This window comes from Vipera ursinii, assembly GCF_947247035.1.
Source record: "Vipera ursinii genome assembly, chromosome: 1".
NCBI classification, from domain to species: Eukaryota; Metazoa; Chordata; class Lepidosauria; order Squamata; family Viperidae; genus Vipera; species Vipera ursinii.
Window position 1 is genome coordinate 54,448,721 of NC_139512.1, and position 72,089 is coordinate 54,520,809.

Below are 72,089 nucleotides of genomic sequence, written 5' to 3' on the forward strand. Positions count from 1 at the left end.
CTAAAAGGCAAAAGCTACCTACCATGTTGATAGTTTCATTGTTAACACCAAGCCCTAAAAGAGCCATATCCTCATCTTCACATTAAGATTAGACTAGAGATTAGATTAGATTAGATTAGATTAGATTAGATGATTAGATTAGAATAAGATTAATTCTTGGTCAGGATCCTGCTCTCTTCTTCATATGCTCAGTCAGCATGAATGTGAAAATAAGGATCACTCACCAGGCCTTAGAAGAACCATATCCTCATTTTCAGTCCATGCTAACTAGCCAGATAAAGATCAGGATCAAGAATTTATCTCTAATTTTAATACATTCTTTAAATAATATGAACAGGTTATTATGGCTGTTTGTGCATGCTTAGGAGATTAATATCTTCCACTGAATGTGCAGAAGAGGACTGGGTCAGCCAGCATGATTCATAGGTCCTGTGCCTTCTTTTGAGAAAATAAATGGGTGGCGAGGGCAATTTATTGTAGATTCAATTTAATAAAACTTGTACTAAAATCAAACAGCATCTTTTTACTTGAAATATTGTAAGTTTCTTGAAACAAGTAACATACTGTATATCTCATTCAAGTATTTTGAGAATGGTGCTCCCAAAATTGTCATGCTAATTAGGGGTCCTACACTTGGAGGACATCTAGGTTAGGAAAGGTTTTCAAAGATCATTAAGAGGGACTGTATTTTACTATTGACATGTCTATGGAGATTCTCGATCATCCAAGTCATGGTTTTGGAAAGTACCTCTGGGAATATTGTAAACATGATTGATTCTGATCCTTCAGCCAAAACAAAAGTCAGGGGTGTCCACAGGAGCTCAACAAAGTGGCCACAACCATTTGTTTGAAGCCACATCCCTTTTTTAGCATGTCACAACATGCATAAACAAAGATAGGATTTCCATTGCATCATTCTGTCTGTCATAATAACTTTTTTGATCCCCTTATGAGGCAATAGTTCCCCAAGACAACAGTTCTGCCAAAAAGGCAATCTGGGTAAAGAGTTCCTCATTGATTTTTAGACAGAATTAAATAGATGGATATGATTCTGGGCAGAGGGCCAGAGTCACACATAATATCATGATCCCAGGGAGTGAAAATAATAGAAATTTTACTATACTTGAACACTAATTTCTGTCAAGGCTAAAAACAATGACTGGACAGAGAGTTCTGAATTTATATTTATTCTTAGGTGGATTTTGATATCTGCATACAGTTGAGGATTGTATAATTTATGGACATAAATAAACAAGTAAGAAAACTGGGAAAGACTTCTTCATTATTTCTGCACATTAGTACTTACTGTATACTTGGCTTACTATATGACTGTGAGACAAATCTTTAAATTTGGGAACTGCTTTTGTGACTGTTTGGGCTTCTTATTAAAAAAGGTTAACATTTCAGCTTGATATTATTTTAGTATTTACCCGCTTGTATTGTCTTCTATGTCATCTTGGCAAAGGGCTTCTAAACAACCGGCACTTTTAGCATTGCTGCCAAAGGCCTCCTTTCACAATAAAGCATGCTGTGCTTTGGCAGGAAATCAATACAGTGAAAATCTGTTCTCATCATCCATACATTTACCATCACAATCAACAATCAAAGGCAAGACCTGGGTTCTTTATCCACAGGCTCCAGCCTCCCAATTTTCTGCTATGAAAGGCAGCATAAATTAGAACCCTTGGTTCCTGTTAGCTGGGCTTAATGGGTATGATTTATGAACCCATTAAATGAGGTTATGTAAATTGATCCTTAAGCAGAATGCTAGCACACAGGTGACAGGTGCAGTACAGTTGAATGAGGAGTCCACAAGGGTTCTGCACAAATCAAATTTCAGAGATATTCACTTTTAAGAAGGAGAAATGTGTTGACAACAAGGAAGTAATTTAAATATTGCCCTGGGCTTGTCAGCAATTATGCTTTTTATCTGAATTGCAGAAAACCATATAAATTCTCATCAGAAATAAATTAGTCGTTTGCCCATTAATGACAAGGGATAAAGATAAGAATGCCTGCAATCCTTTAAAAAATATTTGGGGGAAAAATTCTACTGGCAGGAATCTTCAGAAAGCACACATATACAAACTTTCACTGAAAATGAACAGGCACAACCAGATTATAGTAGAATTAAAGAAAAATTGATTGGGCAATAGAGGTATTTCTAAAAAAAGATTAAGATAATGCAGTTCTAAACAAGAAAGAATATTTCTGACAATTTAACTTCATTCTTTTTTTCCATTGGGAAATAAACTTTTCTAAAAGTATAAGGGCAAAAATTGTAAGAATACCAAGAATATTTGTTTCAGAACTGTATACCCTGTCTTCCCACCTCCAAAAGAAACTGAAGAATGTAGCTTATATTGGTTTTTGTAGCATAAAATCAAGAATTGTGTGTTTAAATTGTATGTTACTTGTTCAGTAACATTAGGATAACATCCATTTAACGATGAAAATCATGTAAATTAATTAAGCACTAAAGTATCTCCATCTTATATGTGATAGAATAGCCTCTTTAAAATTGTTACCTATATTTTCATAACAGCGCCACATTTCCATTAAATTAAATGCTTCAATCTCTGAAACCATCACACATTCATCCATAAATAATATACTGTAAAATTGGCATTTGTATGGAAATAGGTGCAAGAGATAGGCCCAGAGACATAGCAGTTTCTTTTCTTAGAAAATCACCTGATTTAAATTTCTATAGGAAAAGTTCTAAATATCCACTGGGATTTTTTCATCACATATAAATATTGGGAATATTTATACACAATAAATGTAGAGATGAATATTGCCCAGTTGGACCCAGATGCCGTGTTTGATTGTGTAAGATGGCTTTTTCGATCCAAAAAGCGAAGCCTGAACCTGTGGGAATAATGCTAGGAAGAAGATGATGATAAATATTGGGAATAAATATTATCTATATTTGAAAAATACTTAATCCTGTTTTCTCTCCAGAACCATACTGAATGTTCAGAGCTACTGTACTTGCTTGGCTCTCTGGTTTGGCTGCTGAGATATTTAAAAATCAGTAACTCAGTAACTCTTGGAAGAAAGAAAGAAAGAAAATTGCTCTTCCAAATTTCTCAGTCAGACTCAGAAAGAACAGGAACAATCTCATCTGAGGTAAGCATTAAAACAACAACAAACTATCTCTGCATTTATCAGGTGTATCAGTCGTTAACTCAAGAACAGGCACATGATAAACAAAATTAGGATGGAGGGCTAAAATCCTGTCTTTTCTGATTAGGAGGTCATATGCTTTGGCACATGGAGAATGCTGTGCAATTCTTTACTTCTATAGTAGTTCTTTTAAAGGAGAGAATCAGGGGAAAGTTGGGACAATGTTGGGCTGCTCTTGGAGAGCTGGGGGGGATTAAAATATTTTTAAGGGGGTTCAACTTGATGGTTTATTTTTAATCTTAGAGGATATTTTCCCCCGTTTAATGCATTGGATATGTTTTTTTTCCTGTTTGCCACCAGAGTTCCATTAGTTAGATAAATGGCCATATAATATAATGTGATCAATATTTAAAAAGAAGGCATCAGTGCACTACTGTACCTTTGCAACTCAGCTTTCTGTCCTTGCTTTAGAAAAGTGTGAAAAATGATGCCAAAGGGAACTGAATTGGGAGACCATGGTGTGCTGTCTGGGAACAATGCTTGGAGGTGAAGAAATAATTGTGTTTGCTTACTAATTATAAAATGTGAAGATAGTTACAAAATCTCAGTTAGGAATGACTATAGCAAACTCAGAAGCTAGAGGAGAGACAAAGGTATTGGGAAGTCATGTATGCTTGTATTGAATTGTAAATCAGCTGTGTGGAGGACACTGTTGGAAAATTAAAATAGAAATAAAATATATATGTCCAGAATAGTGAAATAAATACATGTTTAGACATGAATTCATACATGCTTGACTTTAAGAGTAAAGTTAATAATAATAAAAGTACCAAACTGACCATACATCTTTCATATTGAATCTCAGCACTCAAGGCAGATACCTTTTCAGTTCATGATACCTTGTTATTACAAAGGGGCATTACCCTTAACTAAAGAATTTCACTGTATCCTTAATAACACAAGATAAAGACATTATAAGATTACCCTATGAATGAGAATCCTTGGTATTTCATTTATAGTTTAAAGGAAGTTCTTGTGGGAACTACTATAGTAGTCTTTCCCCAGCATTCTCCAAGTCTCCATAATTCACACACATCATGGTTTACATGTGGGACTTCTGCGGGATGCAGTCCCAACATATTGGGAAGGCATCAAGTTGGAATGGTGGCTGATTTATCAGGATTAACAATCCATTACATGGGGAAACAATGGAGGTAGCTTCATAAACAAGAAAGTCGTATTTTATATCTTCAAGAGAACGTATAATGCAGAAGACTGAAAGTACACCTAAGAGCCAGACATACACCAGACCGTGTTCTTGCTACTTCATTTGTTTTGAAGACTGAAAAAAGAATTTGTGAGTCCAGATCTCTTACTGATCGTGGATAATCTCATTGAATTTTTATGCATAATATACGTATATTCAGATAATTGAAGGTACTTTGCTTTGTATGATATAAAACAAATTATTTTACAAGGCTTTGAGTTATGCTCAAAAACAATGCTGTTCACTTAAAAGTTTGCTTCCTTAAGTAGAAATGGGGGAGCAACCTAGCAGGACAGTCTTAAATACAAGGCCCATTGAGTTCAGTGGAGTGTGCTCCCATACAAGCAGGTATAAAATTACAGCCTATATCTTAAGAGCCTTGAAATAACTTGACACAATAACGGCCTAATAAGAACTTAGTAACTTAAATCTTTTAGTTACTGCTTAGTTTTTGTTGTTACTTTTTTGAGGGGGTGTTCTACTGTACCAGTTAAAACCTTGTATAGTGTCAACCTATTCAGTGGCTTTTTTATTTCTTACTCTTGCAAAAATGCTGCTTAAACTTGTTCAAGGGACATGCGTCAATTGCTAATTGAATTAGCTACCCCTATTGTATTTCTACTCAATAGAGATTCCCTTCAAGGTTCAGCTCCTTATTCATGGCATTGTTCTCCCATGTAGCTCACTGCAATTCTGCCTCCTTTGCTGGAGCTGTCATTTTTATTTTTGGGGAGAGGATCAACAACAGAGGGCCATGGAGTGCCCCTGCTCTGGAATAGAAGGGGTAGGAAGGCAAATAAGAGTTAGTAGGCCTGAAGATGGGAGGTTGCTTGGGAAGGAATTCTGTTTTGGGCAGGGAAGGGAAGGAAGAATCGATTGCCTTACTGTTCAACACAATGAACAGTGTGATGTGAATTTACTAGTGGAAGAAAAATAGCTACTTGCAATTTAATGCATGTGCATTGTTGAAGAAATAAATTATTCTTGCCTATTGAGAGAAAATGAAAACTTCTGAAGGAATGAAAAATTAGAAGGAACAAGAATAAATTTAAATAAGAAGATCAAGGTTAAACTAGTCATGACATAGGCAGTAAAATAGGTGTACAGGGAAGCCTTTTAATCTGGTACTTTTAAGGCTTGAGGGGCTATAACACCCATCATTCCTATGTTGGAAAGTAATCAGTAGATTTTCAAATCATCCATTGAACTGGATTTCTGACAACCAAGACAATTTCTCTAACAAGATATCATATCTGAACTGATTGCCTCCTAAATCCATGAAGTCCACTGCTGATCCAACTGTTAGATCTGCCTCTGCAGAGCACACTTTCCACTTAAATGTAATTTCTCCTCCTTGTTATTCCTCTTCCAGAAATAGTCAACCCTGGGAGAGGTTCATAATATGAATTCATAATATTCACACCACTGCATGTGGGAGTTACGTTGCAATGACAAAACATATAATAACATAACATTCTAGGAGAGAAAGTTTTGATATTGTCACAACCAGACTGAATTAGGTATGGAAAGAAGCAGTCCTTTATTACCTCAAACAGTAGAAGAATTTCTAGAGCTAAATTGTTATCTTAAATTGTGCCTACAAACAAGCTGGGATTCAAGAAAGTTGTCACAAAAATCTTTGCATTAGCTGTAGTGTTTGAATATAGTTTAAGGGTAACGTGACATGATAGATATAAGAACAGCCTTGTTCAACTTGGTTGTCTTAATGTGCATTGGAAATCAGCTCCAACAAATCTATTGTTAGCATGAAAAATAGTTCTTATGGCTGAAAAATCATGCAATTAGAAGCTCATCATACTTCTGAAAAATGCTGCTCAGGCTTTGCTGATGCCCACAAATGTGCAGACCAGAAGATTATATCCTAAATATCCTAAATACTAACACATACTCTATCAGTTTCAAATGTTTCAGGGATTAGGTGAATATAAACCTAAAAAAAATATTGAAGTGGAAATGAACATTAACATATTGACATCTTCATTTTAGGCTTATCCAGAGCTGGCTTTTCTTTCTACTAGATCCTTACTTTAGAAAATCCAGATTTTTTTCCTTATTATCTTGTATTTACAGGTACTTCATATTTGCAGCTGAAAAACCCATAATTGATTAGGTTATCATAGCATAAATCCAAGGATTAGTACTAGGTTTGAACTAAATGGTATAAGCCCTGTGCTCTTTGAAGTAAATGAAGCAAGCATTTATGTTTAAAACGCTACCTTTCTACTGCACTGTATTAAATCAAACATTTCCCAACTGTAATGTAATCTTTAGAGCTGAGTGCCCTCCTGTAATTTAAAATTAAACGATTTTTATTAAGGTTTTTTTCTGAACGTCTACATGCTCCACAATTCTACTGATTAAGGAATGCAACCAGTGGTGGGATTCAGCTGGTTCGCACCACTTCGGCAGAACCGGTAGCTAATTTTTTGTTGCCCAGGCCCAGAATGGATTTCCAGAAGTGGCATCCACACAGTGAGCCAGTTGTTCACATATTTGAATCCCACTACTGAATGCAACTCCTGGTAAAGTAGGACCACTAACTATTAGAACAGCATTAGCAAAATGTTCTTAACACTTTTTTCTTCTGGTTAGAAAGATATATGATATGTGCAGGGCTTTTTTTCTCATAGAACGCTCAGAACGGAGTTCCGGCACCTTTTTTGGATGGAACCTTGTACGGTAGGCAAGGTGGTTTGTATGACATGTGTGAGTTCCGGCACCTTTTTCTTTTACAAAAAAAGCACTGGATATGTGATATATGATGTTGTTCCTGGGATCTGTGACAACCATTCTCCCAGCTTAGGTCTCAAGTGGTCTCAAGGGCTCCAGCACCACTTGGGACCACTTGGGCCTTTACTTTCCACACCCTCTTGTGTTCCTCCTTCAGTCCCTGGTCCTTCTTCCTGATGTTGCTGTTATTTGGCACCATCACATCTATCACCACTGCTGTCCTCCTGCCACAATGTCTGGCTGATTGGCTTGTACCTTGGCTAGTTATCATCAGGTTGTCCTGATTCTTCAACAACTGATTCACACCTTGTTGATCTGAGTGACATTCGAGCCAATATGACTCTCCTAGTTTGTGTCACTTTCATATTTTGAAGTAGGCAGGTGAAGTGTTAGGGGTTTTTTGGCCAGGGACCCTACTGGTAAAAACTCCAGTCTCCAGCATCAAAGGAGGCACTCCAACCATTATGCTACCTAGCTGCTATAATATTTTATTAAGACTGTTTACATAGATAAAAAACAAATATAAAGTAATAATATCTAAAGAAAGAAAACAGTACAAAATGAAGAAGGGAGGAAATTAAAAAAACAAGAAAATATAAGTGACTTCTGGCCTTCTTTTCAACAGTAATAAACAAATGCATTGTCCTGCCTCCCTCTTTAATATTACAACAATCCCTTCAGCCCCTTATTCAATTCTTTTTCAGTCATCAAATCCAGAAATCATTATTTCACTTTTTTTTCCATTTTCAGGGGAAAAAAATCCATATAAGGTTGCCATAAAAGTATTTCTTAACAAGATTTATTGTTTTGTCTGACTAAGCAGGTCAATTTTGCTATTTTTGCTATCTTCAAAATCCATTCCATCATTTGAGGTAGTTCAGTATTACTCCTTCAATCTTACTGCATTTACCAAATATAAAATCAATATTTCAAGGGTCTTTTCTAATTAGCTACCCATAAGCCCCTTCATACAAATTATTCTGATGCACAGAAATGTACAAGTACACATGCTTACCAGACACATAGTGGCCTATCCATTTTTCTGCTCGAGGGAGGAAGCAGTTTTAAAATGAGGACCCAGATTGTTGGGGGCAATAAGCTGACTTTGTAAAAATGCCGCTTGGGGGCCCCCTGAAAGCCCTAATAAGCAGGCATATACATAGAATGAAGGTTACTGCTAAGCACATTTGATTTGTGCTTCTTAGATTGTAAGCCGCCCTGAGTCTTCAGAGAAGGGCGGGATATAAATGGGATTAAAAAAAGAAAAAGTAAAGTAAAAAGGATGGGCTCTCCGCTCCGGCACTATGAAGGATGGAAAAGAGAAAGAGCAAAACAAATGGAAATGGAGATGGGAGAAGGAGAAGAGGTAACTAGATTGGAAAGGAAGTGGTGGTGGGGAGAGAAACTATATTTAGGCATTGCAAAATGTATTAAATTCACCTAGGGAAAACCCTCCCAAGCACCAATTAACGTTCAAAAGTATCCACTCTTTAAAGCAATCTTATGTTGATTCCTTTATTTTCCACCTTCTCTTCTTTGCTAGGAGTGAAAACCCTTCATATTCCTATCAGTTGCAGGCAACACAGTCCTTCCATTTTTTATCTCCAAATCAAGTGGTGGTGTTTTTTGGGTGTTTTTTTTTTGTCATTAAGAATAGAAAGTTTCAGGGTAAAAAAAAAATCAGTAAATGCAAAATAAATTATTATACAAATCTATCCAACCAATTTATATGTCTGGTCCATATTAAATTTAGATAATTTCAGTCTCCAATTCTGCTTGGAAGTTAAAATGCTAAAAAGGTGGGAAGGAAGAAATTGGCAGTAGACAGAAAGTACACTTACGTTTAAGGTTGCCGCAAACTATTATTTTTAAAAGGGAAGTTTAGGTTATATTTGTGCAGATCTTAATATCACTATCTGCATGAATCGAATATACTGTATCAAGCAGAAATAGTGATGACTTGTGAATGAATTACCACACACAGAAGTCCAGTTTCCAGGACTAAATAACGTTATCAATTAAAATGCTAAAAATGTACTACATAGATTACTTCAGAGGGAACTGAGAATTCTTGACAACTTCTCTGAAATAAAGAGACCTATAGACTTACACTTCCTGGGCAGAGTTGCTAGAGAGGGCAGCCCACCCACTGAAGCCCCCTTGATAGCAAAGCATTTTCCCACTTCTGTGGCAGCCTGCTCTTTCAGTCATGCTTCATAAATAGTGGGCTCAAATGTAGGACAATGGGAGGAGGTTGATACTGTATTAGATGAGATTCTGCAGAGTCTAGGCCCTTTTGTTTCTGTGAGAGAGAAACCACACCAGGCCAAGACAGTATGGAGCCTCTTTTCCTGCTGCCCTAATTGGTGCAAGTAAGCAGTTTTAAGAAGCCATGCTTCTTTCTTCACAAATCTTCCTTCAATGTTTTTATCTTAATGGATAAAAACCGATATGTATGCATTAGTTATTCATTGAATTAATATCCTATCCTTCTTTAAGGAGCTCAAGGTAATTTATATTTTCCCTGAGTATTTTGTCCTTGTCAGGCATTTGCGGAGATCCCAAATCATTGTGTTGGCGTTATGATTGACACCCTGGTATCTGCAGCCTACTGGTAACTGATTCCATCGAGCCACTCACGATACTAATCAGCCCCCAGATTTTCATATTCCCTCCCCCACTTATAAAATGAGGTGGTGTTTCTTTGTTTGCCTCACCAACTGCTCTGAAAATTAATTAGATAATGAATATCGAGTGCTTCAAACTCAGAAAGTGCTAACATTGTTATGATCAACTGATGAGAAAGAGTCAGCTATTTTCTGTTCCTCCTTCAAATAAATAATAATAATAATAATAATATGTTAAAAGCCACACATTTCTCTTTGGAAAGAAGAGGTGATAAATAAAGAGCAATAATGTCTGCCGTTGTTTGTTCATAGAGTACTGAATAATCATTGCAAAAAGAAACTGATCTTCAGAAAGGAGCTGAAGTGTAAGGTAATGGTTCTAAGGTTATTGGCAGGTCTAGCGGTAAGTGCAGGTTAGATACATCAGCTGCAATGTATTCACAGTAGATCTCACTGATGATTGCCCTCCTGCAGAGACAATGATAAGGCAAACTATGATTGTAACAAAATGTAAACAGTTTCAAAGAGGTGGAAAAAAGAACAGCATCCAGATGATCAGTAAAAAAAAACACGGTCTTGAAGTCATGTTTTAGGCCTATCAAATAGTTCTATAAAATCCCATTCACAGCCAGGACGTAAAACGCCTGCCATGGAGAGATTGTATTTGGTGATTTTTTTAAAAAAGAAAGAAAGAAAGAATGAAAGAAAAATAATTGACAGGTGCAATAATTCACCAAAAAATAGAGCAGATGCATCTATCACATAAAAAAAGAAAGAAATGATGCCCCAAAAGATATGATACTGCTGCAGGGAGTAAGAAGAGTTTAGGAAGAGAATAGATTTCCTGATGTTTACCAAATTCCTATAAGCCGTTAGGGTGTCATTTTTGAGAGGTACAACATACAAACATACAAAAAAAAACTTTTTATGTAGTTGGCAGAGTTATTTAATCTGTCCATGGCAGGCATATAAATTTAATAAATAAAAATAAATGGATACAAGTAGAGGGCAAATACGTACATCATGCATTCAAGAACAATGCATAGTGGGAGCAAAGTGGACCAGGAAATCCTTGACTTAGATCAGAGCTCTGTTACAATACAATACAAAGAAAAAAAAGGATGACAAATTATCCCAGTTGAGGAGAATTATGGAGATTTGCTTTGCTGTATATTTATTGTCTAGTCCAGGGGTGTCAAACTCAATTTCATTGAGGGCCACATCAGCATTGCAGTTGCCCTCAGGGGGCCGGGTGGCCATGGTGGGCGTGGCCTACTGGGTGGGCGTGGCTAGAGTGCATATGGCCTACTGGGTGGGCATGGCCAGCTCTACATCATTCGCATCAAGGATGCCTATGGGGGCCTGGGCAGGAGTGGGACAGATCTGAGGGTCTCTGGCAGAAGGAGGGTCTCTGGGCCAGGGCCAAGGCAGTGGGGGCCGTTCCCTCACTGTTTCCACGATGGCTTCACGGGCCACATGAAACCACTTCGCGGGCCGGATCTGGCCCCCGGGCCTTGTGTTTGACATGTCTGGTCTAGTCTATATATGATTCATTGGTTCCATCAGGTGCTACCTTAGAATAGGAGAACCAATGTTGTAAATTGCTGCCTTCCGGATCTTCTCTAGAACACTTGGTGGTGTTAAAAGCGGATTATGCAGGCCTAGAGAAAATGATGTGTTTTTTCTCCTGCTATATATGTGTTAAGGAAACAGTAATATTTCCCACATGAGAAAGTTTAATAAATTCTCTATCTCCCAATAGGGTCCTTACAGATGCCAACGTTACATACATGAATGTTTTGTGAAGGCCACTATTCCTTCAGTAACTTCAGCAGGAGAGTCTTTTTAGGAACTGGGCAAGGTTAATATTTCCACTTCCTGGATGGCTGTAGAAGGCTTGCTTGACATGTTGTTTCAACAACTGGAAGTAAATGGATTCCATGACCTCTGGCAGGAGACAAAACAAATTATTACAATAATAAGGAGGACTTAATTTGTGAGTTGTAGGAACTGGTGGCACCGGAATGATTGCTAGCTTAGCATTCATAAGCAAATATACTGTCTGCTATAAATACAATCAGGAGAAAACATTTATGAGGTGAGTTTTGAGCTCCCACCCTCCATTCAAATTACCTGTCTATATTGTTGCAAAGTATATTTATGTTTGTATTGTATGAGATATAATGAACCATCTAATTCCAGGAGCTCTAGTACAGAAAAAATAAAGTACTAAACCAAAAGCAATAAAATAAAAGCAATGCAACAGTAGATTAATTGCTTCAAAATTCAGGCAAATGCTCAGTTTTGAGAGCAAGGATTTAATTTTTTTCAACAGTTAATTGTTTGAATGATGACTAACAATGTCTCTGTTACTTTTAGGGGGGCAAAGAACTCTATAAATTTAATTTTTTTTAATGAATTGGCTGTCTAGAAAGCCCTTCAATTAACTATGGTTCCTCAGTCAGGATAAGAACAATGGAATATTATTGCTCTATAGAACAGTGCAGCAATAATAGAATAATATAATATATTCATAATGCTACAATAAGCTACAGTGTGCATAGAAATAAATGATGAATCATTATTAAAGATTTTATATTGTTTGAACTTTGCATTTGTAGACTGAAGCAAGTAAGCTTTCTTAGATGAACTCAAAGTTTAATAAAATTTGTTACAGGCAAGACTTGCATACGCATCTCATTTTCAACAGTCTCACAGCAACAGACTGTGACTGCCGTAGACTTCTATAGGTTGATGTTTCCATGTAAAGCTGGCTTTCCCAAGGAGTATTAGCTGTATTAATTGCCTTGAATTATTTACCAAAATAATAATAATAATAATAATAATAATAATAATAATAATAATAATAATAATAATAATAATAATAATAATTATTATTATTATTGTTATTATTATTATTATTATTATTATTATTATTATTATTATTATTATTATTATTATTTTAATTTCTATACCGCCCTTCTCCCGAAGGACTCAGGGCGGTGTACAGGGCAATAAAAATACAATAAAAATACAATATACAAAAGTTAAAAATAAGATTAAATAGAACTAGCCCATTACAATAAATAATTAAAAATTACTAATTAAAATACCCCAAACCCATTAGACCAGGCCAGCTTGTTCAAATAGGTAAGTTTTCAGATCACGGCGGAAAGAGCGAAGGTCAGGAGCCATCCGGAGCATAACCGGTAATTGATTCCAAAGGGCTGGCGCGCCCACAGAGAATGCTCTCCCCCTGGGGGCTGCCAGCTGGCACTCTCTGACCGACGGCACCCTGAGGAGGCCCTCTCTTTGGGAGTGCACAGGACGAAGGGAAGTTGACGCTGGCAGAAGGTGCTCCCATAAGTAGTCTGGACCCATGCCATTTAGAGCTTTATAGGTAATCACCAGCACCTTGAATCTCACCCGGAGGGCAACTGGAAGCCAATGCAGCTCGCGGAGAAGAGGTGTTACATGGGAGTATCAGGAGACCCCCATCACAACTCGCGTGGCCGCATTCTGCACCAGCTGAAGCCTCCGAGTGGTCCTGAAGGGCAGCCCCATGTACAGAGCATTGCAGTAGTCTATACGAGAGGTCACGAGTGCATGAGTGACTATACGCAGGGCATCCCAGTCCAGATAGGGTCGCAACTGGTGCACAGGCGAACCTGGGCAAAAGCCCCCCTGGTCACAGCTTCTATATGATCTTCCAGACTGAGCTGTGAATCCAGGAGGACACCCAAGTTGCGAGCCCTATCTACGGGGGGTAATAACTCACCCCCCATGGTTAAAGATGGAATAGCCTGAATTTCCCGAGATGCCGGCACGCACAACCACTCAGTCTTGTCGGGATTGAGCCGAAGCCTGTTCCTCCCCATCCAAACCCGAACCGCCTCCAGGCAACGGGACATCACATCGAGGGCATCACTGGGGTGGTTTGGGGTGCAGATGAAGAGCATACTGATGATACCCAACCCCCAAAACCACGAATGATCTCACCCAGTGGCTTCATATAGATGTTGAACAGGAGAGGTGAGAGGACCGACCCCTGAGGGACTCCACAAATGAGAGGCCTCGAGGCCGACCTCTGCCCCCCTGCCAACACCGACTGCGAACGACCCAGGAGGTAGGAGGAGAACCACTGTAAAACAGTGCCACCCACTCCCAACTCCCTGAGGCGCCGCAGTAGGATACCATGGTTGATGGTATCAAAAGCCGCTGAGAGGTCTAATAGGACTAGGACAGAGGAGCAACCCCTGTCCCGAGCCCGCCAGAGATCATTCACCAGTGCGACCAATGCCGTCTCCGTGCTGTACCCGGGCCTAAAGCCCGATTGGTATGGGTCCAGATAATCAGCTTCCTCCAGGAACAAAGGGAGCTGATGCGCCACCACGCTCTCAACAACCTTCACAAGAAAGCAAAGGTTGGAGACCGGACGATAATTGTTCAAAATAGCCGGGTCCAGGGCAGGCTTCTTGAGGAGGGGCCTCACCACCGCCTCCTTCAAGGCGGCGGGAAAGCTACCCTCACTCAAAGAAGCAGTTATCACTGCCTGGAGCCAGCCTCATGTCCCCTCCTGAGCCGCATAAACCAGCCGGGAGGGGCACGGGTCCAATAAACACGTGGTGGAGCTCAGCCTCCCCATGATCCTGTCCACATCTTCTGGAGTCACAGGATCGAACTCTTCCCAGATAACATCACCAAGACCACTCGTGTCACCTCCGTCAGACTCTGCCCAGTCGGAGTCCAGACCGGTCCAAATCTGAGAGATTTTGTCCACCAGATGTTGGCTAAACTCCTTGGCATGACCCTGCAAGGGCTCCTCCCTCACCTCCTGATTGAGGAGGGAGTGGGTCACCCTGAACAGGGCGGCCGGGCGATTATCTGCGGACGCGATGAGGGTAGCAAAGTAGTTAGACCTTGCCACCCTCATTGCCACGAGATAAGACCTCATAGAGGACCTCAGTCGCAATCGGTCGGATTCAGACTGGCTGGATCTCCAACAGCTCTCTAGGCCCTGTCTCCGACACTTCATCTCCCGGAGCTCCGCAGAAAACCATGGAGCGCACTGGGATCTGCACCAGGTCAGGGGCCGCATGAGTACAACGCGGTCGAGTGCCTCTGTGGCTGCCTTTTCCTAGGCTTCCACCAAGGTATCGGCTGTGCTGTGAGCGAAGGCGGCAGGTGGGGACCCGAGCACCACCTGAAACCACTCAGGCGAAACGGAAGGCCAGCCGCAGGAGATGATGATTGGTCCATGACAGGGGCATAGTAATTGGAGAACCCCCACCCAGATCATCTAACCACCGTCCAGATAGAAAAACAAAATCGAGCGTGTGACCCCCCCCATGAGTCGGGCCCTGAATTACTTGCATCAGGTCCATGGCCGTCATGGAAGCCATGAACTCCCAAGCCAACTCTAATGATCCCCCTAGGGACAACAGATTGAAGTCCCCCAAAATCATAAGTTTGGGGAACTCAATCACCAACCCCGAGAGAATATCGAGAAGTTCAGGCAGGGCTGCTGCTACGTGACTAGGTGAAAGGTACACCAGCAGCAAGCCCAACTGAGCCCTAGGGCCACATCTCAGGAGAAGTGACTCACACCCGGATATCTGGACAACGGTGGCCTCCCGAGGACATAAAGGTGGAGAATAAATTACATGTATTATGAATTATATAATGTTATATATAATATAGCTATACATTCATTTGTTCATTCAGTCATTCATTTGTGTTGCATATCTGGGATAGGACACTGAAATAGATGTTTGACTGTACAGAGCAGAGCACTTTAAAATAAAATCGACTTTAAGAAAGTCCAAAGCATAAATCTTAAGATATGGGAATGCTGGCTGAACATAAACAGAAGACCACAAAAAGGCCATAAAGGTTTATTTTGCTTTATGCAATTTTCTGTAATTCTCTTTCTCTTTTAATTTAGAGGACTGGGCTTTGGTGATGATCTTGCTGATGATTATCCACTCATATTTTCATTTGGAATTCTTGTGTTGTTAACTGTAATGCACACAAAGCTGTATATGCTTTATATTAAACTTTATTATAAAATGAATGCATGAACTGAAATTATTGGAAAGCCTGTTTGGAATAAGGTAAGTTCTTGTTTTCCTTTTAATAGTTCATGATCATGCAATAATCTTGAAGTAGGAAAACATGTAATTCCCACTAGTATAGCAATTAGTGATTATCTTATCAGATTAAAGCACAGGGAAACTTTATTTATCATACAATAGCCTTCCTAATTGGCGATCCCTAGGATGACCATGCTCATCTTACAGGTGAAAAGATTTCCCACTGTGCTGCCCCTTTTTATCTTAATAATGTCTGATAGCAGCAGATTGTGACTAAAGAAAATTCCAGCAAGATAATTAATTTACAGAGTTCAACAATCAGTACAAGGGAGTCAATAATGTTCATTTATTATCAGAATGAGTCACCTAATTAGTTAATTGGAAAAGGACCTTTTGGCTAGCCTTTTGCTTAAGGCTTGTCATCAGGGCTGAATAATGAATAAATACAGATGAATACAATTAATTCATATGGAAGGAGGACAGTCCAGATTTAGTTACACTGTATATTCAGTGGGTTTGCCAAATAGCCTTAAAATGTCCAGGCAGGCAATGTTTTATACTTGGAGAAAGCTGCCAAAGAACCAAGGAAGCAATGTGGTGTTTTATTCTAACCTCCACCATTGTTCCCAAACTATATAACTTCAGTGATAGAGTTCTTCCAATCTGTCAGAATTTATTACATGTAATTACTGTGTCTCAAAGGATTAAGTCAGGACATTATATCTTCACCTATGGATTTATGAAACTTGAATAAGATAAAGCCATTATATAGCACATTCTATGTAGTATAATTCTAAGAAGTTCTTTTTTTCAATAAAGGAAACCTAGCTTCTGCCAACCTAGCAGTTCGAAAGCACGTAAAAATGCAAGTAGACAAATAGGGACCACTACGGTGGGAAGGTAACAGCGTTCCGTGTGCCTTTGGCGTCTAGTCATGCCGGCCACATGACCACGGAGACATCCTCGGACAAGCGCTGGCTCTTCAGATTTGAAACGGAGATGAGCACCAGCCCCTAGAGTTGGAAACGACTAGCACGCATGTGCAGGGAAACCTTTACCTTTACCTTTAACTTTTTGTACGCAGTTTGGAGTACTACACATTTGCAAAAAGAAACAATGTCTTTGTTTTTATTTATTATTTATCCAAGATCTATACTGCCCTTCACACTTGTGTGCCTTTGGGTGGTTTACAGATGAAACAAGAAAATGACATGCAAATTAAAAATAAGTTTAAAAAAAGCAAACAGGCATCCAATGCAGCTCACATAGCAGATGCTAATTCTAATTCATTTGAACCTTTTCCTTGAATTATATATACATTTATTTTATTTTATTTTATTTTTATTCCATTTATATCCCGCCCTTCTCCGAAGACTCAAGGCGGCTTACAAGCTTAGCAGTGATAAATTCAGCATTAAAACAAATGGTGCCCCATAAAAATACACCCTGCCATAACTCTTTATTTTTCTTTTGTTATTTAATTGATTTTTGTTCATTACTTTTATTCATATCTATTGCACTTTATTCTTCTAAGATAGATACTTTTAAGTGAACCCTAAATGGAAAGGAACAGCAGTTCACACACAAAAGCTAACATTCAGTTCATTGCACACAGTTTCCATCTATAATATAAAGCCCTTTATTTGATGCCTAATCAATGTTTAGTGTAGGCATGAAAATAAGATTTTTGCTGCCACAATCAGATACTCTTGCCTTAGCTTCATATATAAATATCTATACGTTGTGGTGGAAAAAATTAAATAAAGGTAGTAATTGAAGAGGATCCCAAATAATCCTCTCTTTCCAAGCTACCATACTGAGCTATAGAGAGCCAGTTTGGTCAAGTCGTTAAGGCACCAGGCTATAAAGCCAAGAAATCCATCTGGGTGACCAATCCTTTTCTCTCAGCCCAACACACCTTACAGAGGTGTTGTTGTGGGAAAATAGGAGGAGGAAACTATGTTGGATATGTTCACCGCCCTGAGTTATTTGTAAAGATAATAAAGGTGTGATACAAATAAATAGTACCAGATATGTCACTGGAAGGAAAAATCACTAGACTCCGTCTCACCTATTTTGGCCATATCATGCAGGGGAATTCATTGGAGAAAGCAATTATGTTTGGAAGAGTTAGCAGTAAAAGGAAACCAGGTCACCAAGGAACATGATAGTTGGACACCATCAAAGCTGACACCAGTTGAAAGAAAAGTAGTTCCTCTGCCTCTGTAATTTTGCTTTAAACAGGGATATTTTAATAAAAGAAACAAAAAAAAATCTGTTGGTATTACAGAATGTCTCTTTATTGACCACAAAAATCAGCTCTTCCCAGTTCACATCTGTAAATTTTAGGGCCCAGAAACACACACTTCCTGTGTCGGTACAGTCATCACCATAGACAACTTGCAAATGATAGTGAATTCCAATTGAAGGGACTCCTTTAGAAAGTCAAAACTTCAGTCATAAATTGTTGTTTAGAGTACACTAATTATTCACTAAAAGTAGTCCTTGACTTACAACAGTTCATTTAGTGACTGTTCAAAGTTACAACGGCATTGAAAACAATGACATGACCATTTTTCACACTTATGACCTTTGTAGCATCCCCACAATCATATGATCAAAATCCGGATGCTTTGCAAGTGACTCATACTTATGACCGTTGCTGTGTCCCAAGGTCACATGATCACCTTTTGCGACCTTTTTAGAAGCAAAGTCAATGGGAAAACCAGATTCACTTAACAACCGTTTTACTAATTTACCAACTGTTGTGATTCACTTAACAACTGTGGCAAGAAAGGTTGTAAAATGGGTCAATCTCACTTAACAAATGTCTCTCTTCACAACAGAAATTTTGGGCTCAGTTGTGTTTGTTGAGTTGAGGACTGCTTGTAAAGCCTTCCATTTCACAAACAATATTAATATAATCTTTTCTCACATCAACTTTCCATCAACTGAAATGAAAGAACAAATACTAAAGAACATGTCAGAGTTTCAAGCACATTGGTACCTATAACATTGGTAGTGTTACTTTTCACCCAAAATTTTATGTTAGTATATGCAGGAATATGATTAATTTATTCCTTCACAAAATTAATTCAACTGAATTCTTATTCCAGTGCTCCATGCATAGCTAATCCACACATCGAAATTAGATTTCTAGATGATATTATATGAAAGGTAACATAATAGCAATTTTATATTTATCTACAAATTATAATAGGAAAAATGCTTTAAAAACATGCTTTGATTCTATAAAACAATCTCCAAATGGAATTTTGAAACCTTTGGATGAACACAGAAAGGAATTGCTAGAGTGACTATAAAAGTGCTTATTTTCTTTCTTTCTTTTTTTAAAAGTACTTTTAATTTTATAAAGTTCATTCATATGCTGCTAAATTGTTGAAGTTATTGGTAGAAAAATAAAATTGGAATAAAAAAAATAAGAATATTGTATTGAACAACATAGCAGAGTTAAGAGGGGCATTCCTTAGAATACATGTTGTCAATCAATCTTCATCCAGATTGTAAGAGACAGTGGGGGAGAGTTTATCCAAGATTCAGCAGAGGTTTTACAAAGTCACTGCATTCAGGAACAACCTGATGGCTGGAAAATGGCCAACCTAATGTCATTATTTAAGATAGGATCTGGGAACACTTCAGGAAATTACAGATCATTTAGTTTTGATTCCTTTGTGGCAGGGGGATGAGGTCTTAAAAAGCATTTTAGGAGATTAAATGGAGACATTTAGAAAAGCACAGCTTGATTAAGGATAGCCAGTGCGGTCTCAGGAATGAAGAGTCATGCTTCACTAACTTCTGGATTCTTTAAGGGTAAGAATAACAAGAGAAATGAAGTAGATGCCACAGACATTTAAAACACAAGTTCAGGGGAACATAAAAAACCCCCAGAAATTTGTACATGTGGAAGTTATGTATATTGAATAGAGACATGTGAACAGAATATTTTTTAAAAAGAATAATGCAGGTATTCTTCACCCCCAACCGCCTAAAACCACATGAATATATTTTAAAATGGCAAGATAATAAAAAGAAGCAGCAGTGATAGAAGAAGATGGTTTTGAGCAGTATTAAATTAATGTTAAATATTAAAAGGTGAAGCATAATATGTCCACATCTTGCTCAATCTTGGAATGGTTTTCTAAGTAGGCAACTGCTACATTATTTATCCAAGGCCACCAAAGAGTATTAGCTGGGATTTGAACTGATGCACAGTACCATTCAATATTACAGACAACCCCTTCCAAAAGAATTAGGCCACATATGAGCCAACTAAATAAATTTTACAGCATTCTGAAATAGTATCAGCTTCTAAAACATTGTCCTGTCTTTCTGCTCATGAAAATCTCTTGGCTTCAGGAAAATAATATACCAAGAAATAATAGTTTGCTCCTGTCCCTGGCATCTGTTGCTAAGATGACCTCCTCTGTGGACCATGTGGAGTTTCTCAAAAGTCCCACATCTAGAAGCTGCATGAGGTAAATATTATGAATAATATACCGTTAGGATTTGAAATCAAATAACATAATGGGTGTGGGGAAAAGAAGGAAGGAAGGAAGGGAGGGAGGGAGGGAGGAAGGAAGGAAGGAAGGAAGGAAGGAAGGAAGGAAGGAAGGAAGGAAAAAATAATGGTATGGATTGTGCTTGAGAGGGTCACTGAAATAGTCATGGCCTTATTTCTTTTCTGAAATGTTGGCAACTGACAATTCTAGAAAAGAAATGTTTGTGTGCACACACACAGAGACACATGTTTTAGTGTTTGTTTTTAAACATAATTGGCTTATAAAAGTTGTATGAATTAAAAACATTTCTGGGTCATATTTTTCCTGACTTCACATGCAGATTTCAGAGATATTTATTCCTCCAAAACAAAAGCTTCATTTTGGTTTCTCTCTGGTTTCTGGGTTCACGTTCTGCTTTCATCTGATTTCTCTTCAGATTGTATAAATCGTTCACTTTTTACTAAAGAGTTCCATGGAGAGGAACATTTATGATGATGTGGTTTTGTCAGTGGGCCTGGGGACCTCAAATGGCGATGGAGCTGATCAAGTGGTTGATTTGATTAGGTTGCTCCTGCCATGGGATGGGATGGGGTAGGGTGGGATTTTTATATTATGGATCTTTAATGTTGTAAGCCACCCGGAGGCACCTGTGTGAGTTGGACACCATATAAATTTATTGACAATTTGATAAGCAAATAACTTTTGCTTATTATTAAGAAATTGTTGGGATTCCCTCTAAATTACATTTATCAGTCTTTGAAAAATATATCATTCTATGTGCTCAAAGCCAAAATATTCATTCAAAAGCAATATATCAACCAACTACATTAAGGAGCTCCAAGCAGACTACAGATTTTCATCTGCTGAAGGTAAAACTAAATAGAAATCAAAGAAAGAGAAAGTAATGACTGAAAATATACTGTTACTGAGCTTATTGTACATTTGAAGCTTTTAAAATGATCATAAGTCTCTACATGATTGTGCTCTTGATCAAAGCAAGTCTGAGTTTGTACTTTTACATTGCTCACTTAATGGAAATTATTATGTATTAGGCAGGCAGATATAATTTGTTCAGCAATATATTCTGACCAATTCTTAAATGTCCCTTCACCTAACACATGGAGGCAGTTTCAATATGACTTGAAGGAGAAAATACAAGTACTTCCATATTATAAAAAGCAGCCTTAAAATTATGGTTCATGTTAAATAGCGGGTTCTTTGGCGCAAGAATGAAGACGCGAAGCTGAGTACAAGGTAACTCATAGTTTATTTTGTGCAGAAACTGTACTGGGGAAAAGGCTGCAACTAGCCGCAATATATGGTCTAGCCCCTAGGAGGCAGCCAATAGGTTTGAATCAACCATTGCCGCCTGGAGATAGCCAATTGCAGCACAGGAGACTTGTAGTCTGGGTTGCTGGAGAGCCGTTAGCTGCTCCAGCAACCCACGTGGTATTTTTTAAGAGCCCAGTACATAACACCCCTCTCCTCTTAGACCAGACCATAATAACACCAATTAGTCTCAACAATTGTCAAGACTCATTATCCAAACACAGTAAAATAAAAGTGATAATAATAATAAAAGTTAAAAAAAACAATGCAGGTTACAATGTTATTAAATAACGTCTCAATGAATAGGCTTCAAAAATGGCACTTTTAGACAGTTACATCATAGCACTACTTTCTGTAGTGTAGTGGCAACAGGAATTACAACAATATATAGCTCTTTATTTTACAACATAATCTGCAAGATATGAAGGAGGCTTATGTGCCCTAGAGGAACGTCTTGGAGTTCCCATCACTTTGTGGTCTACCAGCTTACCCAGTGGGCTGGGTAGACTTGTAACCCTTTGTGCTCCTGAGTCAAAGGGATTCGATGCACTCTGGCTGGCCTCTCCAGGTTGGCCCACCCCAGAGTCAGACTGTTCGGCAGAGTAGGCACAGCGGTTGCTGAATTTCGGTTGGCTTGCTCCTTCAGGGGACCCATGTTGCACTCCAGGGCTCCCCAGTTCTCCCTCCGGTTCTGCCTCAGTTAAGAAGGAAAGGTCCTGATAGTCCATATGAGGACTGGCTTGGCCACAAATTTGAGGACCTTGGGAGGGACTCATGATGCAGTCCTCACTTAGTGGCCATTCTGGAAACCGTTTCCTGAGCTGATCAATGTGTTGTCTGACAACTCGCCCTCCCTCCAAACCCACTTCATAAGATAGGGGTCCGAATGCCTTGGTAATTTGACCAGGAACCCACAGATTCCCATGACCATAGTTCCTGGCCCAAACCCAATCACCCTCGGGGGTTTTGGTCGAGAGGCTTCTGCTGTCACTCTATCTGGATGCAACCTGTCCAGTTTAATAATCAAACGCCTCCCCCAACGTAGTTCTGCAGGACTTTTGCCTGTAGAAGTGCAGGGCGTAGAATGCTGGCAGAGTAAAAAATCTGCCAATCTGTGATGCCAGTCACCTGTGACAATGCGCTTGAGTGCTTCCTTCATTGTCCTCACCATGCGTTCAGCTTGACCATTAGAAGATGGATGAAAAGGCACAGACGTTGCATGTCTGATGAGATTAGCTCTAAGGAAGGCCTAAAATTCAGCAGCAGTGAATTGGGCCCCATTGTCTGAAACATCTGGCAACCTATGTGTGGCAAAAGAGTTTTGTCAGCACCTGGATGGTCCTAGCAGTAGTCATGTTAGGAACTGGAATTACTTCCAGCCATTTTGAGTGGCTGTCCACTACTATAAGGAAGAGCTGTCCCTGAAAGGGCCCAGCGTAATCTATGTGAACCCTAGACCAGGTAGTGTGTGTTTCCTCCCACCTGTGAACTGGAGCCTGTGGCATTTCAGGCCTAGATTGCTGGCATGCATAACAACCATGGACTTGAGCCTCAATGTCCTTATCAAGGCCAGGCCACCAGAGGTAGCTTCTAGCTAAAGCTTTCATTCTGACAATGCCTGGATGGCCTTCATATAATGATTGTAAAACCCTGTCTCTTAGGGAAGTGGGAATTATGACTCTGTTTCCCCATAAAATGCACCCTTTATGGGCAGATAACTCATGTCTCCTGACAAAATAGCTCAGAAATTATGAGCCTGGACTTTTATCCAACCAGCCCATGTATACCCATGACAGCACTCTACTAAGTATTTTAACTGTGGCAGTTTCAGCAGCAATGTCCGCTGCATGGAGGGAAATTCAGGTATGTCCTGTATGGACAATATTCTAGCAGCTGGATCTGGATCTGGATCCATTAGTGGCAGTGGTAGTTTGCTGAGGCCATCAGCATGGTCCATTTCCTTGCCTGGTTTGTGAATTAATTTAAAATTGTATGCAGATAGGAAAATAGATCATCTCAGCATTCTTGGAGATAGTATGTGGGGTTTTTTTGTCTGTTGTGAAAAGTCCCAACAGAGGTTTGTGGTCAGTGTATACCATGAAATCCCTGCCATATAAATAGTCATGGAATTTTTTTATTCCAGCAACGATGGCCAGGGCCTCTTTGTCAATATGAGCATCATTGCGCTCAGCAGAGGACAAGGTCCTTGAGTAAAATGCTATAGGACCCTTTTCCCCATTTTTTTCTATGTGAGTTAAAACTGCCCCCACCCGATAGGGAGATGCATCACATGCAAGACATACAGGTTTAGACTCTTTGTAGTGAGTTACAGTGGACTTTTCTGACAATAGTGCTTTTAAGTCCTGGAAACGTTTTTCATGTAAGTTAGTCCATTTCCGTGGAGCTTTCCTATCTAGAAGCCTGTGGAGGGGCTCTGCTATTGTGGCCTTATGAGGTAGAAATGTGTGATAGAAGTTTAGGAGGCCCAAGAATGCTTGTAGCTCTCCTTTTGATTTGGGCCTAGGAGCCATTTTAATGGCCTTTACTTTAGAATCAGCGGGGTGAATGCCGTTAGCATCAATTCGGAAACCCAGGAATTCTGTTGAAGAAACCCCAGTGCTACACTTGTTCTTTTTAAATTTGAGGCCTGCTTTGCAAAGCCTCTGCAAGACAGCCCTGAGCCTACTGGCCAACACGTCTGGGGATTCCCCTGCAATAAGAACATCATCAAAATAAGGGCAGATGCCCTGAATACCCTTGAGTGTATGCTCCATGATTCCCTGGAAAATACCCGGTGCAACACTGACTCCAAACTGTAAGCGTTTAACTTTGAAAGCCCCCCTGTGAGTCACTATCCTTTGAGCTGCAGCTGTGGCCTCATCAACCAGTAATTGCTGATAGGCCTGTGCTAAATCAAGTTTAGCAAAAATAGTACCCCCTTGCAAGGAGGCTAAAATATGATTGACCACTGGGACCCGGTAAGTGTGTTGCTTGAGGGTTTTATTTGAAGTGTATTTATAGTCAGCAGAAATGCAAACTTCCCCATTGGCTTTAAGTGGGGTGACTATAGGAGTTTCCCACTCCCCATCATCAACAGGCTGTAACACGTCCTGTTCTACGAGTTTATCGATTTTGGAATCAATTTTATGTTTTAAGGCAAAGGGGACACTACGAGGCTTAACCCTGATTGGAACTACATTGGGATCTAACTTAAATGAGATAGGCAGGCCTGTGTATGTGCCTAGGGTTGAATCAAAAACATCCGCATATTTTTTATTTTTTTATTTTATTTTAATCCTATTTATATCCCGCCCTTCTCCGAAGACTCAGGGCGGCTTACAATTTAAGCACAAACCAATGTGCTTAGCAATAACTTTCATTCTATGTATATGCCTGCTTATTAGGGCTTTCACCCCCCCAAGCGGCATTATTACAAAGTCAGCTTATTGCCCCCAACAATCTGTGTCCTCGCATATTGATGTGAGGTCTGCGGTTTGTGTCCGGTTTATGCCAGTAATATGAATACCTAAGGCATCAAATCAATCGAGTCCAATGAGACTCGTTCTCTGGCCCCCTACTACTATTACATCCAGGTGCCCCCCAAACCCTTTAAACTTTACCAACAAAGTGGCTTCTCCCAAAACTTTAATGTGAGCATTTTGAAAATCTGTTAGGATTATATCTGAGGGTCTTAGTTTGGCCCAATTGTTACTGCGCCTACACACAAAGTTAAAAGTGTCTTGAAAAATAATTGAAACTGCAGAGCCAGAGTCCAATTCCATCTTACATGGAACTCCTTGTAGCTCTATCATGAGCTTAAGTTTGGGTTTGAGGGGGCGTCGAGCCCCAGTGCGGCATACGCTTCTACGGCTTCTGAAAAAACCCACACTAACTGGACCCCAGTGCCTCTCCTAGTTAGTTCTTCCGACTGGTGTTTGGGTGGCCGGTCTCTCTGGCGAGCTCTGCAAACCACTGCGATGTGGCCTGTCCTTCTGCAAACTCTGCACGTGGCTGATTGAAATCTGCAGTTGGCGCAAAAATGGTTGCCACCGCACCCCTTACATCTCGGTAAGAGAACTGCCTTGGCGTCCTCACAGTGGTCCGTTTCTTCAAACTTTGTCGATTTGGCGGGCTGCACTGTTTGAATGGTGCCCCCGGCAGCTTCATCGGCCATCACCTCTTCTTGTGTTTCAGAAAATGTTAAATTTGGCCTAGCAAAGAGTTTCTGCTGAAGCGTTCTGTCCCATAGGCTGCAGACGAGCCGGTCTCGTAGTCGCTCTTCTAAATTTGAAAATTTGCAAAGGCACGCAGCCTGCCCACTATGAATTCAGAAGCTGATTCACCTGGTTGCTGCACTCTTTGGTCAAACTTGAACCGCCAAGCCATTTCAGACATCTTGGGCTGAAAGTGCCCAGTTAGCTTCTTTTTGAGGTCTGCGTAGGATACTGCTTCGATCGGTGTCGGCGTGAAAAGGTTCTCGGCCAAATCAATGGTTGCTGGGCTGCACACGCAGAGTAGTGTTGCGGCCTTCAGTCCTTTTCCGCGATCTGATTGGCCCTGAGGTACTTCTCTACTTGTGATAGGTATGATGGCCATTCCTCCAGGTGTTTCACATCGAATTCTCTCAGTTTCCCGACCTTCAGAATTCTTTTGCTGGTTCCTGCGTTCTTCCGGATCCTGCTTCCAGGCTCAGGAAATGAGTCCACTGAGCACGAGGCCACTAGTTTAGCTTGCTAGCCGACCTTGAGGGGGGGAATGCCTTTTCTCTCCGGCGTGCACTGCCTTTCCCTTGTAGACTTCAACTCTTAATCAGTGAAGCAGGATCCCATCCTTGTCACCACTGTTAAATAGTGGGTTCTTTGTCACAGGAATGAAGATGCGAAGCTGAGTACAAGGTAACTCATAGTTTATTTCGTGCAGAAACTGTACTGGGGAAAAGGCTGCAACTAGCCGCAATATACAGTATAGTCTAGCCCCTAGGTGGCAGCCAATAGGTTTGAATCAACCATTGCTGCCTGGAGATAGCCAATTGCAGCACAGGAGACTTGTAGTCTGGGTTGCTGGAGAGCCGTTAGCTGTTCCAGCAACCCACGTTGTATTCTTTAAGAGCCCAGTACATAGCAGTTCAGTCCAGAATATCTTTGATAGATATACATTTATTATAAAATATTACAGTTATTGATTTTAAGACCTTAATATGTAACATTATTTCAGTCTACAAGTTATTTCCTGTCCTTGACTAGTGCTCATGTAGCATTGCCAGCCAAGTCTGCATTTCTAAGCAAAGTATTGACTGTTCCAAGGACTTGAAGTACTGCTGCAAATACATGGAGAAACTATTGTGTTTTATATTAATCATATAATATATCCAGAGTTGTACATATCAGTATAACTATGTATATCATTATGCTTACATAGCATTAGCTACTGAGGACACAATAACTACATCTTTGGATTAAATATGAAGATTTTAATAATAATGGAGGAGAGGGAATTGTATTTTTAGGCTGATAATTCAAGGCACCTGATAATATTAGAGATAGACAATTTTGCAGGTTTCCCATAGGTATATTTACAAAATGGCTGTCATGGTGGCATGCATGCATATAACATTCATTTACTAAAGGTAAATTGCTGATACCTTTCAATTCCTCTCCACCTTCCATATAGAGCATTTGCCATATCACTTCACCATTGACTTAACTTTTTTTCTGGACAAATAACTATACTTCTAGACAATATTTGGGCCTACAACCATCTACCATATTTCTAAAGAATGCCAATGAAACCTTCATAGTGCCCATACACTATTTTTTTATTTTGAAAAGAAAAATGTAGCGTATCTTGTAGCATGCCAGCTTCCCATTAAAAAAACATAAGATATTTTGTTTATTAGAGTTTTGTCCCACCTTTTCATGTTATAAGTAACTCAAGGTGGCAAACATACTTAATATGTCTTCCTCCTCCCATTTTCCCCACAACAACCCTGTGAGGTGAGTTGGACTGAGAAAGAGTGGCTGGTCCAGTGTTACCCAGCTGGCTTTTAAGCCTAAGGTGAGACTAGGCCAGCACCTTAACCAACTACACCAAACTGGCTCTCAATTAAATTAAAAATTAAATAACTTACATTGTTTTCAATTGTTAAGTGAGACAGGAAACCTGTTGGGCATTAAGCATGGGGCCCTCATGCAACAGGTTGCCTATCCTGGCCTGTTCTACACAATGAGAACAGTTCTTTGCCTCCAGCTTAGAGATTTTACTGAAACTGCCTGACTAGTAGCTGGATGACTGGCTCATTCGTATGGGTGGTATAGAAGAGGGAGAATCTGAGGACTGTAAAGGCCGTGAAATTGCTCACTTTCATCAGGAAGTCACATATCCAGCAAATACATTTTCTTACAGGTCTGAAAGCCTATTGCAGCTGACTTTAATACCAGGAAAGTAGCAAATAGAAAGAAAAAGGCAGCATTCAGTAGTTCTGTCATTTGGGAGATGATGGATTGAGTTGGGTGCAAAACCTTCAAACAGCAACAATCTAGGTAATTGAAGAATCTAATAGACTGATTACAAAACACAACACTGTCCTGTCAGCAGTTTGCCCTGGAATTGAGCGTAAGATTGGTCTATGAATTGCTTTATGCTCAGTTTATTTTGGCTGTAGGCAGAAATGGCACAAGAGAGTGGGAGACAGTATTACTCCCTTTCTTCTATGCCTTAATACACATACTTCAGATAACCCAGATTAAAAAAAAATTACAAAACTGTATCACAGGGTGTCCCCAGGTGCTTCCAATACAGTACCGTATTTTAATCACTCATTTTTATATCATTTGTTACTTTAGGGCATGGGTGTCAAACTCAATCGTGTCAAGTGACATGTTGTGACATATCATGACATTTTTTTGCCTTTGTGAAGTCGGGATGGGTGTGGCCTGCACATGATGCATCCGGCCCATGGGCCGCCGGTTTGACACCCCTGCTTTAGGCCAAAGGAAATCAACTGGTTTTTTTTCATTTCTTTCAATTTCTCTCAAAAATACAAAAATGGTTTCCAAGTAGAAATAAAATTATTCCAGGTCTGTTCTTTAATGAAAGCTATCAATTTCACCATTCCTGTCAAATCAATCATTAACTGGCACATTTTTACCAGGAAAAAAAAATAGGCTAACACTAAATACTGATGCATTTAGTCCAAACTCTCAAAATAATTTCTCAGACCTAAAAGGAATAGTTAGTTCTCTCTTTTTGTCTACAGAAACACCCACCCACAATATCAAGATCAATATCTATATCTATATATTCAGAGAAAGAATATTATAGTCACTTTTAATCTAACAAGTGCCAAAGTAGAGAAGGAACTAGGATAATTATGTGTGCGATTGCTATGTACCAAAATTTGTAATAGGTGTATAATAGGCATGTAATGGGTTGTACTCGGAAAAGGAAATATGACCAAGACAAAAGTTAAATTTGATGTCATTTAATTTAAATCTTTCTCCTGAGGTGTCTGAGAACAGGCTCAGAGGGTAAGCAGAGTAAATCTGTTTAGTATTGCCCTACATAGGCGACAACTGAAAATATGAAGGGTATTGGCTGGTCTGGTAAGTTGAAAACCACCTTGAAAGAATGCAGTGGCAGACTAGAGGGCTATTGCATAGCATCAAATTACCAAGAATTTGACTTGAAAATGCTATTTTTGATTTAAATATACTTTAATTAATATGAGTTACATATAATGAATTCTATTATTTAACATTATTCAATATTTTTGTTTTAACTTTGAGGAGGATAGGAAAGGATGACGAACTTATAGAGACTCACATACTGCCTTGCTCAAGTAATAGTGTGGAAAGCATTTTTTCCCTACTCTGTAAAGAATGCAAAAAACATTTTCTCACTTTCTTTACTTCGATAGGAAATTCCTAGATCACTTCAAGATCTTCCCTTGTACCCTGTTCAACATACTTAAAGCTACTAGGTTAAGATTATGCTGCTGATATATACAACTATCTCCCTTCTTTCTCATTAAAACTTTAATGCATGCTTTATATCTGACTAAAATCAGAATAATTAGATGTTGCTGATTAAAGCTGAAGTTTTTGGTTCATCTAGACATGTGCTGCTGCTTGACAGACCTTGATAGTCAGTGGTATGGCAGTGATTGGCAACCATCACAGACAGTTATCTTAATGTTCTCATTCACAATTTGGAATCTTGTTTAATGCATATCATTCGCACTCAAGCTACAGTTCCCTCTCACTGGGTATTGAGACATTGATATTATTCTTTTTTCTTTCTTTCACAAACAAGGACACATTTTTACCAGGGAAACGGTGCAGAAGAAGGGTTTTTAAAACTATTGTTTTCTCACCAGCTTATTAGCTTCGTAAAGATGTTTTAAATAAAAGGACATTGGGTGTATTAAACTTATTTTTTCCTACATCAGCTCTAACATATCCCCAAAAACATTGGTGGAACTGCTTTTTAATCATATTTTCTACCAAAATACCTAATGCTAATTAAGTAAACTAAGAGAATATTTCCGACATTGGACTACTACCACTAACTCCATAGCACCTTCACCAAGTCAGTTTTGAATGAGAGCAGTGCTTCCTTCCCCTCATTGACCTTCTAAGAAAATACATGAGTAGGTGCATTTTTTTGGAAGAGGAGAATAAAATTTTCACACCCAAACTTTTTGCCATACCAATGCATGAGTAAAGAAAACAAGGAGACATAAGCCAGATAGGCTGCTGAGACTTAGGCACTAGGTACAAACAGTGGTGGGATTCAAATATGTGAACAACTGGTTCTCTGTGTGGATGCTGCTTCCAGAAGTCCATTCTGGGCCTGGGCAACAAAAAAATTAGCTACTGGTTCTGCCGAAGTGGTGTGAACCAGCTGAATCCCACTACTGGGTTCAAAGGAGAGGCAGAATTAGGTATCTCTACTCCTGATATGTCGTTGTAGAGATTTGGTCCATGAGAATCTTGTTCACTTGGTCTTTGTGTGGAAAGCCACAGGGCAGTGAGGTAGAGAAGTGCTTGGTTATGGATTGGAAACATACAGTATGATGGGATAGAAACTTTCAGTACAAAATATAATAGCAGTGGAATAGGACCACAAAATATAAACCAAAGTTCCAAAAAGGTTTGTCTCATTGTGCTTTCTTGTATAATGTGACAGCATTAGGTTAGCCTTGACAGTGAACTGAGATTCCCTGGGTGATATTTTAATTTATTATCAAGTTTATATATCACCAGACACCTGGCAATGAAGTTGTAGCTGCAATCACTAACTTAAATCTCAATGTGAGGAAAAAATGATGAGGGAGAAGAAATTATTTGGGAGAAGGACATGATGTCAATGCAACAAATATACAATTTCTAGAGTCCCTTTGGAAACCCTGGTTCTTAATTTCAAATAAGTGAGAATAGAAAAGAAACCTTGCTCTTTCCATATAAAATGAAATTATTTTATTTATTCAACTTTTTACCCTGCCTTTATTACTTGATAAATAAGTCAAGGTAGTGAACATACATAATACTCCTTTCTCTGCTTATTTTCCCCACAAAAAAACCACCTATGTCAGGATGAATAACAGACAGAATTGTGCTACATGGATGTGGCTAAGCAGCCAAGATAAGGTTCAAAGTCAAATCACCAATTTACACTGTTTTTAAGACCTTTTATTTTTTGAATAATCCTCTATCTCTAAACCCCTGTAAAATAAATTAAGTGAAAGTATGACAGGCTGTAGCTTTTCATCTGAGGCAAACATACTTGCCAAGATGTTCTTTAGAGAGGCTGCCCCAAGACAGCTGCAGTTGTGAGCCACAGCCAGCTGCTGTGCTTGCTTCTGCCAAGCTACAGCGAATATAGAAATCAGAAGAGGTGTCATAAGTTGTATAACAAGTATTTGCCAAGTCTCTCACAGTGGTCCTCAACATTTGCCCCACCAGTGTGGAAGGTCGTCAGCAAATAGAGGAAAAATATGAAGCAAATGAAGATCTTCTCCTCCAGTTTCTTTAGATATTTTTTTTAATGAGCTGAAACAGCACTTGGATTTCTCTAAACCTGTCCATCATCTAAAAGTATTTATATAAGACTCTCTGCATTATATTGTAACCTCTGCAATGCTGGTATTAACTACTGACATCTGCCAAGTCTGACTAGCAAGTGCTTTGTAGCATCAATTCATCCCCCAGCAAAATGCATTTCTGAGTGCTGCAAAGTCCTTGTTATTGCTAAGGGGAAGTATCAGTGCTCATATGACACCTAGCAGAAATTAGTATCCACATTTGAAGAAAAGCTTTTGTCATTTTTTTTCTTCCTTGAGGATTATGTAGACTTTATTGAGATGACTACATCTGACACCTGCTGTAATATAAATGCAGCTATAATTAGCCAACTGATGCTCACTGCAGTTTAGGTCGAATCCCTTCTGTGGGAATTATGCTTTAAAATATTCAGAACTCCAAGTGGCTCTCATTACATTTAATTTTTACTTAGAATGAGGTGGTCCAGGAAAAAAAAATAGCATTGTAATAGCCCCCTGCTGAATGCCACACAGCAAAGTGAAAACCCATAGATTTCTCCCCTCCCCACAACACACACACACACACACATAAATAAAAAAATGAGAACAGCAGACTACACTACAGCCTTCCATTGAAGTCTGGTTTGGCTTAATTGTACTTTTTGCACTCATCAGTCTCTCCTCTTCAGAACAAGCTACAAAAATTGCCTGAATAGCCAAAGAAAAGTTTCCCACAGTCACTGGTCACAGAAAAACACCATTGTCCTTCCTCACAGTTTGATGGACAACATTTCTATAAATGGGTCGTCAGTCCATCAATGGCACCCTCGCTGAAAAGGCAAAAGAAGAGAACAGATTCTGCCAATATCTGACAAAGCATGTTAACACATAATCAGGCATTCAGTAGCCAGGCAGCTGCCCCCGGGACCTTCATAACACAGGTGCCTTTAAGCCATTTCCTATTCACCGATAAAGGAAACAAGCGGGCAATACCTGGGAAAGGAGCAGTCTATAATAGCCTGTCAGATGTCCATCTTTTTGCCTGCATGCATAAAACTCAAAAGGATATAAAAGAAACTTCAGATTGAACAGTGAAGCTATAAAAGGAGGATAGCATTCACAACTCCTCCATAACTTCAACTTATTCTTCTTACAACTCTCCGTTCCTATTGACGGGTTAATTCACACACTTCTTAAATGTGAAGTGATAATATGATATCTGAAGATAATTCAGTGGCTGAATTTGCACGACAGGCTTACTCACGAGTACTTTTACTCAACCAATTTTCCTAGTTTTGCAGGACATACTGGATTGTGGACAAATCATACAGGCTGCATTCAGCATCATACTGGATAATTACCGTTTTTGACTAGCTAGTCAATTCTGTCCAACCACAACTTTCTCAGTCTTGCACTTTCTTTATACCAGCTCACTTTTCCTTCAATTGATTGATTACAGGTGGCCATCAATTTATAGCCACAATTGGGACCAGAGTTTTAATTGCTAAACAAGGTAGCTGTTAAGTGACTTGCACCCAATTTTTCAACTTTTTTGCCACAACTGTTAATCGAATCACTGCAGTTGTTAAGTGAATCATGAATCATTAAGCAAATCTGGCTTCCCTCATTGACTTTTCTTGTCAAAAGCCATCTGGGAAGGTTGCAAATAGCAATCACATGACCACTAGATGCTGCAACTATTGTCAATACACGCCAGTTGCCAAGCACTCAAATTTTAATGTGATTGTGGGGATGTTGTGATGATCATAAATACAAGGATTAATTGTAAGTCATTTTTTCTAGTGCCATTGTAATTTCAAACTGTCAATTTTGATCAATTGTAAGTTGTATGCGCTGTCCAGTTAATATCAGTTTTCAATGACTACAGTACATATACCTTCTCCAAGATGATCTTTCCCCAATCTGGCCTTTCAGGTCTCTTAATAGTGCACCTATCACAACTATAATCAAGTCCATCCACCTTGCTGTTGGTCATCCTCTTCTCCTTTGGTTTTCTACCTTTCCCAGTGTTATGGATTTCTCAAGAGAACAGAGTCTTTGCATACTGTATTCAAAATATAATAGTTTAAGTCTGGTCATTTGTACTTAGAGTGAGAGCTTTGAATTGATATGTTTTCTTTTTATTTGTTTGTTTTGTTTTCTTGGTTTTCCATGGCACTCTTTTGAACCAAAGTTCAAAAACATCAATACTCTTTTTCTCTCTCTGTTCTTGCATTATTTTGATCAGAATGATGCAAAATATAAACCAATCATCCTATAACTTTTGCATTAATTCTTGTTAATCTTTATCATATCCCACAGAGGTAGCCAAGATCTAGAAAGAAAGAAATATGCAGATTTCAGTAAATATCTTTAAAGTCAATTTTGGGGTAAATACAGAATAGTGAGACTATAATAAGAATTTCCATCTCTCATTTAGAGAAACGTTATTAATGCAGAGTCTCTGAACTATTTAAAATGTTTCTTCCCAGCTTCCTCACCACCTGGCTGACAGTTGCTATATGTAAAAGAAGTTGTCAACAGACTTGCCTTCTATCTCTTGACTGCTTACGTTCTGCTCTTCTATTACCTCCCCACAATCTCTCACATCTTTGTATAGGAAAAAAATAATGAAGTGATTACGTACACATTACCAAGTCACATAGTCATTTGATAAACAAACAACTGTACATTAACATGTCTACACTTAACACCATCTACACCTACAGTCTTACTGTTTTTTAACATTTTCCCATTTATAGCATTGATTTAAGTTCTACTCTTCAGCCCTATAAATCTTTCAAATGCTCCTTGGTTCGTTTTTATCCCAATAATTTAATCATATTTATTATAAATTATATTCACTTTGATAGAAGCTTATTTAGCCTTCTTCATCCCCGTTCCATAAAGTGTTTTTTTTTTAAAAATCCAACAAAATTGTCCGCATTTTCTAAGTTTAATCTGAATTCTTGCTGAATCTAACTAAATTTTTGCAGCTGTTCTTTTCTCTCTCTCTATAGGATATGTATGTTTCTGTCCTTTTCATTTCTTTTAGCAATCATTTTCATATATGCATTTTTCCCTCCCTCATAACTTCTTTCAGATTGCTCTTCCAAGTATTGTACTGTATAGTTTTTTTATACTTCCTGTTACCAAAATTCCACATATTTCTGTCATTGAGTAGAAAAAAGTAATTGCCAAGCAATTTCCACATCCTCTTTATGTCCTTTTGCACTCCCACTGTTTTGACAAATATATCTAAGTTTTCATATAGATAAAATTTCTCTTAATGCAATTACTTTGTTTCTTTTCATTCTTTCTTCTATATCCTTTTCTCCCAAGATTCTTTCCTGAAGCTACCAAAAAGTGGTTTTATCATGTTCAGAGTATTCATCAACTCTGTAGCCTTCACTACTTCTCAAGTCTTCCATCATCAGACAATAAACACTATTTTTAGATTTCTATTCATTCTTTTGTCATGTATACATAAAAAAGAGCTATGTATTCAAAACAATCCTTTCTTCTAAGCAATCTCTTACCAGTCACCACTCTCCTTCATTGTTGATTCTCCAAACCGAATTCTCCAAATTCTCCTAGTTTTTTAAGGAAACTCATCTTGTTCCTATGCATTCATTTTTATCACCTAGCAGAATATTTCTCCCCATTGAATCATATTATTCAAAACATTACAACTTTTCTCCAAAACTCTTATCTGGTTCTTCCCCTATACTATTCAGCAGAGTGCAATCGAAGCTATCACAAATCTTTCATATGTATCCATAGCTTACATTTTAACAATTCATAATTTTCTGATCTATGTTTTTAGCCTTTCATTTATAATTTATAATTAAGTCTTTATTTTATTTATTTTATTTTATTTTAATTCCATTTATATCCCGCCCTTCTCCGAAGACTCAGGGCGGCTTACAAGCTTTACTCCTCTGTATGCATTAGTTCCACTCAAACAAGCATCTTCCCTTTCTTTTGGTTTCACAGACACACAAGATACATTATTTAATTCATATTTTGTACCATTTACTTTTCTTACATTTATTTTTTATTTATTTATTTTAATCCCATTTATATCCCGCCCTTCTCCGAAGTCTCAGGGCGGCTTACAATTTAAAGCACAAATCAATGTGCTTAGCAATAGCCTTCATTCTATATATATGCCCAAGCGGCATTATTACAAAGTCAGCTTATTGCCCCCAACAATCTGGGTCCTCATTTTATCTACCTTGGAAGGATGGAAGGCTGAGTCAACCTTGAGCCTGGCGGGATGCAAACCTGCACTAATTGCAGGCAGCTGGTGTTACTTAAGGAGGCATTAGCCCACTGCTCCACCAAGGCTCTTGTAATTGAATTCACCATCCCCTCATATGCCATAGCTGTGCCTAGATAGACCCAAATACATTCTACTAAGTCTGCCACTCATGGTGGTTTTGATCAGTTGAGGCTTTCACACATTACTTAAGAGAGAAAAAGTGAGGTTTCCAACCTTGGTAGTTCCTGCGTCACGTGCATCATTTTTTTAAAGGATAAAGGCAGTACCAATAGGTTCTGCAAGCATGGCATTATGAGAGCAGGCTGCCCAGAAAATTGCCTGCATCTCTGCTGCTTTCTTCCCCTCTCTTTAAGTTCTCTCCCTATTGTCCACAAAACAAAGTTGACCATAAAAGCTTTTCTGTGTGGTGGGAGAAAGAAGAGGGAAGGCATGTGTGAGTAGCAATAATAGTAGTAGAGCAGGTAAGAGTGAAGAAGAGTAGTGGTGAGTAATATTATGTATATGTATGTTATCTAGGGCCCTGAGTTGTTGGTAGCTGTTTTATGTCTTGAGCCCACCAAATTGGATAGTTTAAAAAAACCAAACACATAATGAAGTGGTGATAGCAATGGGATATCTATAAAATGGTGGAATATCCAAAACAAGATATGATACCTGTATAGATGGAATTGGCTCAAACTCAAGTACTTGAATATGTGTGTTTTGTTGTAGAGACACTTATATTGTTAGCTCTTCTGTGTCTTATGCCCATCAAATTAGGTATGGTTTAAAAGAAACCACGACAGGCACAAGCCATTTTTTACCCTAAACATGCTGAAATTATTAATGCAAACCATGAAGGCTTTTTAAGCCAAAATACTGTTCACAGCATCACTTCATCCAGCAGAATGTATAGTTATGCAGTGTACTAAGACTAGAACACCAGGTTACCAAAGATGGTTTTTAATTGTTAATTTAAGAATGAAAATATGCCAAAAAAGACAGTCCCAGATTTTAAAAATAATTTTATTCATGTATTTAAAATACTTATTACAACACAGAATATTAAGAAAAGGTGATCCTTATCTCTGATAAGAAGGACCTGCCTGCAAGAGTACATCAGCCTCAGGCCCTTGGAATACGTCCACAGTAGTTTCATGCTGAACAACTTTGGTGGGCTGTTTCCATTACCAGCAGCAGGCATTAAATCAAGGTGTTTCATATATGGTTTATGACTACTTCTGCAGGTTTTATCTTTGTGTGTGCAATACACAATGCACCAGTGATCTAATAAAATTGATTTATACAAGATTCTTTCTGGACAGGAAGTCTGAACACGAATCTTTATTTTTTAAAAATATATTTTCCGTAGGTGGTCCCAATATTAAACTTTCTTCAGTGTTTGCTTTTGGGGTGCCCCCTCCCCCGCCCAATATAGGAACAGCTAAACTAGCCACACCATCGCTTTTGATTTCAACCCCCCTCTCAGGACAGCTCTGGGAATCGTCAACTCATTCGTAACTTTTCAAGGCTCGCATGCCCTCCATCGGCATTGAAACCCTATTTTCCTTCCATCGCCTTCCTCCGTGGCCTTTTCTATAGCGAGCTGGGATGTTAATTCCTAGGGACAAAGCAGGAGGACGACCAAGTGCCATGCGCAGGAGTGACGCCGAATAACAACCAAGTACCGTATACTGTACTAGCGTATACCCTTATTTGACCTTACGGTTCAAAATGCCCTTTCCAGAACTGCAGGATATGATTTGCATTCTTTGAATGTAAGCTCCAGATCTCTGTTCAACACGTGTTTTCCTACGCACGCAGCTCGCAACATCACAGAAGGCTCCGTGCCCGCTTCTGCGAGAAGGAAACACGAGAATGAGAGCAACACCTGGAAAAAGGAGGCAGCACCGCAGAAGCGTCACAGCCGGGCTCCTCAGTTTATGGCCGCGTCCCGTTCTTGGGCTGATTTAGGACTCCTAAACTGGGAGCGGGGGTGGGGGGGGGAGAGAGAGGGAAGGGGAAGACTCTGCCGTCATCTCTGTGCGACACGAGGCAGGAGCAGAGGGAGGGACGCACAATCCCCTACGCGGCCAATAGCGTTTGTTTTCATCGGCTGTCATGGCCTCCACGGAAGGAGAGGTAGGCTTCAATCCGCCCCAGGATCCCGCTCCGCCGACGGACTCCTTCGATGAGCCGCTCGGGGAGGTCTTGAGAGGTTCTCTGCGGTCGCTGCCTCGGTTGATTGGGCAGGTAAGTAAGGACGGGGAACGAAGCCGTACCTCCACTTGGCCAAGGGACGGATGTCTAGAGAGCGGGTCTTCCCCATCGCCACCGCTTCGGCTCTCCAAATGCCCGAGGTGGAAGACTCCGGGATAGCGGGGTTGACGCGGGCCTTGCTTGAAGGGAGGAGATTGGAAAGGTTGCCCCTCCCGAGATGCTGTAGGAATAATCCGAGGCGATGGACTGTTTGAGCGAGCCAAAGGATAAACTAGCGGAGCTCAGACTGGCTTGGCTTTGAAGAGGAACCGTGCCCTGGGGAGCGAGGGCGCTCTTCCCACGTTTTCTCCTTCACGCCTTGAGATGCTTTTAGAGTAGAGCCGCCGCTGTAGTTGGTGTGCATCGCCAGCTTATTGCAACCGTTCTGAATAGGCTACAAGGAAGGAAACCCCGTCGTTTTCTTTGGGGGAAATCATTGAGACGCAGGGAGTTCCTTTTGAGACGTAATTGCTAGGCATTCAAGATTTGGAGTATTTTGTAGGGTGTTCTTTCATGTTTGATTTAGTTTTGAAATGACATCTTTCTTTGATATTATGTCTGGTACCTTGTTCTCTTTCACTGTAACAGAGTTACCAGTGGAGAATGGAGGCTTTCGGAATGGTAAATATAGTCTACCTTCCACAGCAGAGAGAAACAGCTATTACAGTATGTCATGTCCCCATGTATGAGGCTTTACATAACTAACACACACACACACACACACACACACACACAGAGAGAGAGAGAGAGAGAGAGAGAGAGAGAGAGAGAGAGAGAGAGAGAGAGAGAGAGAGGATTGTCTGCTTTATCTTCTTTTCATTTCTTCTATTTTAAAACAATTTCCTTGCTTTCTGATTATGTAGCTAATACCTAATAGTCTGTCAGCCATGAATAACAAATGGTTCTGATTCAAAATGAATGCTGTCACTTTATCTAAAGGGGGAGGGGGGAAAGACATGTGGATTTCAAAACCTTTTCAATATGTTTACATATGGTTTTAAATAACTGAGTACTTATGCACATCTGTAAGTTTGAAATACTTACAGCCTAGACTTGGGGGGAGGGAAATCTGGTTATAAACATTGTGTTCTCAAAGAACATGGACTCTTGAATTAGGTGAAATATAACAAATGCAGTCCCATTGTCAAAATCATCTTTTTTGCATCCTTTAGGGTTTTTTGCCTATTTCAGTTAAAAATAAGAACCTACTTATTCAGATTGCATACTTCTAGTTACATTGCTAGTAAATGATGTAGTATGCTATTTTGATTGTAAAAGTATACTGAAGTAAAGTATACTTTAAAACGTATACTGAAAAGTTAAAAATGATGAGGAGAGAGGGCATAAGAATATATAAGAACGCTAGAAATATTTGTTATAATGAGAAAGAAGCAAGAGAACTGTGAGCTATAATTTCAAGACTTGTAATATGTCTTTGCCAAAATCCATCTTGAGGGTGGAAATTAGTTGACTGCCTGCTTAAAGTGACATTTTCTCCTTTAGATAAGTGGATTTAGATCTGTAACACAAAAGCTCAATGATTTATTTTCTGGCCTTGGCTATATTTCAGAGACCATTATACTTCCATGATCTGCTAAGGTTATTAAAAATCTATTTCATTTGTAATGGTTGAAAGCAATTTTTACAACTGGGTACCACAGTGCTCTGAGTACATACTCTACATTGAACTAAATTTGAATTTCTTCATACAGAATTGTAGCCAAAAAACTTGCATAATGTTTGAAACAAATAGAAATATTTTGGGGGGTTTTCTAATAAAAAACTGTTCTCTTGCACTCTGTGTAACATATTAATTTTACAACTAAGTGAATTGGAAGACCATGACCAAAATCATTGGAGCATGAAATACAGAACTAATTATACTGAAATATAGGGCTGAGACCATATGTATTTATAATATCCAACAACTTTGCTTCCCATAGTAACTTTTCCTACAATTATGATTAAATTTAAATGTATGTTTTATAAACTACACAAGAAAAAAATATCCCCTGGACTCAGGAGTACCCAAAATATTCTTGCTTAATAAGAATGTCTCATGCTGTGTCACAGTTGCCAATGACATGAATAGAGAAAAGGCATTGGTAGCAACCAGAAATAATAATATGATGATTAAGTTAAGCTAGAATGTGTTATTGTCTCCCAGATGCCCCATACTTATTTAAACACCAGAGAAATGGGAACTGTCCAAATCCTGTTGAGAAAGACAGACATATTTGCAAATCTATCTTAACTATCATGTTTAAATGTTGACATTTTGCTTTATCTATCAGTCTGCCAGCAGAATAAACACTAAAAAAAATATTATATTTTTAAATTGCTCATTAGATTTATAATCTGTTGTTCCTTTAGAACAGGCATGTCCTATGGGCCGCAAGCAGCCCTAGGACAGCTAATAATGCAGCCCACAAGATCATAAACTTTTAATATTTTGTGATTTTTAGTGATAGTTACTATAATATATTTTATGTGCCAAGACAATTCCTCTTCACTCAATGTGGCCTGGGCAAGCCAAAAGGTTGGATATGCCTACTTGAGAAACTTAATGTAACATACACAGCACTTTCTTCAATTCTTCTCTACAGTACTAACCCTGTGAAGTAGATTGGGTTGAGGGATGTAGGTGGCCTCAAATTGCCTTTCAGTTTCCATGATTGAATCTGGACTTCAATTTCTGTGGAAGTAACCTCTATACCACAATTTCTCCAAATATTTATTTTATTGGATTTATTAATATTTATTAATATGTTGGGGATCATTTGAAGCAATTTTAGATGGAATATAGACAGAAGAGTTGAAAACATATTACATATTTTCAGACACCCTAATCTCTACTCACACAGAAATCAGTTTAAATATATTGTTTTATTCCGTTTGTGTCTCATTCCCATAGAATTCTCAGCCGTTTTACAAGAATGCAAACATTAAAACATCTCTAATCCAGTAACATCCAAAAGCCTAAGACACAAACCAGAAAAACCTGAGTCTCAAAACAGCAAACTGCTAGAAAATAATCTAGAATAGACAGGTTTCAAGCCCCAAACACTCTCTAGAAGAGCTCCATCCTCAACTCAAAAACAGCTAAAGGGCCAAACTTTCAACATTTCAGAGGATGGCTTTGCTGCAGAAAAGCAATGTTCCCACCCCCTCTTTATTAGTTGCTGTTTCTGGCAAATTGATGAGGTCAAGCCTAACGCCGGAAGGCACAAGTAGCTTGGTGTCATGCTATAAAGGGCTTATAGGATTCCACTAAGAATAGCTGAATTATTAGAATATTTCCAAACCACCTAGATACCTAAAATGTTAGTACATTAGTAATGAAAGCTGCCTGCCTAAGAGCAAAGCATATATTTATGTCTCTTGAAGCTTGTGATTATAAATATAATTTCTAATCATTATGAATACCTCAAATTACCAACAAGCTGAAATTTGACAGCCACAGAACTCGGTGAGCCAGGATTTCTGGAAAAGAAAAAGGATAATTTATTTTCAATAATCAAAACAAAGTTAATTGCTCTCCATTAAGATATTCCTAACACCAAACCTGGCAAAGCTGAAATGAATCTCCCCACCCCCATTCACCCTACTGAATTATGTTTTGAGTGAGAACTACAGAGTTTTAAAAAAATACTAGGAAGATAGATAATAAAGCTCAGGTTTTATCCATAAATAAACATGGGCTTGAACGAAATAAAATATATTAATCTGCAATTACATGCAACAGATTGCAATAAAAATACAATGTTTACAACAGTAGGGATATTATGTAACCATAAAAGTTAAATAATATTTCACTTGATCTAGATATACTGCCACTTCGGTATAGTGGTTAGGGTGCTGTCCTAAAAACCAGGGGACTGTGAGTTCTGGGCCTTCCTTAGGCATGACAGTCAGATGGGTGACTTGGTCCAGTCACATTCTTTTCAGTCTGACCCACATCATAGAGTTGTCGTGGGGAAAATAAGAGGTATGAATATTAAGAGCAGCAGGGGGTGTGATCAGGGGCAGAGGGTATGATCATCTGGTCTGTTCACTCCCTGCTGCTTTAAGTATGCTTGCCATCTTGAATTGACCAAAATATATAAAAGGTGGATAAAAATCTAATAATATACACAATGAAAAACATAAGGTGGAATATTTCATCCACTCAGTTGTGTACCTATTTCACAGATTGACCCTCTTTTATATAACCATGGGTCCTAAGAGCAGTTCTAATCAAGAACAGAAAATAGCTTATAAAACCAAAATGGTAATAATTAGTAACTAAAGTCAGCAACGTAGTTTGTTAGAAGAAAAAAAAACATTTCAAATCAGTACAGCTGCAAAATGAACCTGAAAGTCCGGCTTTTCTGATTATGATTTATGGAAATTATGACCGATGGGCAGATATTCTGTTTCAGTTTCTCATTTTTTTCTCTTTAATTCAATTCAGTTTTTATCAGTTTGTAATTTTTAAGGAAACTTCAAAAGGTTTTTTTCCTGATAACTTGTATTTTTTCACCTTCCCTTATTTATTTTGCAAGCTGTTTTCTCTAAGACAATACATTTCAAACACGCTTTTTAAAAAATTGATATATTTACACATTTTTACATTTGAAATAAACTTGTGGAGACAGCCAGAAGCTTCCAAAGCAGTCCTGCAAGTCTACCTGTTAAAAAATGAAGTAGCTTTAATAGTTTGAAAAGAAGGGCTTTGTATATACTCAGGTGGATTCTGAATATTTTATTTCAAAGAATTTCTACAACAGTAATTATTACCTTTAAAATCTGTTATTGGCTTTTCTGATTGCTTGTATGGAAAGCAAGCTCCCAGACTGGGTGAGCCATTGATCTAATCTGCATGGCAGTTCTTAGGTCACATTTTATTCAGATCTTACCTTCTAGTATAATTGCTAATGTTTTACATAGTAACTTTTTGAAGATGTTATGTGTTTGGATTTTAAAGTTTAACCTAGAAGAAGATGTGGTGAAAATTAACATAAACTGGGAGAAACTTCAAGGCGTGTCACTACCCCAGCCTAAATTGATCTTTACTGCTCTTCAGCAGCATATTTCCTCTTTACAGGTAAATGTTTCTTATTGGGCACTTTTCTAAAACCCAATTGCACAATTTAAACCTTAAATCCTCTACACTACTTTTAAAACTGATGTATTTGCAATAGTTGCAGCTCATTATGTGAAATACCAGAAATTCTTCACTTCCTAAAGGTCCTAACTGTTTTAAGATAACAGGCTTATAGGAAGTATTGTAGGGAAATACTGTTGCAAGCTGTTCCGGTTAAGTAGATTGGGAAAATGCATTCCTGTTGATTTCTGCACTTCCACTGTAAATGCAGTACATTTGTATCTGGGGTGGTTATAATTAAGCAATAACACGGCAGGTGTATGTCATGCTAGGATAATGATTCCATGCGTTGGGTGAGTTCTGCCGTTTGTGGAGTGCTTTCAGTGGATCAAGAAGTGGCATTATCCCAGCATGATGCATCCTGGTGTATGTGCGTCTCAGCAATTAACCTTAGTGCCAGCACAGATCTTTTTAAAGTAACTTTTTTCTGTGCCTAATGTTTCATCTTATCAAGTAAGTAGTTTCACTGTTACATCATTCTCATTTGATGCTTTTTAATCTTTATTAAAGTTAAGTTTGCTTTATTAAAGTTAAGTTGCTTTCCTGTCAAATTGGAATGTAATGTGTCAGCAGCATCTCCTGTGAAAACTCCATTGGGAAAAATTACCATATTATTGGCACCATTTCAGTCCGTGTGGCACTGTAATAGTGGAAGTTTTCAGCTGAATATTTCATCACTCTAAATGTATACATTAAAAGTAAATAAGATTGAGCAAAAGCTAGTTCTTGTGTTGCCTTTAAAGATGTATTTTTTTTACTTCTGTAGAATCATCAGTTTTCTTATTTTCAAAATAAATAATAATGCTTACTAAAATTTCTGTAGATAGCCCTAGCATAAAATCCTGTTTTCGGAATTTCCTGACAGTGGGAGCAGGAGACATATTGAAATAGTTACTGTTGCACAGCTCTTCTTTGTATTGCTTGAAAGTACTCTTTCAGGATTGTGTCATTATTCAGTCTTTTTAAAACACAGGTATTAAAGAATGGCTAAACTTTCATTTTTCCCCTAAATTTTATGACAATGGTAAACATTTATTAAAAAGCAAATATGGTGTTTAAATTTTAAAAGAGATAGGTAGTAATATAGCATTTGTTTTTTTTCAAATATTGGCTGCACTGGGATAGGCATGAGTCTGGAATAGGATATTTACTTTCACTTATGTGTTTTGGGTGGCTGCCCTTTCAAGTGGAGATGCTGCCAGTGATGTAATGCTAAAGCAAAACCTTTAACAGAATGAGAGTCTTGGCTCTCATATTAAGGAGGAAAAATACTTAAGCCTTAATGTTCTGAGTAAGCATTTGAATGACATGTAAATTAAGTGGTATTGGTGCCAAAAGCTGCTGCTTTGATTTGACACAAAATAGATGAGTAACAGACAGATTTGCTGTGATAGTCTGGGATCTCTAGAGGTTTTTTGGGTTTTTTTTAAATACACAGATTAGTAAAAGGCAGTGATCAGAAGGGCAGTGACACTTTGAGATGCTGTATTTTAATTCCTATTTGATTAGATTATGTACACAATAATGAGAACATATGGTCTCTGAAATTATTTTAAGGATTTTAGAAATCCCAGGCTTTTTTTTTTAAAAAAAACATGTTCTGTTGCTTTAAATCAATTCTTTTTCTCTCCTATTCCCTAGCTTTTTATGGAAAAACTTCAGCCTTTGATTAAAGAAGAAAATACTACACCCATTTATAATTTTAGTAAGACAGAACATGGAAATTTTGGAAGTAATTCAGATGTAATAGATAAAGACATACAGAAGGAAATGAAGCATACAGCCAGTGGCTCTGCAAATGTGAAAGAAGCTCCTTTTGGTTTTGACCCAGAAGTAGTTCAGATAAAAGCTGGGAAAGCTGAAGTAAGTGAAAGCAGGACCATTTCTTCCTATCAAGTCAAAATCCTTCTTTCAATCTGAGTAGCAATAATGAACACTAAATACTAGTTGTTTCTTACCTGCAGATTGAAAGACGAATATCGGCCTTCATTGAAAGGAAACAAGCTGAGATCAATGAAAACAATGTCAGAGAATTTTGCAATGTTATGGACTGTAATCAAGGTAGCTATGCAGCCAACTGTTCATTTTCTTATCACATCACCATTCTCTCTTCTCCCCCCCCCAAAAAAAAGAGTCCTCTTAAAAAGGGAGCTAGATTCCCTATTAACAGTGAGAAAAATATTGATTAAACAAAAATTAGACGTTTTTATTTCTCAGATGTTTATCATTATAACAGAATTGTGCCGTTTATAATAAAACTCCATTGACCCAAAAGTTATTTCTTTCCAAGTATATATAGTCCTATAGTCAGTTTCCTAGAATACAATGCAGCTGGTACGTATTTTTATATAGGATTTGGACTGCAATTTATGTGGGAGTACATCCCACTGAATTTAAAAATGAACTATGGAATAAAACAAAAAAATAACCCAATTTATTCTCATTTCAAGAAATGTATTTATTAATGCAGTGAATAGGAGTAAAATATTTCCAAACTGAAATTTTGTTCAAAATAGAAAAGTTAGTTAAAACTAAGAGAAACCTAATTCCCTTCAGCCTATTTCTCAATAGCATTTCAAATTACTCCAAATTACTTTTGCTTAAATGTGGAATTTGCTATTTTTTTTTAAATAACTACCATTTATTAAGACCAAATTTCTAGCAAGAATGGTAGTTGTGGTTTTCTTAATGTATTTCTTAACCAAACATTGATACAATTTTCAAACATGGATATGATGGGTTGTCATTACATAAAGGTCTGTTTTAGAATTACATTTCCTTCATGTTGTACCAGTGAGCTCAGATTTTTATTACTAATCTGTCACCTTTCCAGATTAAGAGTCTTATTTGCTCAGTGTTAAAAATTGGGTTCATAAATAAAAGATAAAAAATTGATATCTACATTATAACTATTAAAATGGGTTGAATAAAATCCAGTTATCAGATTGTATACACAATTTACTAGTTATAAATAAAATGACAAACAAATAGTGACTCATGTATTATGTTAGAAACAAATCAAGACTTCTCAATGAGCATTCAAGGGAATATATATGTGTGTTCTTATAAGTGATTTTCATTTCAGAAAATACATATATTTGTGTCCAAGTGAAAAAAATCTCTTGAAATAATTATAGTACTTTAGGTAATATATAACTTAATAGAAATGAGCATGTTTATTGCTAAAGCCTTTATTTCTTCGCTTAAAAAAATAACTTGCCTCAAAATAAAATTTTGATCCACATTATTATGATAGTGATTTTCAGTTATGAAAACTATCAGATTTTTTATCTCCATCTATGTATATAAAATCTATTTATTTCAACTGAATTGATGATTTAATAATGCATATTTTATTGTATGTTCTAATGTGTATTTGGTAATATTGCACCTTACAAATATGTATAGTTTTTTGTAAATATATAAAAAAATTAAATGTATAGTTAAAATCTTTTGGTATTTTTATTTCTTGTAAAAGGGGAGGGAAAGGTTTTAACTGTGTTCTTATATCTTAACTGAAATTAGTATATTTTTAAGATTGTTTGGGCTAAACCTTACAGACTTCAGTGTGATTTTCTTTGGTCAAAGGTACATTAGAAGGCTCTGCAAAATTATTTCAGTCCAGTATATAAATGAAAAGTAGTAAAAAAAGTTTTTCAGATTAGAAATCCTAGTTAAAACATAACTGTAGACATGCCAGAATTATTCTTAATTGTTATCTTCTGTATCTGGCAGACTAAGAATGTAGTTTATGTTAAGGTAAGTTATGGTTTGATCAGACAACGTATCAAGCCATAATGATTTATATAATTATAATTTTAGCAAATTTAGTGTCTTATAAATGTAGCTTAGCATGCCCTCTAAATTCAATCAATATTTCTACTTTGTTGAACATTTGGAATGAATTCTGAGCTCCCTAAGTGGTTGAAATAATGGGGGTTTTTTTGTTCAAAACATCTTTAGAAAACAGCTGTGCTAGAACTGATGCAGTGTTTACACCTTATCCAGGTTTCAAAAGTCATGTGAAGGGTAAGTATTATTATATCTTTCTTGGACCACTTCTCAAAGAGTTAATAAAGGCAAGAGAAATCTCTTCAGCTTCATTAAATATATTTTTGAACTAATTTCACTGTATTCTGTAAATGTTCATGTTCCTTTCTTTATGTATTTCAAAACAAATCACTGTTGCTAAGTGTTTATCTTAGATTCCGTTAATTTGATAAGCCAATAGCAAGCCACTTTTCAGCTTCAGTAGACTTATATCTTTATATTAAATATGTCTCTGCCGAAAGAAACACTGGAAAAGTTCATGGAGGGAAGTGTTGAATAATTAAAGAGATTCTAAGACAGAAAATTTTAATTAAATAATTTAGTGGCTTGTTGCTTTAAATAAAGGACATGAAAAGTTTAGACAGCAATATTTTTATTATTATTCTACCATGAAAAAATTGTCTAGACCAGGGGTGTCAAACTGTCGGCCCATGGGCCGGGCGCATAATCTGGAAGCCACACCCACCCCATTTCTGGTAATGGCAAAACGGTCCCGATATGTTGCGGGCATCACGTGACGTCGCAAGTTTGACATATCCAGTCTAGACAGTGTCAAGTAAAACTGCCCTTTAATTTTGTGAGCTATCTGCCGTAGTATTTGCTATTCATGTCCCCAAGGTGCTTTTTCAAAAGGCAACTGGACTTTCTTTGTTTTCGCTTCTCATCCAAGAAACTTCTTTTTGTTTGGCATCTTGGTGAATCTAGCCACTGTCATGTATGAATGATAGCTCGTCATTTAGCATGTTGAATATTGCTATTCAACTTGCTAAATGAGGGCTTATTTTGCAAACTATGATAAAACAAAACTTACATTAGCCTTAGTCCTAAATAGTTATGAATTTATCATACTGAAAATATATTTCTACATACTGGCTATAATTGGCATATAGAAAAATGGATAGTATAACTGATACTTTGACAAACTCATTTTGTTTTTAGAAATATAGCAATATTTCTGAGCATGAATTATAGAAGAAGCAGGAATGTTTAATTTTTAAAAAAGAAAATAGGCAGTCTAGATAAAATATCTCTCCCTGGCCATTGTAAAAGAATAGTCACATATACTTTAAGCAGGAGATAGCTTTGTCTAAGGTTGATAGCTTCTGTCAGGATATAATGTTGGGAATAAGTTCCATTTAATCTAATGGATCTTTCACCTTAAAGGCTATGAACAGATGGACTTGCTTGCTTCTGTTATTTGGAAAAATAATAACCTTGTACTTTTAAAAATCCTAGTTTCTCGAGTTATAAATACTTATGGACCTCAGACCAGAAATAAAGATGCCCAGGTTTCCAACCATAATGCTAACACTCATTCTCATGATTGTGGAAATCAAGCAATAGAAGAGAGACTACAGAACATTGAAGCCCATTTAAGGTTACAAACAGGTTAGTAGAAGAGTTTATAGCTGAATTTTAAACTGTTTTTTTTCAGCAACAGCAAACAAACATGTACTTTCATGTTGTATCTCTTACTTTTTGTAACCATAGAATTTTTACTGACACAAGGATTGAAATGGATTAGAGTTGTAAAATCTGGATTGATGTAAATGTATTGATGTACACTATCGTATGATACATTTCTTCTCTATTTTGATCCACTTTTTTCCACCATGAGTTTCAGGAATTATTTAGAGTTTTCATAGTAAGCATTTCATCCAGTTCATCACACTGCCTTCTGGTCCGGTGGTGGTAAATAGGTTAATAGCTGTTGAACTAAGTGTTTTTTAAATTTTTGAATATAGTAACTATTATCTTGTTTTTTCTCCCCTATTTTAATCTTGAGAAAATTGACTTTTTTCCAGCTAGTTATTTGGAGTAATTATTCACTCTATGGAAAAAGATTTGTAAACCCTTGGCTTTTTGCCCTTTTATGACCTCCCATTATATTCTTCACCACTTTGCCAAGGGACAGCCTGACCTTGTTATAGTGCATTCAACTTTGTTGTTGTTGTTTTTTTTGGCTGAATGGATAACGTTGTTGAGCTGTTTTCAGTTAATGAACTATGAAAAAAATATTAATATACTCATTATAGAAATCTACACTGGATCTTGGAGATAATCTATAAAATTTAATCAATGCATTTTGGCAAATTAATGACTATCAATACAGCATTTGTACAAAATATTAAGGTGCTGTAGGTATGCAAATACGGTACAGCAATAAGCAATAAACTTGTCACAAAGAAGATCATAATCAAAATAAAGGTTAATAAAGGTTGGAAGGTTAATCCTGTTCTGAATTTTTAAATTTTTAAAAGTGTCCTAGTCATGATGTATTTTTTTATGCTTTTCCTTTTTTAATGCTTCACTGTAGGTGGACCAGTGCCTAAAGATATTTATCAGAGGATAAAAAAGCTTGAAGATAAAATTCTTGAACTGGAAGGGATGTCTCCTGAATATTTTCAGTCTGTGGTAAGTAATGTGAGGTCTAGGTACCCTGTTCTAAATGTCTTGAATGGGATGTGTCTACCTGGATCCACGGTTTTCAAAACAGCCTTGTTCAGTTCATCTGAAGTGATAGCTCTGCATGGTGATTTCCATCAAGGTCAATTGGGCTATTAGCAGACACAGGAATTCTGTATACACACTGGGAAATTCATGGGATGTTGTTTCAATAAGATTGATTAGCTTTTTAAAAGTGTTCAGAGTGTTTTCCTCTTAAATAGCTGTGGAGATTTTTTTCTTAAGAGCTGATTTATCAAATGGCTTCACATGTACTACACATGTAACAGAGTTCCTGAGTCTGCTTTCTAGTTAAAAACTAACCCTCCATGTCAGTTAAAGGAAGTTAACAGTTACAAAAAAAATAACATATTAAGCAGAAATCTTTTTGTTTAATGTGCTTGTTTTTCTTAAAGAAGTGGGTAGACAGAAAGGGAGAGAAGACTGAGCAACATGCACTGTAACCTTTCCAAGAGTTTAGAACAGACATGTCAAACACAAGGCCCGGGGGCCAGATCCGGCCCGCGAAGTGGTTTCATGCGGCCCGTGAAGCCACCCTGGAAACAGTGAGGGAACGGCCCCCACTGCCTTGGCCCTGGCCCAGAGACCCTCCTTCTGCCAGAGACCCTCAGATCTGTCCCAATCCTGCCCAGGCCCCCATAGGCACCCTTGATGCAAATGATATAGAGCTGGCCATGCCCACCCAGTAGGCCATACACACTCTAGCCACGCCTACCCAGTAGGCCACGCCCACCCAGGCCATACCCACCCGGCCCCTTGAGGGCAACCACAATGCTGATGCGGCCCTCAATAAAATTGAGTTTGACACCCCTGGATTAGAATAACAATGATAACCTGTATAGCAGAAGCACTTATCTGATGGGAGATGAATATGCACCCTAGAAAACTTAAAGAGGTTACTCGAGCAAAAAAGTTAACTCTCAGTAATTCTCATTCATAAAAATGTGTGCCTTTCCAGATGAAAAGGATAATTACTATTAAAACTATAGTACCATTGGTAATGACATATTACATATTTGATTTTTTTTACAGAATTTGTCTACAAAAAAAAGAAAAATTCAACAAAATCAAGTGAGTCTAGTTGTTTCATTTATATGTGCTTACAGTTACAAATTTAGAGATGCTTTCCTAATACATAAAATGGAGGCTGTATCTTTAACTTATTCAGAATGTTCTTTCTGTCTATCACCAAAAGGGTTACATGCATATTCTACTTTGTCTTCCTGCAGTATTAATGTCTGAGTAAAATTTGCTTGACAGGCTTAGCAATTCTAATCTTTGCCCAGCAATGTGGCCATAGTTAAAAACTTTCTTGTCAGGGATTTTAAATTTGGTTCTCAGATTGCTGGTTTAATTAAACAGCAGTTCTGCCACAATTTTCCAGGTGCAATTAATGCTGATATGGACAGTTCTTATGCTAGCTAGCCAACTCACATAAAAAGCAACATTTTTGCCTGTTTGTGCAGAAAAACGTACCAGAAGGATTCAGTACTTCAGATTCAGTGAAGGTGAAAAGGTGCTTTACATCATGCAGCATTACAGGAAAGGTTAATCTGCTTTAAAGAGCTACAGATGGGATTATGTGGCTGATCCCATATACCTTGAAGAACTTTTTCCATGTTATTTCTGAAGTATTGCACTGATAATTAGCAGTTTCATGGATTCCACACACATATCTGAATCTGACTAAAGCAGTTTTTATTGAAATAACGTTCTTCAAACTACTCTTTTTCTAAGATTGGCTTTCCATTTATAAGGTCAGCATTTTGTTTGACAGTTCATTAATAGTTTGAAAAATTTTAATTGACAAAGTCTTTTTCTCTCTCTCTTTTAATACTAGACATTTTAAATTGTCATGAAGATTTTTCCTCTGTAGCCATTAGTATTTAAGTCAGGAATTAACTTTGTATTTATTAGAGCTATGCAATATTTCAGAAATAATTTGGAAAATGATTGAAACATAAGGAAGCATGAATGTAGTAATCTGTCTGTACTTTTTAAAGCTGTTTCCCCTGTCTCAGAATTATTTATGTAGCTGCTTTCTTTAACTGCCATTTAATACTGACAAAAATGTGGCTGCTTTAAAAAGTCTCGGGCAGGTGCTAGGTTTCTATTGAGATGCACCTTTTTGGAATTGAATTCAAAGTTTTGACAGGTTTGGCACCCATGTGACTCTCACACATATAATGGTAGTTTCAGTGCTATTGTTAGTTTGAATTGCAACTCACTTTTTAAAATTAATGTTAGCTGAAGACCACTGCATAAAATCAAGATTCATATCATGTTTGAAAGCTAAGTTTAAATTACTGCTGCCACCAAAGTAATCTTAGATTCCAGACCATGATATTCTTTAAATTAAAGAAGCTTTGAAACTGGTGTGGAAGATTATAAACATGTTGTTCATCCTTTCTCCAGAGTATTAACTCTATGCTTGCTCTCAAATTATTTTTTAATTTAAATGTTTTACTAATTCATGATATTACCATATGCTCTTGTCTTTTTCTGAATGGCAGAACTATACTCTGGCTGAACTTGATGAGAAGATCAATGCACTGAAACAAACATTGCTAAGAAAAACAAATGAAGGGAGGCCCAAAGTGGTAAATCAGTTTCTTTGATTATAGCAATGAGACTTCATTATGCTTTCATGCATATTTAAACTTTTTAGACTGAGTACTCTTTATCTAGCTTTTATGGTGGAAACTAAATATGCACATGAATTTATCTAATTCTTATTGGAAACTTGGATTAAGTAAACTGTGTTACTTATCTAGATTGAAGAATGAAGAATGTTTTGGAAATAGCATTATAAATATCTCCTTTCCAAATGGAAAGGTGGATCTATGGAATTTTTAATAGAAAAAAATAAAATTTTCTTTTCATGTTTTGTGTGGTATGTTGATGGAACAAACACATTTATGTTGAAATATAATTCTGGCAAGGAGTGTTACTGAAAATGTTACTTTATGTCACAAAGCTACAAAATAAATAAAGAAAAACAAAGACTTGTCGTAACTATGAAATGTTCATGGTACCCTTAAAGAGATGAGGATTCTCCTGATGAAGAGGAAGAAACCATCTATAAAAAATTTCTTCATTTGTTAATATTAATAGCCCATTCTGTAAAATTCATACATCATTTTAAGAGAAGTACTCACCAAGGTAAACTCATCCCTATCCAATCAAGTGATGCCAATAGTCATCCCAGCCAACAATTGCTTACACTGACTGTGGGTTTTTGAAATCTTAAAAGTTTCTACAGGTAAAGTATACACTTGTGTGGAATTATTATTTTTATTAGTTTATAATATATAATACAAAAGGACAAAAGAATGTAGTAGAAAATAGGTGAAGAAAAAGGGAAGGGAAAAGTGTAGGCCAAGGGGAAAAAGGAAGAAAAGGCCTTGATTTCCGACTCCCTTTGGTGCAGTAGAATAAGATAATAACATCAAACATCAACTTTACTTTTACACAATAATATAAGCTAGCCATTTCTATAACAACAAAGCTATTAATCGGTAAAACCCAAAATCAAAGTTTAATTTTTTTCCACCTCAAGCACAAAGTCCAGAAGCGGTTTCCAAGTAGAAACAAAAGTAATTGTATTTTTTTTTTTTGTTTAATCAAAGCAGACAATATGGCCATCTCTGCTAATTCTATCAGCATTTGCAACCATTCATCCATTGTAGGAATCAAAGTGGGAGGCCAGTACTGAAAGAAGGAAAAAGAGTAGTTACATTCTGAGGTCTTCATAAAGAGCCAGGATATAAATTCTGCCATTACCTGCTTCATCCCTCACCTTCTTGCTAGTAGAATTTGTGCTCAATCTTTGGCCTATTTGTCTGGTATCACATTTCTTAATAGATAATGGAACAATGTCCCTTTCATCCCCAGCCGGCAGTTTGACACCCCTGTTATAGACAATAACTATTGCTCATTCAAACTCTTGGAATTAATTACTGTTTGTGGTATTCACTGTTCAAAAGCTAGGCATCTATTTGCATTTTAGGACAGTCTTTATATGATAACAAACATTTTTAGCCCAAATCAGTGGTGCCTAGATGTTTTATCATTGCACATGTTACCTTTTTGTCTGATAGCTGTGACTATAGTAAAAAAAAAGGCTGACGTTAACAATTCTTGGCCTAGCAAACTCCAAATTAAACATGTTATAAATGTGTTAGATGGTTGTACTTGAAGAGAATTTTAAAATTTCAGTTAATTTGCAATACAAGAAAATGGTTTAAATAAGCCTGGGTTTTAGGATAATGTTAAATCTCTGCTTTTCAAACATACTGATGCATGTTATCAGGATCAAAATATCTAAAGGAATACTGAATTCCACTTACCTGGACAGTACACTAAAATCTGTAAAGCAGCTGCTACTTTGGGTGCCATAACCTTTGGAGGAATGGTCCATTTTTATAAGGAGTTAATTTACATGTAATTGTTATTTGTATAAGGAGCTAATTTACATGGAATGTTGTCCCCAATGAGCTATGAAAGTTTCCATTGGCTTGCATTCTCTCTTGATTATATAATGCTACTGTTTCTTTGGAAATTTTAATATGCTTGTCTAATGCAATTCAGTTTAACTGAAATACATTGTAAAGCACTAAACAAAAATATTGAAGAACAAAACTTAATAAAAAAACCCAAAATGTTACACAGATGTGAAGGTTTTAATGTAATTCAGAGAAAGCACACAGTGATAGTGACTCTCAGCCAATTAGCTAATGTATTTAAAATTTTAACTGATAGAATAATTTGGATAATACATTTGGAGGAAAGAAGAAAGTAAACCTTGCAGTCTGTAAGGGGATGGGAGTGAAGGATTTCTCAACTCATCATATCTTTTTTTTTTAAAAAAATGTCTTTTACCTGACCTAGGTGGTCATGGGTGACTAACATATTCTGTTAGTCACTTTTAATATTTTATAGAAAATATATAGAATTTTATATTTAGATCAAAAACTCCCATATCATCCGTGCTCCATTCTTTTTTTTTATTGAAAAGTTTTATCATACATTTTATTCTTAAGAATCCCCCCTCCCCCTCCCCTATCCCTCCCTCCTTTCCCCTCCCCCCCTCCCCCCCCACTTCCCAGAGCTAAGTACAAGGTATAAAAAACAAAAAAAAGAATCATATACAACCATATGCTAACAACCGTAAATTCTAAAATCTATCACTCTCTAGCTCATATAGGATAACTACAAACACTATTAATATAAAATATATAAAATAAGAAAAAAGAAAAAGAGAAAAGAAGGGAAGACTTATTCAAATACTACATAAAACGTTTTAGTCCCATATTTGTTCTGGATATACTCAATCCATTTGTCCCATATTTATTCTGGATATACTCAAACCATTCCTCTTAACAGTTTAATAGCCTCCTTAAACTCACATCCTCTGGATTCAAAATCAAAGCCTTTTCTTTTTCCTTTATTTCATCCTCCAATTCTTTCCTCCTAGCTTCCACAGCACATCTAAATTTATTATTCATATATATCAACACCCCTCTCATATAGGCCTTGCTAGCATCCCAAACCATGTCCATAGAGGTGCCCTTATTCATAATAATTTCAAAAAAAATAAAAAGAACCCTTTATCCGCTGTTTACATTCATCCTTAAAAAAAAATCATTAATCAACAAAATAAAATCGATCCTGAAAAAAAATATTGATATCTGTCAGAAAAAAGAAAGTATAATCCTTTTCTTGCAAATGTCTTTCACGCCAAATATCTCACAGTTCCAAGTCATCCTTCATTTCAAAAAAGGATTTAGACAGTCTAACATGACTTGGGACACGCTTAAAAGCTCCAGCCTTGTCCATCTGTACATCCAAAACACCATTCCAATCCCTCATAAAAATAAAAAAATTTATAATCCAACTGGGCAAACTTCGTTTAAAGTAAACTAAAAAAGTCAGCTTGTTATTGATCATTAATATTAAAAAACTTTCTTCCTCTTCTGTGATGAATTTAGTCCATTAACGTTCCAAGTTAAAAATTTAATTGCCATGCATATCATCCCAAAGCTCTTGAAGCACTGCTTAAATAGAACTATCTTTTTTAGGCCGTACTCCTCCCACTGCTTGGCTGTAAGTACATTTTTCTTTTATTTTTCTTTGATCGTTTTAAAGCAGCACGCGTCTCCCTCTGCTCTCCAGAATCATCCAAAGAGGTTATAGCTTGATCTCCTCCAGCACCATTCTCCTCTGTCTGTCCATCTTCAGCCTCTTGGTGTTCTCCTTCTCCAGATCCCTTTGCAGCTTCCAGAAGTGATAGAGGGGTTGCTTTTAAAACATTATTGTAAAAATCACGCGCCTGCATCACAGTGGCCAAACGGTGCCTTTTACCTTCATACATCACCATCAACCCAACTGGAATCTCCCATCTGAACCTTATATCTCGTTGCTTGAGCTCTTGCACTAAAAACGTGAAATCCTTCCTTCTCCTTAAAATCTTTGGAGGAATTTCTTTTAGAACCAAAACATCTTGATCAGCAATCACAACTTTAGTACCATAGGCAGCTTGAATAACTTCATCTCTAATTCCCCTCTTTACAAAATAAACCACCACATCTCTAGGTAACTTTCTCTGTCTAGCAATCCATGAATTCACACGAAACACTTTATCCATGCCTCCCTTTATTTCAGATGCTGGCTGATTCAATACTACTTCCAGAGCCTCAGAAATCAACTGCTTTAGGTCTTCCTTAATATTCTCTTTTAAACCTCTGATTCTAACAGCATATTGCATCTGGAAATATTGAGCAAGACTCAGTTCTGTATCCATTTTTTCTCTTAAATCTTCATTCTCCAGTATTTTTGCTTCTAATATGGCATTCTTTTGAGTCAAATCTTCCACTTTTTCCTCCAAATCTTCCACACATTCAGCCACTCTATACACTGAAGACAAAATGTCTACCTTCATCACTCTGAACTTCTCTTCCATCCTCTCTTCTATTCTCTCCTCCAATTTCTCCAATTTCTCCTCCATCTTTGCAAATTTATCACCCATTGTTTCCAGAATTACCTGGGCATATTTTTCAAGAGCATCTTGTAGATCCTTTGGTGTCAATACATCAGGAAGAAGCAACGCTTGTAATGATGACTGTTGCATCGGAGAAGTTCCAGCACTCCTGAGAGCTTTTGGGGAAGATTTAGCCGCCATCTTTACTTTCACTTACTACGCACTTTCACTTTTAAATTTATAAAATCCATTAAGCTAGAAAGCAGCCATAAAAGTCCTCTTCACCTTTTCCTCCTGTACCGCTCTGCCTGCTCCTTTTATTCCATGGTCTTTCCTTCTGGCAGGGGTGGTCGCAAACGCCTGGCTCCGCTCCAGAAATCACGGAGCAGAGACGCTGACCAGCTGGGAGCAACCCAGGCTACGGGGGAGTTCGATCCTTCAGCCGCCCAAGCTTTAAGCTCAGGCGGCCCCGGAGAACTCAACCCCTACCTGGGAGCTCACCCCCTCCTCTTCTCCCGAGGAGGGGGCTTCAAATCCACCCGAACAGCTGATCGGCGCTGTTTCGGGTGGAAATAATACAGCTGAGCCGCGGGCAGCCCGCAAGGGCTGTCTCCGGCGCCGCGCCGCCACCGGAAGTCATCCGTGCTCCATTCTTGAAGATGGTGGATACAGATGAAAATTACATTTCTCAAAACATAATTGGGTTCTCAGTGGTAGACCCACATACATTGCCATTAAAGTTTTTGTCTAGTAGCAAGAGATCCCATAAAGAGCTATCTAAAAGGTTTAGCGTTACTCTTTTTATTCTTCTGTGTAAATTCAAGTAGTTGTAACATATATTGAGCAATAATTTTTTAACACACAAAAGGGATTCTGCCTAGCATGTTTTAAGATATATACCTCCTCCACACTTCCTATTATTTCAAACCATAAAGCTGTAGTTTTTTTCTGTCATAATCTTACGAGCTTGTGAATTAGATCCTGTGAATTATAACTGGAGTGTATTAGAACGTTCTTCATTTTACACACAATAGTAGCACCCTTTATTTGAATCTATACAAGTGATTCAATGCTTATAAAATCAGTATCCAAGGGAAAAGGATAATTATTCTTGCCCTCTTCAAGTGTGTGCTTTGATGCCTGAGAATAGAAGGGGTGGTTCTCATCTGTATTAACAGAATAGGAAGAACATTAGAATTTCACAGCCTGAACTACAGGACAGAACATTTTACAAAGTAGTAAAATCAGCTTTCTTCCATGTTTTGTAGTTATCTGTGTGTACAACCTCAAAGAGCCATCAGTACTGGTTTGGTTTTTATGTCTGTTTTTATAACATCTTTCATTCTAACAGAATAACTGTCAATAGCCCTATATAAATCTGTCTGGCTTGCATTCTTGTTCTTTGTTTTATTTTGTAAACTGCCCACAGTAATGGTAGATCAGGATGGCTATATATTTCATCAATCAATCAATCACCACATCATCTCATTTTGTAAAGCCATTTGAAAACCATAACCATTTGTGCTGTTTAAAAATAGTATTTTTAATACTGTTTGAATTCTGATGGGTAATCTAATATACTGATTGGTCTTATGTTGTTGTCTAATTCTGGAATATCTGCTTTGCAGTCAGTTCTTCAGGGAAAGGAGTGGTTCATCTCTAGGAGACTAATTTTCTATAGCTGAGTGCAGGATTTTAATAAATAAACCCAAAAGTGAAGTGCCTATTTCAACAGCCCTCATATCAGCAGGAAATATGAGTGGCTTGGGAAATTTGAACCATTCAGTATTCTGTCTAACATTGTTAAGAACAGTAATAGATTTTTTTCCTCAATAAACATAAGTGATCTCTTTGTTTGATTTTAATTAAGGAACTGTACTACCACTGAGTAGTTTTCACTCCTAAATGCTAAGCAAATAATTTAGAATAAAAACTTAAGAGGTAAGCAGATTTTTAAATAAATAAATAAAATTATGCTTGTCAAAGAGAACAGACACACACACCCAGAGCTCCCACTGGACCAACCCTACCATTAGAGTGAGCCAGTTGTTAAGTAGCACATGCAGCATATAATATAAAGCTTTTTATTGGGTAGAATTAGGGTTGCCAGATGTGGGCTGCAAAAATCTAGACAACCACTAGATGGCAGCTCTGCTACCATCTAGAGATCATCTTGAATTTGGTAAGTATGACTGAGCCTGACCTAAACAATTCTAAGTATGTGCTTCCCTCCAGTATGGTACAAGTTGATTTCCCTTTTGCTGATTGTAATTAAAAGTAAGTTGTTTCTGAATAAGGGAAATTTCAAATTGTTACGCACTCTAATTATGGGCATAAACCTGTCAGTTTTGAGGGAGGATGTAGTCATCTGGCCAGTAAATGCTCAACTCCATCCAGTTGCCCCCCAACTATACCCTGAATTAAGGAATTGCAGGGTTGAAAAAAAGGGAGATAGGAAGTTGGGAGAGGATATAAACTGAATGACACAGTATGCTTTGTTGAATTGATACTGACAGGAGTCTGATCACATCAATTCCACCGGTTAATTGTTCTAACTGTCAGGAAGTTTCTCCTTAGTGCTAGGTTGCTTCTCTCCTGGATTAGTTTCCATCCATTGCTTCTTGTCCTGCTTTCAGGTGCTTTGGAGAATAGCTTGAGTCCCTCCTCTTTGTGGCAGCTCCTGAGATATTGGAACATTGCTATCATGTCCCCCCTCATCCTTCTCTTCATTAAACTAGACATACCCAATTCCAGCAGCCGTTCCTTATATGTTTTAGTCTCCAGTCCCCTAATCATCTTTGTTGCTCTTCTCTGTACTCTTTCTAGAGTCTCAAAATCTTTTTTACATCGTGGTGACCAAAACTGGATGCAGTATTTCAAGTGTGGCCTTACCAAGGCATTGTAAAGTGGTATTAATACGTCACGTGATCCTGATTCTATTCCTCTGTTAATGCAGCCTAGCACTGTGTTGGCTTTTTTGGCAGCTGCAGCACACAGCACTGGGCCCAGATCAGAGCCCTGGGGCACCCCACTACACACTTCCCTCCATGTAGATGCGGTTCCATTGAGGACCACACGCTGAGTACAGATGGTCAGCCAGTTACGAATCCATCTGGTGGTGATGCTGTCTAACCCACATTTTTCTATCTTATCAAGTAGAAGGTTGTGATCTACTTTATCAAATGCCTTACTGAAGTCCAAGTAAATTATATCCACAGCATTCCTCTGATCCACTAATTTTGTCACTTGGTCAAAGAATGCAATAAGATTTGTCTGGCATGATCTGTTTTTGACAAACCCATGTTGGCTTTTAGTAATAACTGTTTACCTCTACATGCTCACTGATTCATTGTTTGATTATCTTTTCCAGAATCTTCCCAGGTATTGAGGTCAGGCTGATAGGTCTGTAATTTCTTGGATCCATTTTTTTCCTTTTTTGAAGATGGGAACTACATCAGCTCTTTTCCAATCCTCTGGTAGTTCCCCAGTGCTCCAGGATCTTTGAAAAATATAGTTCAGTGGTTCTGAGATCACGTCTGCCAGTTCCTTGAGAACCTTGGGGTGTAATCCATCTGGTCCTGGTGATTTGAACTCATCTAGGCTGGACAGGTGCTCCCTTACTATTTTCTTGCCTATCTTAACTTGTGTTTCTATTCTGTTTTTTATGGCACTATTTTTGATAGGTCTGTTTTTTCCCTTTGTGTAAAGACAGATGCAAAAAATGAGTTAAATAGTTCTGCTTTCTCCCTGTTGCTTTTCACCTTCTTGCCACTTTCACCCACTAATGGACCAATCATTTCCTTCACTTTTTTCTTGTTTTTTACATGTTGAAAGAAGCTTTTTTGTTATTGTTGACTTTGGTCGTAAGCCTTAGTTCATTTTGAGCCTTAGATTTCCTCACTTCATCTTTGCAGGCTCGGGCTATTTGCTGATATTCTGCCTTAGTTATGTTTATTGGACTTATATACCGCCCTTCTCCTGTAGGACTCAGGGCGGTTCACAAGGTATTTAAAATAACAATACAAATTACAAAAGTTAAGAACAATTAAAATAATTAAATTTAGTCCTTGAATAAAGTATAAAACCCCTGTTAAACTCCAATTAAAACCCAATTAAAATAAAATTAAAATTAAAATTCTCAGTCCTGGCCGGAAAGCTCAAAGAGCCAGGTCTTCAGGTCCCGGCGGAATGAATGAAGGTCAGGGGCAGTCCTGAGCTCTATGGGCAGCTGGTTCCAAAGGGCAGGCACACCCACAGAGAAGGCCCTCCCCCTGGGTGTTACCCGCTGGCAATCTTTTGCCGGCGGCACCCTGAGAAGGCCCTCCCTGTGGGAGCGCACAGGACAAAGGGAGCTTGATGCCGGCAGCAGGTGTTCCCTCAGATATCCCAGACCCAAGCTATTTAGGGCTTTATAGGTCATCACCAGCACCTTGAATCTCACCCAGAGGGAAACCGGAAGCCAATGCAGCTCGCGGAGCAGAGGTGTTACATGGGAGTATCGGGAAACCCCCATCACAAGTTGCGCGGCTGCATTCTGCACTAGCTGAAGCCTCCGAGTGGTCCTCAAGGGCAGCCCCATGTAGAGAGCATGTGCCCCTCTTTCCACTTTTTGTACTTGTCCTTTTTATCTTTCAATTTGTCAGAGAGTTCTTTATGCAGCCATGCTGGTTTCTTTTGAGAGCTGTTATTTTTCCTCTTCGTTGGTATTGTGCTAGACTGGGCTTTTATTATCTCACTTTTCAAAATTTCCCAAGCTTCTTGATTTGTTTTCCCCTTGAGGATTCTCATCCATGGAATCCTTCCCAAGCCCTCTCTAAATTTATTGAAATTAGCTCTTAAAGTCCAAGACTCTACTTTGACTGTGTTCTATTGCTTGTGCTTCCATAATGTTAAATTCCAATATTGCATGATCACTTCCTCCCAAGGTTCCTGTGGCTTCAACACCTTCTATCATTTCATCTCTGTTAGTGGGAATTAGATCCAAAATGGCTAATCCCCTAGTTCCCTTCTCTACTTTTTGGGTGACAAAATTGTCTGCTAGGTTTGTCAGGAATCTGTTTGATCTTCCACTTGGTGCAGAGTTTGTCTCCCAGTTGATGTCAGGGTAGTTAAAGTCCCCCATTACTATTGTAATGTGCTTCCTACATACCTTAGTTAGCTGACTAGGAAAAAGTTCATCTATTTCCTCTGTTTGGTTGGATGGCCTATAGTATACGCCTGTGACAATGTCATTTCCCCCTCCTTTTATATTGACCCAAATGCATTCAAGTTTACAGTTTTCATTATTGTTGTGCTCTATTTCTGTACAGATGTAGTTATTCCTTATATAGAGGGCAACTCCACCTCTTTTATTTGGTCTGTTTCTTTTAAATAATTTAAATCCCTCTAGCTGTGTGTTCCATTTGTGGATTTCATTCCCCCATGTTTCCGTAATGGCAACAATATCATATCTGCCCTCATTAACCTGAATTTCTAGTTCACCCTGTTTGCTGTTCATACTCTGTGCATTGGTGTATAGACATTTGAGTCCTTTATGTCTGACCCTGTGTTTACTTTCTACATAACCTGTGTGGTGCCTGAGTTCCCCTATTGTCTTACCACCTATTTGGTTAGTGCACTTTGTGTGGTACTCGCTAATAGAAGCTTGATTTTTCTTGACAGCAAGGTTGATATTTTTGTCCACACACACATCTATGTTACATGCATTGATAGCCCTATAATTTTTAGATTGGCGAGGACAGGGATGTTCTATATCAATTAACTCACTGTCCCTGCTGTTTAGTTTAAATATTCCTCCAGAAAATCTTTGAATTTATAGCCGAGTTACTCAGTACCTTTCTTTGAAGGATGCAAACCATCTCTTTTGTACATTTTTTCATTGGACCAGCTACAGACATCGTGACTAATATATCCAAAGCCTTCCCCTTTACATCACTCCTTTAGCTACATATTGAATTGTGCTATACGCTGGCCTTTTCCATTTTGCTCCTTATACACTGGTAAAACCTCTGAAAAAGTGAGCATACAGCCTATTCTGCTGAGTTCCTGCCCCAAGCTTTGGAAATCATTCTGCACAGAGAGTACATCTTTTTGGGACAGATCGTTAGTGCCAAGATGTACAATAGCCTCCACATCACAGTCCTTGCTGGCATTCTTGATTATTTTAGAAATACGCTTCTTGTCCCTACTGGCAGTAGCACCTGGAAGGCACCTGACCTCTTTTGAAACCTCTGTGTCCTTTCCTAAATTTACATCCCTTATAATTGAATCACCACCCAGAAGGTGGCTTCTCTTTTTGGATGCCTTTTTTTTCTTGCATGACTGGTGTGTAATACCAGATTCGCACTTCTCCCTGTCAAAAACAAGTTTCTCATCTTGGACCACAATCCCCTGCTTATTTGAGTTATAATCACAGATACCTTTACCTGTCTCCTTAATGTCCCTATTAAGGTCAGAAAGAGCACTGTATCTGTTGTGCAGGGACACAGCGAAAGCTTTGTGTTTATGGTTCACAGATATAACCCTGCCAGATCCCACGGTTGTCCACACTGCCCTTCTCCTGCAGGATGTTTGTGGTAGAAGGGGCTGATAGCACGGAGGCTCAGTAGAGTAGAAGGGCTGAATTGGACACCTAATTTCTGCCTGAAGAGCACAGATTACAGACTCTAAATAAATAATATGTCCTTGTATACTAGTGATTTGATTACAGATAGGACAGTTTAAAAGTTTGAAAAGGGTACTGCGAAAGACAGCTGCAAAACAAGTGTTGCACTGAACTAGGCCAGACATTTTTGGATACAAGGAATCTCAGACGCACTTGCCCTGAATGTACTGCTGCTGTTTTTGATTTTTAGTTATATAATTTGTGTGGCGTTAGGCACACTTGTCGCTACTTTTCTGGTGCAGCCTTTCCAAAACTTACAGAATGTAGCCCTTCCCAGCAGCTCTGAGCAGTTGAAATACTGCTGGAAAACTATGCAAATCCAATCAAGGCCCCAAATGCAGTTCAAATACAATGCAATCCAATCAGGGCCCTAGCTACTTTTCTGGTGCAGCCTTTCCAAAACTTACAGAATGTAGCACTTCCCAGCATCTCTGAGCAGTTGAAATACTGCTGGAAAACAGGTCAAGGAGGTGGCTATAACAGAGCTATGGAAACTGCTGCTCTTTATGCATATCATGTCTGCAGCACACATAAGCAGGTGGAGTTTTAATTGCACCATTTGGGCTACCATCTTGATTTTTTTCTTTTTGGCTATATTGTGTAGACAGCCCTGTCATCTTCCAAACTTTGGTTGGTAGAGCAGATCTTATTCTTCACTTCAGTAGCAAAACCTTCAGCTAGACATGGGTGACATTACTATTCAGAGCTACAAATTGCAAAGTGTTCATAGTTTGAATACTCAATAGAACTTATTGGACACATTCTTAAAAAAAAATCCTACTTCTTAGAGTTTTTTTTAGTATTTACAAGTTGATTCCCGAATTCTTAAAAGCCACAAAAATGGTGCTATGCACATTGTCATATATGATATCGGGAAAATTATATGATTTATAATACTAATATATAACACTATTGTAATATGTATGTAAGTAATGACTTAGGGCTGTACAAGGCTCAAAGGCAGGCTTTGCTTCAGCCAAAGCTTTGATTGAAATGCAATTTGGAATTGTTCCAAAAAATGGCATCTGATATTTAGAGAAATAGTATAGGCACGATAGGTAGGTAGGTGCACCATAAGATATAAAGAACTTCCTCTAAATAGAATCCCATCTTAACACTTGACTGCAGGCATGGAGGCAGAATGCTGTGTGTTCACAAACTCAGCCGCTGCCTTGCACTGAATTTCTCCTTAACCTAAGTTGAAGTGGAGAAATACCAAGTTGTACTGGGATGATCTGCTTAAATACATTACAGATAGAGATATGATCGATGTGCAGCCATTATAGCCAAAAAGCATCGACAACAATGCTTCCATTTTATAAGGCTTTCATTTTGGAATTGTTGCAATAGCTCACCTCTGTGCTTCCTAAGAGCAATCTCCTACCCTCTGCCAGCAAGATTGGTATATTGCAACAGTGGGTAATAGCATTGCCTGCATATGGAAAATACTGTATTCATTGTTCCCAGTATAAGAATAGTTTATCTGAACCATACCTCTTTATCATTATTTCTAGACTTGTCCTTCCCAGAGAGGTGAGTGTAAATAGAGTATAAAATAATTGGCAAAGGAACAGAGCAAGAGTTGGGTAATCACCTTTATGAATCTTGAAATGAAAAACGGCTTTGTCATGAACAAAACACTTGAGCAGAAATGAAAAGAACAACCATTGTTTAAAACCTATTATTTAGAAATATCTAATTTTTAAAGGTTAATTAGTGTAATTTACCCATCTTGAGTTATTGAAAAGGTCCTACATGAACTGCAAACATCAGTGTTCAGGCAGTATCACTTTTTTCCCCCTGCTGATTCATCCACATCTGTTTTGCTTTTTCTGACCACCTAATTGAGGTGCAGTTTTCTGTCCCAATACAGATGGACTACTGCTGATAACTATTTGCACGCTGCTTATACTGTTATTGTACAGAGTTTTATTCAGTGGCAAATAGAGGAGAACATAATAATAATAATAGTACGAACAGTTCTGTTGGATGGGAGATTAAAATAGATTTGTGAAGAAAATCCACAATAAAGGAAAGTAAATTATTTATCAGTATAGGTGACTGATAATTGTTTCTTTATAGCCAATTGCCCATTCCTATATAAACTCCATTATTATGGAATCTTAAACTAGCAAGAAGCCTAAATCAACTGTTAAAAATGCATCTATTCTATAAAATTAGTTTATAGCAGTAAAGTAACTTCCCTGACATCAAGTGATCATCAAGATTTTTGCAGCTCTCCTTCTATTCCCGTTTTAGATTGGGATTTATTTAAGGGCACCCTCATCTACTGTTCCCCATCATGATCTCCTTAATCTCTCTTTCAGTGTCTTCTATCAGAGGAGTCCCAACTTACATTGCTTGCTTTATCCCAAGCCATCTTTCAGAGCTTCAAGAATGTGTTATATTCCAAGTTGTGCTTTTCTTGTTTATTTAATTTAATTTAATAATTTAATTTAATAATTTAATTTGTATACCACCCTTCTCCCGAAGGACTCAGGGCGGTGAACAGGGCAATACACAATAAAAATAGAATACAAAAATTAAAAAGCCATTAAACATTATGCCCATAAAATTAATACATATTAAAATTAAAACTATTTATAAAAACCCAACCCCATCCCGTCAGACCAGGCCAGCTTGTTCGAAAAAGAAAGTTTTGAGATCACGCCGGAAGGAGCGAAGGTCAGGGGCCATCCGGAGCTCAACCGGTAAGCGGTTCCAAAGGTCTGGCGCGCCCACAGAGAACGCTCTCCCCCTGGGGGTCACCAATCGGCATTCTTTGATCGGCGGCATCCTGAGGAGGCCCTCTGTGGGAGCGCACTGGACGGAGGGAAGTTGACGCCGGCCGCAGGTGTTGCCGTAGGTAATCCGGACCCATGCCATGAAGGGCTTTGTAAGTCATCACTAACACCTTGAACCTCACCCGGAGAGCAACCGGTAGCCAATGCAGCTCGCAGAGCAAAGGTGTAACATGCGAGTATCGGGAAACTCCCAAGACAACTCGCGCGGCTGCATTCTGCACCAGTTGGAGTCTCCGGGTGGACCTCAAGGGCAGCCCCATGTAGAGAGCATTACAGTAGTCTAGACGAGAGGTCACGAGCACATGAGTGACTGTGCGCAAGGCATCCCGGTTTAGATAGGGCCGCAACTGGCGCACCAGGCGAACCTGGGCAAAGGCCCCCCTAGTCACAGCTCCAATATGCTCTTCCAAAGAGAGCTGTGAATCTAGAAGGACCCCCAAGTTGCAGGCCCTATCTACAGGGGGTAATAGCTCACCCCCATTTGGATACCAACTAGAATATGTGATTTCTCTTGAGCCTTAGAAGACTAAAGGAATTGACTACATTTAAATATATTTAACCATTCTGCATTCTGTGGCAAAATACAAGGGCAATTCGGAAATAAAACTCTGGTTATCAATCTGGGCTATATGGGGGTGATCAAAAACATCCCAATGGTACTGCTTGAAAAGTTCTTGGGTGCATCTAGTGGTGTGCAGGCGAGCATTATCATGAACCAACACCACACTGGAAGAAGTGGTGCCATAGAAAATCCTGCCAAATGTGAAGATGCCAAAGGAGTACTGCTAGTGAAGTTCATGGAGCATGGTTCAACCATCAATTCAGAAGTCTACTGTGAAACATTACAAAAACTCAGACAAGCTATCCATAACAAGCGTTGGGGCATGCTGACCACTGGTGTGGTGTTGGTTCATGATAATGCTCACCCCCATACTGCTAGATGCACCCAAGAACTTTTGAAGCAGTACTGTTGGGATGTTTTTGATCACCCCCCCCCAAAGCCCAGATTTGGCACCGAGCAACTACTACTAAAGAATTTCAAACCTTGTAAGACATTATGCCCATTCATGGATTACTGCCTTGTCATGGCGAAGGGGCTTGCGTAATTGAATGAAGCTATGAGCTATGCCGTGAAGGGCCACCCAAGATGGACAGGTCTTAGAAAGTTTTGACAAAACGTGATCCACTGGAGAAGGAAATGGCAACCCACTTCAGTATCTTTGCCATGAAAACCCTATGAACAGTACCAAAAGGCAAAACAATATGACGCTGGAAGATGAGTCCCTCAGATCAGAAGGCGTCCAATATGCTACTGGGGAAGAGCAGAGGGCTAGTACTAGTAGCGCCAGAAAGAATGAAGTGACTGGGCCAAAGCCGAAAGGACGCTCAGCTGTGGATGTGTCTGGTGGTGAAAGGAAAGTCCGATGCTGTAAAGATTTTTTCTCCATAGGAACCTGGAATGTAAGATCCATGAATCAAGGCAAGCTGGACGTGGTCAAACAAGAGATGACAAGACTGAACATCGACATCTTAGGTATCATCGAACTAAAATGGACAGGAATGGGTGAATTTAATTCAGATGACCATCAGGTATACTACTGCGGGCAAGAATCCCTCAGAAGAAATGGAGCAGCCTTCATAGTCAATAAAAGAGTAGGAAAAGCAATACTGGGATACAATCCTCAAAATGACAGAATGATCTCAGTTCGAATCCAAGGCAAACCATTCAATATTACAGTAGTCCACGTCTATGCCCCAACCACCAGTGCTGAAGAGGATGAAATTGACCGATTCTATGAAGTCCCACAGCACCTTATAGAACTAACGCCTAAAAATGTTGTCCTTATCATGGGGCATTAGAATGCTAAAGTAGGAAGCCAAAAGATAACTGGAATAACAGGCAAGTTTGGCCTTGGAGTACAAAATTAAGCAGGGCACAGGCTGATAGAATTTTGTCAAGAGAATACGATGGTCATACCAAACACTCTTTTCCAACAACCCAAGAGATGGTTGTACACATGGACATCACCAGACGGTCAACACAGAAATCAGATTGACTATATGCTCTGCAGCCAAAGATGGAGAAGCTCTATAAAGTCATTAAAAACAAGACCAGGAGCTGATTGTGGCTCAGATCATGAACTTCTCATTGCAAAGTTTAGGCTTAAACTGAAGAAAGTAGGGAAAAGCACTAGGCCACTCAGGTATGAATTAAATCATATCCCTGTTGAATATACAGTAGAGGTGACAAATAGATTTAAGGAATTAGATCTGATAGAGTGCCTGAAGAACTATGGACAGAGGTTTGCAACATTGTACAAGAGGTAGCAACTAAAACCATCCCAAAGAAAAAGAAATGCAAAAAAGCAAAATGGCTCTATGAGGAAGCTTTGCAAATAGCTGAGGAAAGGAGGGAAGCGAAAGGGAAGGGAGAAAAAGAAAGATATGCCCAAATGAATGCAGAATTCCAGAGAATAGCTAGAAGAGATAAGAATGCCTTCTTAAATGAACAGTGCAAAGAAATAGAAGAAAACAATAGAATAGGGAGGACCAGAGATCTCTTCAAGAAAATTGGAGAGATGAAGGGAACGTTTAATGCAAAAATGGGCATGATAAAGGACCAAAATGGCAGGGACCTAACAGAGGCAGAAGAGATTAAGAAGAGGTGGCAAAATTAAACAGAAGAACTATTCAAGAATGAGCTTAACGTCCCTGATAACCACGATGAGGTGGTCACTGACCTCGAGCCAGACATCCTAGAATGTGAAGTGAAGTGGGCCTTAGAAAAACTGAGCAACAACAAAGCTAGTGGAGGTGACAGTATTCCAGCTGAGCTATTCAAAGTCTTAAAAGATGATGCAGTAAAAGTGCTACACTCCATTTGTCAGCAAATTTGGAAAACTCAACAGTGGCCACAGGATTGGAAAAGATTGGTTTACATTCCAATTCCAAAGAAAGGCAGTGCCAAAGAATGTTCAAACTATTGCACCATTACACTCATTTCTCATGCTAGTAAAGTTATGCTTAAAATTCTACAAGCTAGACTCCAGCAGTATGTGGATCGAGAACTACCAGAAGTACAGGCAGGATTTCGAAGAGGCAGAGGAACTAGAGATCAAATTGCCAACATGCGCTGGATCATGGAGAAAGCTAGGGAGTTCCAGAAAAACATCTACTTCTGCTTCATTGACTATGCTAAAGCCTTTGTGTAGATTACAACAAACTGTGGCAAGTTCTTAAAAAGATGGGAGTACAAGACCATCTTATTTGTCTCTTGAGAAATCTATATGTGGGTCAAGAAGCAAGAACTGGACACAAAACTACTGATTGCTTCAAAATTGGGAAAGGAATCCAGCAAGGCTATATACTGTCGCCCTGCCTATTTAACTTATATGCAGAGTACATCATGAGAAAGGCAGGGCTAGATGAATCAAAAGTTGGAATTAAGATTGCCGGGAGAAATAGCCAGGAAGAATTACGCATTGGGCCTGCCTATTCCGTTTATAAAGAGAAGACTTGTGAAAAAGCCCCGTCATACTAAGAGGAGACGTGCACAGAAGAGGAAGCCCTGTGACAAGGAAGACATATTCTAATACAATATGTCATTTATTCATTCTGCTTCAGAGGAATGTGTTAAATCAGAACTGGATCTTTTTCAACTGGTGCCTACACAGACCAGTATTGAAAACAGTACCTATGTTGAGATCCCTCCTTTATCAGTGCTGACACCCAATGCTCCCCTGGAATTTTTTATCATGGGGCATGGTGAGCATTAAAGGTAAAAAGGTAAAGGTTCCCCCGCACATGCGTGCTAGTCGTTTCCGACTCTAGGGGCCGGTGCTCATCTCCGTTTCATAGCCGAAGAGCCAGCGCTTGTCCGAGGACGTCTCCGTGGTTTTGTGGCCGGCATGACTAGATGCCAAAGGCACACGGAACGCTGTTACCTTCCCACCGTAGTGGTCCCTATTTGTCTACTTGCATTTTTATGTGCTTTTGAATTGCTTGGTTGGCAGAAGCTGGGACGAGTAACAGGCGCTCACTCTGCTACGCGGCACTCGGGATTCGACCCGCCAAACTGCCGACCTTCCGATCGACAAGTTCAGCAAACAACAACCTGCTGTATGTGAGTTGTAAGATTGTACAGGCTGACAGATCAGATATTGATGGCGGGGCTAGGGTGGCCCTGACCAACTACCCCATAGCATCACTGTTTAATCAGCTGGATGTTACCTTGGGAGATCGGCTCATTACACAGAGCCATCATTGCTATTCTTATCGGGTTGTGATTGAACTGATTCTGAACTTTGGTGGTGATGCGCTGGGTATCCAATTTACAGCTGGTGGTTTTTACCTCATGGAGAGTACTCTACTGACAGCCGCTGGGAACTCCGGTTTCAAAGCAAGAGCAAGACACACGGCCGGTAGTCGTAAATGGGACTTGCTAGGGCCTCTGCATAGCAATCTGTTTTTTTAGGACAGACTGCTAATTAACAGTGTTGATGTGAAAGTCAAACTCACAAGAAGCAGAAATGAATTTTGCGTGATGAAGGTGGCAATGAGAATTACAAAGTGCAACTCTTGGTGGCTTCTCTCTTTGTAAAACATGTAAAAGTAGCCCCGGGAGTACGCCTTGGTCATGCAAAAGCTTTGCTCACCTCCAATGCCAAATACCCCATTGATCGAGTGGGGATGAAGGTTTACAGCATTCCTGCAGGTAGCCTTGTGTGTAATCAGGAAAATCTATTTCTGGGGTAGCTACCTAAACAATTAGTGGGGATTATGAAAGAAACTTGTTCAGTTTTCAACACTGCAATGTCAATTTTTGTGCCTTGCATTGTGATGGTGAGCAGATTCCTGCAAAGCCTCTTCAGCCTGATTATGAGCACGGTCTTTTTGTGAGAGAGTACATGCAGATGGTGCAGGCCACAGGCAAAGGCATGAAAGACAGGGCGCTGTTAATCAGCAGGGAAGAGTTTAACCAAGGGTATACTTTGTATTGTTTTGACTTGAGTCCTGATCAGGGGTGCTCTGAGCACTATTCTTTGATCAGGAACCTCAGAGCTGAAATTAGATTTGCACAACCCCTCCCCAACACCGTCAACATGATTCTCTATGCAGTCTTTGAAAACCTTATTGAAATAAGTCACACAAGGAATGTGCTTTTTGATTATATGTGAGTATGGACACACTCCAACTCCGCCACGTTCTCTGGAAATACAGCCTTTCTAGGGGTCTACCCTTGTGACTTGCTATCCCAGAGACAAATCTCCAAAAGATCTTTTGGATTAATTGTAAATACCCACCCTCACACTCTGCCTGGTGAACACTGGCTGGCCCTCTACTTCCCATCTCCCGGATATGGTGAATTTTTTTATTCTTATGTAAGACCGTCGGATATCCCTGACTTTCCTGGCTCCATAGTGAGTTTTTTAGAGCAGCAAACTGAGAAGTACACATTTCACCAACGTCAACTGCAACACCCCAGCGCTGTGACCTACGGGCAACACTGTGCATTTTTCTACTGAACCGAAATAAAGGAGTAGACTATGAAAATATTTTAAAGATGTACTCCAGTGTTGATATTAAAAATGATCAAATGGTAAAACTGTTTGTAAAAACTATAAAGGTGGGAAGGGGACTTGGAACCTGTAACCATCACCAGTGCATGCAGACATGCCTGCCTTACTGTAAAATAAAAAAAAA

At 38.4% G+C, this 72,089-nt stretch overlaps 1 protein-coding gene across 4 annotated transcripts; it reads left to right on the top strand.

Moving 5' to 3' along the window:
• Positions 1–38,088: 38,088 nt before the first annotated feature.
• MBIP (MAP3K12 binding inhibitory protein 1) lies at positions 38,089–53,047 on the top strand. Of its 4 annotated transcripts, none has more exons than XM_083361072.1 (10): positions 38,089–38,271; positions 43,244–43,363; positions 45,065–45,286; positions 45,388–45,484; positions 47,387–47,452; positions 48,710–48,862; positions 49,791–49,888; positions 50,972–51,010; positions 52,453–52,539; positions 52,917–53,047. In XM_083361072.1, the coding sequence occupies exons 1-10, from the start codon at positions 38,140–38,142 to the stop codon at positions 52,929–52,931; spliced, it is 1,029 nt and encodes a 342-aa protein (XP_083217198.1). In that variant the 5' UTR covers positions 38,089–38,139; the 3' UTR covers positions 52,932–53,047. The 4 variants fall into 4 exon arrangements, with proteins under 4 accessions (XP_083217198.1, XP_083217197.1, XP_083217196.1 ...); XM_083361070.1 differs by lacking the exon at positions 52,917–53,047 and adding an exon at positions 38,866–38,898 and having other exon boundaries at positions 38,125–38,271; positions 52,453–52,821; XM_083361071.1 differs by lacking the exon at positions 52,917–53,047 and having other exon boundaries at positions 52,453–52,821.
• Positions 53,048–72,089: the final 19,042 nt, after the last annotated feature.

Excerpts from the sequence above, each read along its gene's own strand:
- MBIP (XM_083361070.1), top strand. The coding sequence starts at position 38,140 with ATGGCCTCCACGGAAGGAGAGGTAGGCTTCAATCCGCCCCAGGATCCC. Across the intron at positions 45,485-47,386 it reads TGTTATGGACTGTAATCAAG|AAAACAGCTGTGCTAGAACT; the intron begins GTAGCTATGCAG and ends AAACATCTTTAG. Across the intron at positions 49,889-50,971 it reads CTGAATATTTTCAGTCTGTG|AATTTGTCTACAAAAAAAAG; the intron begins GTAAGTAATGTG and ends TTTTTTTTACAG.